General features: G+C 39.4%; 1 protein-coding gene across 1 annotated transcript; it reads right to left on the reverse strand.

The window, feature by feature from the left end:
- Window positions 1-19,695: 19,695 nt before the first annotated feature.
- LOC133986356 (trichohyalin-like) lies at window positions 19,696-47,494 on the reverse strand. Its single transcript, XM_062426180.1, has 4 exons — window positions 47,465-47,494; window positions 44,004-46,892; window positions 43,696-43,883; window positions 19,696-19,804 (listed from the first exon to the last, which is right to left on the reverse strand). The coding sequence occupies exons 1-4, from the start codon at window positions 47,492-47,494 to the stop codon at window positions 19,696-19,698; spliced, it is 3,216 nt and encodes a 1,071-aa protein (XP_062282164.1).
- Window positions 47,495-72,089: the final 24,595 nt, after the last annotated feature.

Below are 72,089 nucleotides of genomic sequence, written 5' to 3' on the forward strand. Positions count from 1 at the left end.
AAATATGTCATATTCATTTCCATCTTATACAAATACAAAATATAACATCACATCAATACAGTACAATACAGCACATCATTAACATGCAAATATATCTCACTAAGAGACCACTGTTGACATTTACCTTCAAAGCTAATGTTATATTAATCGTCCTTCTTCATAGCATGTCACATAACAGAAGGCACAAGTGTAACTAATATTAGTCATTGCCCTTTTCCATTGAAGTGGGCAAATAGAGCCATGTTCATCAACAGCACAGCATGACAAAGACCCCCTAACTAAATGAGACCACTGCACTGGCACAGCACAGCTCATGAAAAAAAAGAAAATAAATGAACCTGGCAATCCTTGTGATAGTGGATACAATTATTGTGAACATAGTGTCTTTCCATAGATATCATCTCTGAGCAAAGAGTAAGTATGTACTGGGGTATCACATCATTTAATAAAACAGAATATGCTGACACTACTTAGTGGACATTTGATTTTACCAAAAACGGTCCACCTGCACCAGTAATTCCTCTCTTTGGTTTGAACAACAGTGTTTGAGCTATAAGATACTCATATTGTGACTTGTCGTAGCAGCTGCAAAAGCACAGTTGTAACTAATAACATTATCAATGGCTTTGTTCCATTTACGTAGGTGTGCCAGCAAACCGTGCCAGTGAGCAAAATAGCAGAGCCCTGCAGCTGGCACACCTGAATGGAATGCTGCCATCATTATTAATGTCATTAGATATACCCGAGAGCACCGAGCCAATATGTTTGTTGTGAGAAAAGTCTATTTCACAGATATGACACTTAGTCAACAATGTGTGCTTCATTTATCTTTCTTTTTCTTGACATTTTTGTTTTGATATATTTTTAGCCATCCTGGCTACGTAACACTAGAGATGGAGATGTTCGTCGGTCCACCATCTTCCAGACTGAAATATCTCATCAACTACTAGATGGATTGCCATGACATTTTTGGAGGATGATTTCCTGACTTTACCAGTGTATCAACATTTTCACCTATCTCAGCATCTACAAAATGGATTGTCCCAAATTTTGGTTCAGATATTCTTGGTCCTCAGCGGATGAATCCAACTGACTTTGGTGATCCTCTAGTACCACCATGAGGTAGACATTTGTGTGTTTTAAGTGAAAAAGTCTCAACAAATATTGGATGGATTGCTATTAAATGTGGTACACTGATATTTCCCTTTAGCACCATTGTAGCCGGGATTCAAACCACCGGTCTTCTGATTAGTGGACAGTCCGCTCTACCTCCTGAGACACAGCTGGCCCTAATTTGAGTGTGCATGAGAAATTATTTTTAAAGAGACACACTTTAAAACAATCTAAAATAGCATTTTTTAACATTATTTATATATGTCATTGGGGTGGATTAGGGTAATGTAGGACATTGACTAATGTGGGACAGCTAAGCTTTTTATATTTAATTATTTTAAAGCTAACTCGACTATGCATACTGTTTAAGTTATATTGTTTAATATTACACATTTGAACATACTGGCTAGTATTTTTTTTTACCTATCTGACAATGAAAGCAAAAAAATGATAGGCCTACTAAGTTAAATGACCAAATATGGACATAGACATTTCAGAATGTTTTGGCTGATAAGGCTGCTTGGTATAAATCAAAATATCTCTAAACTAGTGTCCCAGATTTCAGCGTGAACTGTCCCAGATTATAAAATCCACAAATTTGAAATGATTTGGCACAAGGAACATTAATATATGTGCCATTTTCCTTTTGGGTACAATATTTAAAAATTGTCTGCTGATTTAACAAGGAACATCTTGGGGATTTCGTAATGATATTAGGTGTTGATATAATGTATTGGATTCATATGTAAATATGGTAAACAAGTCAGAATTGCAAAAAGTGTCTCACATTACCCTAATCCACCTTACTTCAGATGTGTCTATGGGCCTGATTTACTAAAGGTTTGCGTGCGCAAAAAATGTGCAAGCTGATCTACTAACGCAGCGCACTGATGTTTGCGTCTTTCAACTGTGCAAGATAGTACGCGCTGTCCATTTAGTAGTTTACCATAATGAATCAATATATTAGTTAACCTCTTCCACTAGAACCTGATCACATTTCATTTTGTTCTTGCAGCTTTCTGCTCGTCCAAACTCTCCATTAAGACACAAAACCCTCATTTAAATACTGCTGTCTGCACCCTGTTGCACCTGTTTTCATTTACAGTTATTCTAGTAGATCACCTGCAAAACGCACGCAAACGAGACGCGCAATCTATTGCACTGTCCACGCAATTTAGTACCCACTATTTGGGATCTTAGTAAATCAGGCCCTATGTGTCTTGAATAAATGTTCTTCTCAGTGAACTTTACAGAATGGTCTGGTCACAGTCACAGTGTTGTAGACTAAATTGTTAGAACAATTTGCTTAATAGCAGCGCTATTAAAATCTGAATTGTAAATGTTTCATTTTTTGACCACCTCCATCCTATAAGAGAGTGACTTCTTTGACATTTACAATGAATTCTGTACAAATGCTAAAACTTTAAAACCACTTTTTGTTGTTAACCCCTCCGATGACTAAATTGCTAGATTGGAGCTGTAATTGGTCTTCATTGAGGAACAGTTGGAATAATGGCTTCATATCATTTAGATCCATACTTTGTTTTTTTGCCTAGAGACATGGACTCAGAGGATGGGAAAATTAAGAAAAACAAACATATGGGGCCTACATGAGTCTCACCCAGCTGGGCCCCACTTGAAACCCAGTCAGAGCCCACTTGAAGCCCATATGGGCAAACACAGGTGAGGCCACCCTTATGGGCCCACATGGACATGCTGGCTCGGGGAGAACAAATATGGAAAGTGTGATATAAGTATAGATTTATTTCTTCAAATGAAAGGCAATGAAATAAAATGTGACAGGAAACAAGAGAGAGAAATACAATACTGCCGGGAACTATTTCTGTATCTCCATCCATTGTTTCCTGTTCATTACCGGTGTCTTAACTCCTCAATCGCAAGTACACCTCAAGAGAAACATCTCACTGAAAACCTCACACACTCCTTCACACATCTGAGTTACTGTTCCAGTCTGATGAAGCTCTGACTGTAGCTGGGGAAATGGCTTACAATAATCAAACGCTTTATTTGTGCACGACACAACTTCAACCAAAGACTTTTCGTCGAGGAATTGACAATTTATAGCAAACGGTTCCACTGTTAGATTTGAAGAGGATTCTGCTGAGAGAGCTAATCCCCCAAAACAAAACGATTGCTTCCTGCTTAATATGTATTAGCATGGAAACACATTAAAACCAACAAAACACCAGAGACACTGCAATCCATCCTGAATTTGAACAACAGCATCTTTCACTTTCCCTTCAATTAGCCCTTTTCATCTGAGATTCAGCTCACATACAGCAAGAGACTGATAGTATCCTGTATGTACCAAGACTATGTAGAGAAAAAACATGATGACATTATGCAAGCCAGGCCTCCAAAGAATTTAACAATGAGCAGGAGTTCAGCTATACATCCATTAAGATAAGAACAACAATAAACCAAACTTAAGGAGAGTGATCAGCTAAACAGCATGCATGAGCTCAAAGAAACAAATTCAAACAACCAGAGTAAAAACTGAGTTGGGATAAACACCAATGAAAATGAATGAGCATACACTGTTATGAATATGCAGAGACTGAGATAGCAACCTGAGCATCCAGCAGCACATCACCTGTAAGCATGCAAATATCTTAAATGCCAACAATTCATATTCCGCACAGCAACAAAGCTAAACTGAGAACATGCAGCAGCCAATCACAATACAGAAAACTACACAATATGCAAAACTCCCTAAGAGAAGCTATGGGAGGCAGCTGTGCATTACTTTTAAATGATATTGTAGTTAGTGGTATAGTGGTTAATCAAACTTACATCTGTCAAACCAACCAGTCGGTCGTCATCATATAAAGTCTCATCAAGTCTTGTGTAAAACTGAAAGTATAGTTTGGAAACACTTGTGATAAAGTATAAATCTCACTTTTGTGTCTTGTCCAAGTTTGATTTTGTGTGGAAGAAGCTCATTTTTGTACCTTGTGGTCATTGTGGGAAAAACACCCACTATGACTGTGATTGCCACCGACATTCATGTGTCAGTGGGCATTTTTCTACCTTCTGGCAAGGAAATAAGGGTTCCGTTTCCTGCTATATTAGGAGTTATACAGCCCTTAAAAAAGCCAACAAAACACAACTCTTCTAAAAAATAAAGCTAACAAAACAAGATGTTAACCCAACTAACAGACCTAATCAAATGATACATGAGGGAAACAGAAATACCAGCTGATTAAACCAATAAACACAGTTGTAACGACCTCAGACAGGAAGGAGGACTCAAACGCTTAACTCGAAGGGAATTTATTAAACAAAAAACGCTCTCAAGGAGGATGATAAAGGGGAACAAAAAACGCTCACTTGGAGGACAGAATGAAACAAGGCTTCTCGGGCTGCATGACGGTGACGCTGACAAGACAAAACGAACTGACACAAGACAAGGGAGACAAGGACTATTTGAACATGAGGTAAGGGGACACAGGTGGAACCAATCAGGGGCGGGGTTGACAATCACAGCGGAGGGAAGGCACACAAAGGGAGGAAGTCAGGATCTGAAACAAGAGGGAAAAGGTGAGTACAAAATAAAACAGGAAGTGCATGACAGGACGGGACATGAGTGACTTGACTAAATTAAAACATAAAGGACCAACCTATGACACAAGACAAGACATTAACAAATTTGACGAGACATAACAACAGTGGAAGACAACACTGACAGTAACTTAACCCTTACACAGTGTTCAGGGTCAAATTCGACCCATTTTTACATTTGAGAGCTAAGAAATCGGAATTACAGCATGGGAATTTCTCTTTATCTACTTAGTTACTACTTCTCTAGCACCCCCACCCCATTTGAAATCTAAATAATAGTAATAATAATAACTTTATTTATATAGCATATGATAGCCATACGATAAAAGTGAGTCTTAAGAAGATATTTAAAAGATGAGTTTTCGTACATGAGATCTCCAGGTAGGGAGTTCCACAGCTGAGGGGCCCGAACAGCAAAGGCCTGGTCCCCTCTAGTTACATTTTGGGACATAGGAACCATCAGTATGGCCCTGCTGGAGGGTCTCAGGCAGCAGTCAGGCTCATAAGATGTTAACAAATCATGAATAGAGACAGGAGCCTGACCATTCAATGCTTTAAAAACAATCTGTAAAATCTTAAAATCAATTGTAAAACTCACAGGTAACCAGTGAAGGGCAGCAAGGATTTTAGTAAGGTGGTCTCTTCTCTTAATACCTGTTAAAATGGGCAGGTATGTTTATAGGACATCATACATATATCAGGTTTAAATGCACCTGATGAGGTCTGCTAAACCTTTCAGCTCCTCCGGCCCTGGCAACACGAAAACTTTGCTGTGATCTTTACCCTTTAATGACTGCTGATACATATGCAGTAGAACTGTCAGATGTGGAAATGGACAGCACTTGGACAAACAGTGGAGAATGTGTTGTGCATCATTAACCTGTCATGCAGTTTCAGTGTGACCGCTCAGTCTCTCTCATTGTTAAGCAAACCTCCTCATTCTGACACAGCAGGCAGCCTCAGGCCCACTGCACAGCTGTTTGTTTTCAATGTTAATCAATAAAACTCTATTGGACCTTTCCAATGGAGCCTTATCTGCACCGCTTTTCATTTAGACTATTCAAAATTCCAAAAATGTACAATGACACTTGTGAAAATGTTCCCATTATGTTGCGCTGCAATCAAAGTATAATTTCATAAGCATGGCTGCTCTATTGATTGTAAAATACAGTTGGAATCAAAACAGACATTTTAACAAAAGTGAATAATGCCTTTTCTTCATTTAGTGTGTTCGGAGTGATTTGAAGTGGCTGAATGGCCCATTGCCTTTTGCCATTATGGAAAATCAAATGTTTCTGGACCGCAGCGATTTTATTCAATGTGGTTTTATGTGAAATTATTTCTCATGATCTCTCTCCTCATGTCCCATTCATGCTGAAATGCTTCTTCATCAACCAGGTCTTGATCATTATCGTTTTCCTACACACCCTCCTGCTAGGCCTCATCAACTTCAAACCGCTGCGAAATTGAATGTCTCACACTCCTCAGGGGCTTCTGTGGCTCAGGAGGAAGAGCGGGTCATCCCCTAATCGGAAGATCTGTGGTTCAGTCGCCGGCTCCTCCGGTCCACATGTTCAAGTGTCCTTGGTCAGAATACTGAACTCTCGAAATTTGTGCCCTCAGTGAGAATGTGGGTGAATGTGACATGAAGCACTTTTAGTGGTTGAAAGACTTGAAAAGCGTTATATAAATGCAGTCTATTTACCATTTAAACTGCAGCACTACATCCTGTCACTTTACACTGTGTTGTAAGAATTACTGAATACCAGAACTTCCCATAAAATCTACTTACAGAAAACATCCAGGTGCAGTATCACTGTACAGCCTGGAGAAGCCTGTGGAGAAGAAGGAATGGAGGTGATGACATTTGTGGTGATGTTTGGCATTGCAGACCACTTAACTGTTCCTGATTGGAGTGCATTCTATTCTCTTCAGACTGTGCTGTAATGGCGACCTGAGTTCCATCTGATTATTGAATGGAAATCCACCTTTCATCATGTTCATGTACAATTTGGGAAAGTGCTGAGATACACCACGCACACAATTATATTGTCTGCAGATGAAGGGTAGCAGCAAGTAAGAGCAGTCCACCAATGGCAGAGCTTCTTGATGTCCACAGTTCTATGTTGTCTTTCATTTTTAAAATATCGGATGACTACACATACAGACAGCTTGATTCTTTATTAAATCCTCATCATCTGAGAGTGTCATTTAATGATGGAACCTTCTCTCTTTTACCTTTGGTTATTGTCTGTTAGGACCTGGCTCTGGGAAGAAAAATGAATGAAAGAAAACTGAACTAGATTGGTTTATTGCATACTCAAACAAAAAAGAGACTGTGCCAGAGCAGAGACTGTGGAAAAAAGGCCTTTTTGTTGGTTGCTCACCTGCCACTGATTGGACATGGCCAATGATTGCGATCCTTATCTCCCTGAAACAAAGGGCAGGTACACAGACAACCCCCCCCCCCCACACACACACACACACACACACTCTAAAAAGGAAGCCTGAACGAGGCGGAAAATTAATTCAGAGTTGTTAACATTCTGCGACCCAGCCAGCATGTCAATGTGGGCTACACATGGGTTAAATGTGGGCTACGTGGGTACTAAGTGGGCATTGGCTTGAACTGGGCACATTTTGCAGGTCCCACATGGTTTCAGTAACATGGGCCCTACATGTGAAGCCCATGTGGGCTGGCTAAATGGGCCCCATTTAAAGCTGCAGTTGGTAAGTCTTATAAAAGTAACTTTTTGTCATATTTGATAAGACTGTCACTATGTAAAGACAGCATTACATGATACTAGTAATCTGTAAAAAAAAAAACAAAAAAAAAACAGGCTCATTTAGCCCCACCTACTGCTCCTACTGCAAATTGGCAAATTGCCAGAATCCACTGAGACCGAACAAAAAGAACCAATCAGAGCCAGGATGGTGTCTGATGGAGTGTCTGACAGCTGTCAATCACTGCTCACGCACACAGCCCCCTCCCCCTTCCTTCTCAGCTCGGTCAAGCTCATATCTCCGAGAGCGGCTTCAGGAGCGTAGAGAATGTAATGGCGCAGCAACAACCATCAGCGAGGACAAAACTACTGATACCTCCGCACGTCGCGTGACCACGCACCCCCTCTGGGGGAGGGACTTTGGAGGCAGGGCAGGAGTGCAGCGGAGAGGGAGGGGGAGGGATCTGAAAGTTGTACTTCTTATGGAGCCTACATGGGTCTCGTGTTAGTCACCCAATTGGACCCCACCTGAAACCCAGTCAGAACCCTTTTGAAGCCAACATGGGAAAACACAGGTGGGGCCACCATGGAAACTGCGGACAAACCCACTTGGGACCCATATTTGCAGCCCAAATTGAACCCTTATGGGGCCCACATGGACATGCTGGTTGGGATGATATTAACATATAGGTCCTGGGGAGGGTGTGAGCCAGTATGTGATGCCAATAGAAATACTTTACCTTGCATCTTGGGAGCACCACAGGCCAGCCGTAAGTTCCACAACATGGTTAAGGCCTAGATGAACACAGTGCCACTTCTAATGGAGCTTAAAGCTACGTAGCATGAACTCAAGTATTTCAGTGAGCAGTATTCTGCTGCCAGCCAAAATATTTCAGCAAAGCCATCTCCAAAACCTGAACCATAGTTTCTTTCATCCTTTCATGCTAACTCAAAACCAAATCTACTGAAGTTTAAGTTTAAGCCAGGAGTTTCAGGCAAAATAGAGACAGCTGCGCTCCCCCACCACCCAACTCCACAGAGAGATAACTGATACTCTTCCTGTCTTCTGTTGAGCATTTTCTTTCTTTCTTTTTTGTTTCTTTCATCAATATTGTTGGCAAATTTGTGTTCCAAATTAGCTATTATCTGTTCCTGTTTGCAGTGTAGCCATTGATGTACAGACAATCACTGGATGTATCGTTGGATTACTTTGATACTAAAGAAAACTAAAGATCGTGATGATTCTCAGGCAAGTTCTGACGGGGCTTTCATCTTTTAAGTCTAAGCATTTATGGATCTTTATTTATGATTGCTATTGGAGATAACAGTGTCTTCTGGAAGTATAAATCCAACACAGTCTCACAGCAGTTTGTGAAAAAGTCATGAAATTAAAACTATAGATTTGTGCACATGGACACAAATTGTCCAACTTTCAAACTAAAATATTTCAAATGAAGTTTATTTTGTGCCTACCTCAGATTTCCAGGTTTGTGAGATAGTGAGTTGGGTGGATGGCTCAATGTATCAGTGGCAAATAAGTGGACTTTGCTGCAGGAGACGTATTGTTTTTCCTAGACGAAACCACATTTTTTTGTTGTGGTGTTTATGTTGACATGATGAGGAAAGTTACTTTAAGGAAGTAACATTAGTAACTTCATCATTTAAATGATCATTTCAACCCAAACCTTAATGTAGCGCCCTTAGCCTTACCACTTTAAGACCTATGATAAAAGACACTAACATTCATCTAGGTTCGGAAATGGATACCTTGAATTATTTGATTGACTCATGAGGGGAGAGTAGATGTGAAGTTGAACAGTGACAACCTTTATTGCCTTAGCAACAATAATGAGGCAGTGCAAGCAGTTGTAAAAAAAATAAAATATAAAGATACAAAATAGAGCTCTTTCAAAGTGCAAAAGAATGTAAAATAAAATAAATAAAACAAAGTTCAAATAAAGTGTCCTTTCTTTGTGAAATCTTCCTACTGAATTAAAGGTCCGAGTTTGTTCCCTTTAGATGCACTTTTCCTTTAAGGGAAGGAGATGAAGTTTTCCTTTGACCATTTGTGTGCACACTATTTCTAACACTACCCGGGTAGTTTTAATGTATTATTTCTTATCTGGTTCCTGAATGAATGGAATGAGCAGATGGACCAGATGTCCTCTGTGGTCGGACCCACGGCTCCAGTGACTTCAGACCGGGGTTTTTTTGTCAGTGGCTCAATCACTTTCATCTGCCTTAAAATAGCAACAAGCCACCAATGCACCTGACCACACCTCATTTTGAGACCAACCAGCCTATGGGTGCACAGACCGGTGCAAGTGCATTTGCTATTTAGACGACGTGGGCGTAGGGTGAGGGGGGCCCCATATGTTTCATGTGATTTACATTAATCTTTCTCTAACCCAACCCAAGTGTTTTTTATGCTTAAACCTAATCAGACCTTAATCACAGTGCTGTCACACCATGAAACATCAATATTTTCTAACAGTGATTTGTAACAGTTTGCGACTCAACTGACAGTTGAAACACATTACTTCTAATTGAAACACATCAGTTTGGAAGTCTTGCTGAGCATTGTGGGTGGGGGGGGGGGGGGAGAGGGAGATTTTTCGAGACATTTTAGAAAACAATCATTTAGGCTGCCAGTATATTATTTTTCTCTTATTTTTCTTCACAAATATGAGATGAAAATAATAATAATGATAATAATAATTTGATTGTTATAGCTCTTTTCAAGCTAGGAGCACAAAGTGATTTTGAGTGCAGAGAAACAAAATAAAAAGACAATCACAGATAAAAAAAAAACAACAGCATGAAAGACAGTTACAAATAAAATCATTTATAAGAAACTGAAGAAAGAAAGAAACTGGTAACCAGTGCAGAGAGGTGTATCTGTGGTGATGTAAGGTATGTTGCTCAGTCTGTGTTATAGTAGTCCAGGCATGAAAATTTTTCCCCCATTATTGTTAAAAGATAACATCGCTCAGATCCTGAGTTTGTAAAAACATGATTCGATGAACATGAGGGGAACTCCTGAAGGTTTACATTTGTCCAAAATAATCAGGGTACCATGATGATGGCCTTTTGTTCAACCTGGTTTCCACATGCCAAAAAAACAACTGTAGTGCAGGTGTTGATAGATTTGAAGGAGGTGTTAAGAATGCAAATGAAGCTTAGCGAAAGTTCAGACAGGAAGACCACTTTGTATGCTCACATAGTTTTATTTCTCATTCTTTAGTCATCCTGATCCTTCTTACAGCTCATACTGATCTCTGTCAAAGCTCATTTTCCTTGCTGTTATTTCTGGAGCATCAATTAACACATCACCTGTTCAAGTCTAACCAATAGCACAGTGACACACCTTCATTGTCAGCCTATCATATTGCAGCTGTCTATTTAAATGTTCTCCCTCTCTGCTCAGGTGCTCTCTTGATGCTGTTTTTTGCAACCCACCACCTCCCCATCACCACCTCCCCATCAGCACCCAGTCTTCAGATTCCTCAAACAACACTTCAACTTCATCAGCCCGATCAGTTTCAGCCTTAAGATGATTTGTTGTGATCTGGCCCGAGATTGATTGATCGAAGTCATCAGCACCACCACCAGTGTCTGGACTCCATGGAGGATCTATCATGCTGATGCTCAGGACTTACGTCCTTCGATTCAAAAATTCTCCCTGCAGAGTCCAAGCGCCAAAGACTATGACAATACCTAATCATCAATATCATCTGCATAATAAACATTATTTACTTTATCTCTGGTCTCTCCTGATTGAAATGCAGATCCATTAGCACCACCGCAAGCATCTTATCAGTGTGAGCTTATAGACCTGAAAAGAATGGCAAACATAATTCTAAAATATTTAACCTTGTTAACCTAATCACATATAAACTACCATATTCATTTGAAGATACTAGAAATAAAACCTCTACATGCACATCACTACAGTCACTACAGTCATACTGTATGTGACAGTCAATTGTTTTAGAGCTTTCATTTCTAGCAATAAATTGAGGCACAAAACTTATTCTAAAAGTTCATTTTATGCAACAATATGAAAATAAAGGATCCAGTAAATGTGGAACTTTGAGTTTATGTATAATATGATTTGTAATGTAGCAAATCTGAGATTTGACAAGTCAACTGGCAAAGTAGCTTTTCTGCAAATTTTCCAAAATGCAAAAATGCATGGGTCAGATGTTTGTGCACTGAACAAGAGATGAAACAATAACGTTTCTGACGCTGCAACAGAACATCCATAGAGTAATATTAATGTCCAGTCCACCAAATCCAACTGTACAACTAACTATATGCACATACTGATGTTGTCAAGGCAACATGTCCAAAGCTGACAGAGGATGCTTCAAAAAACAATGTGTAAACACTATTACATTTATGCCAAAAACAGATCAAACTAACAATCAAAAAAGTCACTTGTCAGAAAGTAAAACCCTGTTAATTCAATCTGTGCAATGTTCAACCAATCACAACACTGTTTCAAACACTGACACTGAAGATTTTAACACTTACATTTACTTCAGGTCAAATGTTGGTCTTTAACAGTATTAAAAACACCTTAAATTAAATTAGTTTAGCCTTTAACCCTTGTGTCGTCCTCCTGGGTCAAATTGACCCCGTCTGTTTTGACCCTTCCTTCCTTCCTTCCTTCCTTCCTTCCTTCCTTCCTTCCTTCCTTCCTTCCTTCCTTCCTTCCTTCCTTCCTTCCTTCCTTCCTTCTCTCTCTTTCCTTCCTCTCTCTTTCCTTCCTTCCTTCTTTCCTTCCTCCACTCCCTTTCTTCTTTCCTTCTGTCCTTCCTTCCTCCCTCCCTCCCTCTTTCCTTCCTTCCTTTCATTCCTTCCCTTCCTCCCTTCCTCTTTTCCTTTCTCCCTCCCTCCCTCCTTCCTTCTCTCCTCCCTCCCTTCCCTCTTTCCTTTCCTTCCTCCCTTCCTTCCTCCCTTCTTTCCTTCCTTCTTCCTTACTTCCTCCCTTCCTTCCTTTCCCCCTCCCTCCTTTTCTTCCTTATTCCTCCCTTCCTTCTTTCCTCCCTTCCTTCCATCTTCCTCCCTTACTCCCTTGACTTGAGGACAACAGGAGGGTTAAAGTGACAGATATAGACAAAAACTAGGTTGTTTTCTAATGGCACGTGGACTTGCACATATATTTGGTGAGAATGGCTCTATATTACCAACTCTGAATAAATCGGTAATTTTTCCGATCTTTTGTTGTAAGTATGTGCATACAGTACTCTTTTAATGCATTACAATGTTAAGAAGTTTCATATTTTGTTTCAGTGTGTGCATCCAGTCAGTGCTACAACAACCAGTGATGGTCTCAGTGTAAACAGAAAGTAGCATTTTTATAAATGAGAGCACTCACTAGGAAAGGTTGTCCTTTTCCCTCTGATTCATTTTCTGGTAATGTATAACCCAGAGAATGAATAAAACTCATTCATTTCAAATTGTAAATGATAATATTTTAATTCATCCTTTTGAGTAGAATTAATATTTATATCACATACTTCTCTCAACCATATTACTGTTAATGTGTCATTATGAATTACTGCCCAACACTCACAGAATAGACACAATACGACCTGAATAATAAAACCCAGGTTGAACGACACAGAATTTTCTTTTAACATGCTGTGTACGATTTTACAATTTGAGTGAAATGGTGTTTTCGTGGGATTTCTGTGTGTTTGTTTTCGGGGAATGGAGCGGTGGAGGAGTTGTTTCTTTTTTATGTGTAGGTAAAAAGTAGTTGTGGTCTTAAGGCAACATGGGAAGTCAATAAAAGCTTTTATTTTTAGAGACTTGTCAACAGTTTAGGGGTAAATCCTCCAACTCATAAAAAGACAGAATAGATAAACAGCACAGCACAGCAGTGAGAATTGACTTACAGGAAGGAAAATGAACTCTCGTTCTTTCTTCTCTCCTCTCTCCTTTGCCTTCTCTTCTTTCTTGTCTACCAAATGACAAAGCTCCTCTGTGTCACCAAGTGCTACTCAGGTGTCTCTGTTTTGACATTTTTGTTGCTGTGTGGCTCCGTACAAATCACAGCAGTTGTCAGCCATGGACAGGGTGGGTGGGGGGGTTAATTGGTGGGGCATCAGGTGACAAAGAGAGATGCGGAGTGAAAGAGAAGCAAAGCAGGAGAAATGGAGAAGAGAGAGAGAGTCCTGGTGCCACATGCATAAGCAAAGCATTTATACATACATTCATTCAACATAGATCTGTAAATGCCAATCAAAATGCATTTATGACAATTCTTTCCATTTACTTTAAGATGTTTTTAAGATGTTGTGATTTGGTGCTATATCAATAAAGATTGATTGATTGATGTTTTTCCATTCAGAAGTTACATTTTCCAAACAGTCAGGTCTAATTATTAATTGTTATTATCTGCAAAATGCTCAAAAACAGCAAATATTTACATCAAACAACACAACTCGTGGTCAAATTAATATTGTTTGAATCAATCAGTCATTACACAGTGGACACAATGTTTCCTTGTCATTCTTTTTTCATACTTTTCAAATATAAATAAATTAAACAACCAAAGAAATCTTATGGGTGGAAATATTCCCCCCAAAAAAACAAAATAAACAGTTGAAATACTGAGAATTTCACATTTAGTCCATTTGTTTCTGATGATTAGGTCACAAGTCCTCATCGACATTGCATCGGATGTTTTGGAAAAATCTTGCATGGCACATCCATCCCTGCACCTATTGCCAGGCAACCAGCATCTATTGCCTCCAGGGGGGACATCTGGTCATATGGTGTTGGATCGTATCACCTTCCAACTCCAAGCAGAGAATTCCTCAATTGGGTTCAGAAAAGCAGAGTATGCAGGGAGGAAGTGCATCATCATACGGGGCAGAGCTGCAAAGCATTCATTCACAAGGAGAGAGCAGGTGGGTTAGGGTTAGGGTTAACATTGTACCAAATGATAACATACAGAGTGATGGCAGATCTTACCAACCCTCTCTGTTCAGGTGGAAGCAGTGTCTCATTCATGTGATGAGCTCTATGTGGACAGAGAGCACACATGGTGACATCATGTGACAGTGACCCTCTGACCAATCATGGTTACATGTAACTGAAAGAATATATACTGGATATATACTGGAGTCTGCACAGCTGCTTCATTCTCACATGGTTTCATGTAAAGACTCAATCAATAGTACCAAACTCACACTGTTCATATTTCTAAATGTTCCTGATCAGTAATGAACTCTCAGTCTGATCACATGGTTTGATACGAGCAGTGTTCATATTTCTAAATGTTCCTGATCAGTAATGAACTCAGTCTGATCACATGGTTTGATACGAGCAGTGTTCATATTTCTAAATGTTCCTGATCAGTAATGAACAGACAGTCTGATCACATGGTTTGATACGAGCAGTGATCAGTCTTTCCTCTGTCAGCAGTGTGAGCTCATCTGTTGATTCTATGAAGTTAATGCAGAAAGAATGTTAAAGTTGACATGATGAAGAAAGCTGCAGTTTGTTGGATAGATCCAGTAAAGCTGGAATACACAGAGGTTTACAGTAAACAGTGTGACATTAGATACCACAGTACTGTGACTCACAATGGACTGGACTCTAAAGGACAAGCTGTGATTGATGACATGATCAATAATTGTTGCCCACATTTCATTTGAAACTTGAGCTCTATTTTCTCCTCCACCTTGCATACACACTCCTCTTCCTCAGGCCTCTCTGTCATGGCCTCTTACTCTCCTTACCTTGGCCTCTTTGATCCATGCGTACAAACAGCATCACAGAGGAGGAATCTGTTATAGATGAATAATGAATGATTGTTGATTGTAGAGCTGTGCAAAGCAGTTTCACTCAGCTGCATTAGAGATTCAGAATAAAGCAAGTCATTTATATCAGGTGTGAATAGAATAAGAGGCTGTTTGAAATAAAGACAGACTAAAAATAGCCTGTTTTGAAAGAGGGTGTGAAAAATGTGTAAAATCAAAGAAATAAGTGTTAACACATTCGAAAGAGCAGACTGTTGTGTTAAGAAGGTCATGATGCAGATTAAATGGATCCCAGTTTGGAGAAAAACTCTGCGGTAACATTATTTAATTACTTTTGCGTGATTCATTTTATCATTCTTTTATTAACACATTATTTTATCCTTAGCTGTGTCACACTGTGTAAAGTCTGTTTAGATATGAGTGGTACAAACTAATCATTGATTACATATCTGAGGCTGTGCTATCAGTGTGTGTGTGTGTGTGTGTGTGTGTGTGTGTGTGTGTGTGTGTGTGTGTGTGTGTGTGTGTGTGTGTGTGTGTGTGTGTGCGTGTGTGTGAGAGAGAGAGAATGTGAATGTTGGTATGCAGCATAAAGCACTTTGAGCTGTTCTGGCTGGTCTGGCTGTTGGAGACCCTCGTCTGTGCACAGGGCCGCCTTAACCTAATGTTAGGCCCCGGGGCTGAGAGGTTTTGTAGGCCCCCCATCCCCTCTATTTATAGTCTCATTTTTAAAAAGTGTAATATCTAGGTAATCTACATCCAGTGGCGGCTGGTGACAAAAATGTTTGGGGGGGCGCCGTTTGATGGTTGGTGGTCCTAGGGTTAGTGTCAAACAAACCGTAGCACCACTTCATACTGCAGCAAAAAAATAAAATAAGAAAGGAAAACCAATCTAAAAACAACACAACACACTATAATGTTCCCTGGTTTGTCCCAGTATGGTATCTCTGACCCACAGAGAGAGGAATGAAAAATTATAGTTAGACATGATAAAATTCACTCACATCACCTAAAGATACCAGCAGTTAAAGCAGAGTTACCAATAAGGTAATATGCTTAAAAAGAGACACCACCTATATTTTAGTTATTGTGTCTTCAGTCCTGATTTCACTGTAATATGTTAGTTGTTGCAATACCTAAACATGACAATAGATGGCGCATTAAGCACTATACACAGCTGTGTTTAAGCATAACTTATTTAACTTATTTTAATAATGAAATGTACCCCAAATCAACTGTAATAGTCAAAATTACTTCCATCATTTCTTATCCTGCATTTATGCATTTTAATTTTCACACTTCATAGTTTTGTCTTTTATAAAGTATTTTTAACCATTTACAATATTAATAAGAGGAATGCAGCTACTACCTGATCTTTTATATGTCCTGTTGGAGCTGCTGGATGCAGCCACTGACTGAATCTATATTCCTCTTCTGGAGCTTGGCATAGCAGAGGTCCACATCTGGCCAGATGTGGTGAAACAGCTGCAGACAGAGCTCAGCAATGCTAAGTCTGCTAAAAACAACTTAGCTTCATGCTATTGTCTTGATGGCTGAAGCTTTGCATTTTTTCAGAGAGATGTTTTAGGTCTCGTTCCCCTGTCGTTGTCCACAACGTTTCGGTGCTGACACTTTGAAACAGCAAACAGATAAAGCAATAAAAGGAATAACTCACACTGCATCCAGCTAGCCAGCTCCGTTTATCATAACAGCAGCGGGAGAAGCTCCGGGTCTCAGCTCGTCCTCCACCTGCTGCTGCTGGAGCCGGTCCGGTCTAAACTGCTTTATTCTCTTATTGTCTTCTATTTAAAGTCTTGTGAAATTAGGTTTTTGTATAGAAATGACCAAATAATCTTTCATTTCCGCGGCTCCACTTTAACGTCATCTCCTGAAACTACAGCTGACTGGAGGGCGTGAATGACAGCCAGAACTGTCCAATCACATTACATTAAAAGACTTAAAACATCAACAATTCTCCCCCTGAGTAGTTTGCCTCCTGGTCCTCTCTCTGGGGCTCGTGTGCTCCCCCCTCCTCCTCCCCTCCACTGCTGCGGGCGGTCCGCTGCTCCTCTCCAGCTACATCCACCTACGCGGCCTGCGCCTCCTCTGCTCCCTCTGGTGTGTGATAGCGAGCTTCCCCCGGTGCTGGGTCCATCTTCAGCAGCAGCTGGTTTAATAAATCCGGTGAGCTTTGGGATGCTCTTTAGTCATTCTTTTTCGCGTAACTTTTCTTAATACGATTTTTTTTTTCTGGTCACCAATCTCAAACGTCCTCCCCGACATTTTCCACTTAATGTCACTCAATCATAGAGGGACACACCCCAAAACTAACTATAAACATTCTGATAGGTAAACCCACGGGCCATTGGCTATGGGGCCACGTGGGTCACCCCTCATTTGGATCAATCAGCAGCCACGTAACGTGCAATTAGAGTGATTGACAGAAAACCTGACAAGTTACAAAACAATATGACCTTTTCAGCTCATTATGACCCTGAATTTGGGAGGCCCCTGGGCTTCAGCCCAGGTAAGCCCGTGCATTAAAGCGGCATTGTCGGTGCACCACAATCAGTAAAACAACACTTTTTAACAGATGTGAAGTCTTCATGAGAAAAATGAGGAAAAGTTTACTTTAATTTAGAGGCAGCAGATGAATCTTAGGTCTTATTATATTTAAATGTTAAATATGACATCATTGCCTACATATTACTACTTTTCTAAAATACGTTTTTGACTTTTTTCTGAAAATATCTCATTTTCATTCTCAAAATCTTGAATGAGATTTAATTATTTCAGAGGAAACAAAATAATGGTGTCATATTATGCAGATATACTAGTTATTAGAGTTTAGTTAGCTAGATAGATTATTCTAATGATATCAACAGCAGTAGTTCAAGATAACCTAAACTGAACGTTAAGCCTGACTTCGGTTAGCCATAATCAATAAATACAATACAATGTATTGCTTTGAGAAGAACAGCTAGATACTCTACTGCATGTTTGAGATGACAACATGACATTGAACCAGGCTCAGGACTATAACAACAGAGAGAATCCACACACATGCAAATGATGTTCATGAAGTTCATGTTCATGTTTCATTATAATACAGAGATATGGAGATGGGGGAAGAATGAAGATATGCTGTTTAATGTGTCAATCTACAGTGGTGGAAACCATGTGGAGGATGTGGAAAAAGAGAAAAAGTGCATTATGGGGGCTTGTGACCCTTATAACAATTCACATTTCAATCTGATCATAGTTTTGTTGAATATATACAGTATATTTAAAACAAGACAAAATTAAGGAGTACTTTCACATTGAGGGGCACTTATATTTGTACTACAAAAGGAAATGAACTGGCAAGTGCGCATACTTTAGCACCACACACACACACACACACACACACACACACACACACACACACACACACACACACACACACACACACATACACACACACACACACACACACACACACACCTGCTATAATCCCCCAAGCTGATGCTGTGAATATATGTGTTATTAAGCAGCTTCCTTGTTAAATAAGTCTATCACTGTCTCCTCCAGAGTATTAGCCATTAGCTTTTTATCCTCTGCTGGCCTCCTGGGAGCCAGAATAAAAAGGAGTTGGGAGAAGCTTCTTAAATGTCACAGTTTCCCTCCCTTCCTCTCTCAGGTTTTTGTGTTCATGCATGCATGAACCTGTTTTCTTTTTGATTTTTACAAAGCATACAGGCTCATTAGATAAGAAGTGAAGAGTGTGTTTGCAGGTGTGTGTGCTGGTCATTACTGGATGTCAGAGTCCAGGTGAGGCTCTCTCTCTGCTCTTTTGGTGAGGAGCATCTAACATCATGAGAAAAGGTCGGAAGAGATGAATAGCCTGAAGAATGCTGAAACATGTTCACATGTCACACACGTGTGTATGACATTTCACCTTCAGACAAACACAGACAGTCAAAACACCACTTTCTACCAGCTGATTGGAAACAGCAATTTTCAATCATGCAAATGACAGTTACATAAAGTATTAGATGTGTATGTCAAATCAAGTCAGGTTATTTTTATTTGTACAGCCCAATATAACAAATAATACATTTTTCCTCAGGGGACTTTACAACCTCTATGGCAAAATACAACTTCTCCTATCCTCATGCAATTAATTGAAATAAGGAAAAAATGAAGAATCTTCAGGAAGAGCAACAGAGAAGGAACACTCTCACAGGATGGACAGATGTGCAATAAATGTTGTACAGAAGGGAACACAAATGACAGAATACAGCACTGCACAGGATAACTCAATTATAATGGATTTATATGAACAATGTGATGAAGAGGACACAGAACAGCTTCCAGGTGCCCCTAGAATAAAGTAGGACCTGAGCCTTGCGACCTCCATCACCAAGATTAGACTCACATCACACCATTCACATACATGGAGTCAAAGGACAAGCAAAGACATTAGTCTCACAGGAGAGAGAGACGGATAAAGATGTCATTCAGAGAAAGAAACGCCCTGCAGGATGGGGAACTGGATCGTAAACCTCAGGAAAGGCACTGACAGCCAGGAAGCTGTTCCAGGATGGCTGATGGTCCAGTAGCATGTGCCTGAGAGACAAAAAGGACAGGAGGACGAAATAGGAAGAGTAGGCACACAGCTCCGACACTCACATGCTTGTGGAACACACAAATGTAAGGTTAGAGAGATGCAGTGATTATCAGAACAATTGCAATAATCAGTTATCTCATTGGCAAGACAGCGCTTAGTAAATTAATTGAGACAGAAAGGTCATGAGATACTCAGTTAAAGGCAACCAATTGTAGGTCAAGACAAAAATATGAGTTTTAAGTTTTGTAAAAGACTGAACAGACTGGGATTGTTTGATGTCAGCAGAGAGGTTATTTCATGAGAACGAGCCCAAAAAGAAAAGCTGCCTGCTGACTTCTTTCAAACTTTGGGTCTTAGAGCAGAGAGCTCAACATGGAATATAAACTTTTAGGAGATCAGACAGGTATGATGGACCATTTGGGATTTCATAAATCGACAGAGCACCTTAAAGTCTGATCTGACATGGATTGGAAGCTAATGAAGGGAGGCTTGAATTGGTGTAATATGAACCAATTTTCTTTTAGTTAAAATTCTAGCTGCAGCATTTTGAACCATCTGAAGACTGTTAGTATTAATAGCAGACCTGAAAACAGTGTGTAGGAATAAACAATGTTTATAATCAATAATAAAAAATGAACTTGTATCAAATGTACCATGGGCCACCACCCTTCTAAAAGGGAAAATTGCCAATTAATTCATTTAATTTATAGTTTAGAAATATACTAAACTATCAATTTGGAACACTGATTAATAATTCAATTAATATCTACATCCAACGTCATATCAGTAGCTAGTAAATGTTAACTTTGGGGACTTTCTCCAAGATACATGTGATTCATGTGATTCAATCATCATATATTTCTGCCACCTCTTAAAGTCTCCATGCCATGCTCTTGCCACCCCTTGAATATTTTTCTAGATAAGCCCCTGTCCTGTGTTAGGGAATGTTCCATATTTAGGGTCAAGCATGGGCCTTGAGGTCACAGTAAAGGCAGCACTGAGACATGCTCTCTCTCTCCTTGAGACAGTGAAGGTAACTGTCTGTTGTGTTTTGGGGAAAGCAGGAGTCACTTTGATAACAGTGGTGCAGCATTGCTATGGTAACCAAGGTCAGAGGATATGACTGTCTGACTCCCTAAACCCACAGATGAGTAACTGTGTTTCCTTGTTTGTAGAATAATGAACCAATAGGATAATTCCATTACTGTAGATGCATTGAGTATGACCATTTATGGGCATAGAGTATTCATGGTGCTACATGTGAATGTTGTGTTTCCCTAGCTACTCCCACAGCTACGGTTATAACGTTAAAACTAACAATAGTAAGCTGATGAAACCCATTATATGATTGAATAGTTGTTCTGAATATTGAGATAGGTGTTGTTGCATAGGAACTCTAGAAATTAGTGAAAAGTTTGGAATGAAAAACAGTGACACCATATTTGATCATATGCCCCGTTCACCTAAGGCTAGTTGAAGTGATACAAGTGTCCATTTTTAGACATACACCTGATGTGTCTATAACTGTTTTTATTATACTTAAATGGTGTTTATTTTTTACTGTAAGGGCTCATTGTTGTGAAGACGAATTTCAGGATCCAGGTGCTCAGAAGTGCCAGCAGTCTGAAGCCTAAATGTATGTTACTTTAAGTTTAATATGTGTCTCTCTTGTATGGCAAGTGCCAGTATCAGTACCTCAAGAAATATGGCTTTATGTGTTTTTATTTTTTATATATAGACGTGTTGGTAAATATTTTACCCTGGACCGGTGAGTAAGCATATATGGTAACTTCACTGACCTGAAATATATTCTCCAATAACTCTTCAGGATTTAAATTTTGAATTTCCAAGTATTTCAATGAGTGTCCTATAAAGGGTTAACAGCATGTGTCTTCATTAAACCAGGGTGTAGACCTCTTTAGTTGCCTAGTTCTGGTAGTAAGAGGTGCAACTGAATCCAGGAACTAGAATGAATGGTAAACAGACTGTACATATAGCACTTTTCTAGTCTTTCTGACCACTAAAAGCACTTTTACACTACATGTTACATTCACCCATTCACACACATTCATACACTGATGACAGGAGCTACCACACAGGGTGCCAACCTGCCCACCAGGAGGAAACTAACATTCAGCCATTAGGAGCAATTTGGGGTTCAGTATCTCACCCAAGGACACATGGACATGTGGACTGGAGGAGCCGGGAATCAAACCACTGATCTTCCGATTAGTGGACGACCGCTCTACCTCCTGAGCAAAGCCACATTTAAGTCATTTTCAACAAAAGCTGTCTCTGCAGTGAAAGGAGTAATACATTAGGTAACTGTGCAATTATAGTAAATTGACCATTGTGGCGAGTGGTGAATACACCTGTGTCGAAATTAATAGGATGAGTCAATGATGCTTCAACTTTAATAAGAAAAGGATCTGACAATGCAGATCAGAAAAAAACAATCCCTTCAGATTAAAACCAAATCTAGGGTGTTAAACATTGCAATGAGTCAGCTCATGAACAAACTGAGTGAACCCAAAGGTGTCAACAAGCCCCAAACAGACTGTACTTTGAGGATCACCAGCCTTATTCAGACAAATATTGAAATCACCAAGAATTAGAGTCTCATCAAAATGTGTAACAAGTTTTCTACATTCTCCAAATTCTTCTAAAAATGTTGAATAAGGGCCAGGTGGCTGATAGACCATCACAATGAACATAATCTGTTCATGACAGATGGAGATGGATGAGTTGAATTTAGTGAATCTATGTTAAAGAATTAGATTATTTATTAGTATGGCTTTTGTAGATAGTAATCTGATATGTATAAAAACCAAATGTAAGGGTCTTGTTGCGGTGATCTGTAGAGGTAACACTAGGTTAAATATTAATTGGAATTAGGCACCTATTATTTGTGGTTTGGACAGTACATGTTCAAAGTCTTGATCACATTAGACGTTACAGGTTCTGTAGATTATCAGGTGCTTTGTTGCACATTTTGCCACCATCTGTGTTAGGGTTTTAGATTATTGTGATTCATATTTAGAGAAGGAGAGTTTCTGAGCATTGCAGCAGGAGGGAGGGCGAAGAGAGACAGTCTCAATGTTATACATAAAGCTATCAGTCTAATAATCTACGCTGGGAGAAATTCCCTGCCTCGACACAATAACTAAACAAGCTGACTCCACATCTGCATTTGCCTTAAACCCGGCAGCCTTTCTAATCACCTGTGACCTGCAGAATGATCAGTCCCTAATGTTAAAACTAGAGTGTGATGTCAAATATGAACCCGCATACAATTATCCATCATGTCTTCCAAATTAAACTACCAAATATATGTTGTTGTTGGTGTTTTTTTAGGCTGTAATCTCGTTGTAGTCTTAGGTGTGTCTTATCAGTAGTTCAAGTAGCTGTTTCATAATCCTAGTTTATAAAGTACTTGGGGATGAGTGATGCTGGTGTAAAGTTCCCAAAGCTGCTCAAACAGTAAGATGGAAAGAAAGATAAAAGTAAAAAATAAAGTATTACATGAAGCATATGTTTACACTTTCTGTCAGAATTCATTGTTTTATTGTTTCTCGTTGAATAATTCATTTGTTTTACATTGCTGGGAAAATAAATGGGTTCCTGTCTGTCCTGAATGGGGTTGTTATTGTGTTCCTCTCTCTTTCACTCTGCTAAACTCAAGTTGTTTTTAGACATTTTAGTTCAGGGAAGTCAAATAAAGTCAAACATGTTTTTGTACAATCCAATAGTGAAAAGTTTAACACTGATATAATAATAAAGCTTCAATATTTTCCTCTGTGACTTTGTCTAGCCATCACCTGCATGTGAACTTCCACAGGATTATGTGTCACCGTTAAACTGATTTTGTCATGTGCAACTTGTGTTGACATGTTATGCATGTCTTCATCTAAAAACAGTGACACAATGCAAAGCAATTATAATCCTCTGCTCCAAGTAGAACACATAAAAATAAGAAAAGGCTGGAACGAAAGACAACCTTGGCCTGTTGGAGCATCTTCCATGGACAGCTTAGTTAGCAGAGCCAAAAAAAAACTCACCATTCATGTATTTCCCACATTGAGCAACCCATCTACCTGCATCAGCTAGCCTTTTCTTAATTAGAGAGCCCTCACAATGCTGTCACTGTTGACCTTATCAAAGAGAGCTTCTGCCTCACACGCTCCACAGTAGGCTATCCTCTGAAATTATAGCTCCATATTAGTAATGTTGCTGCTCGAGCTGCTAATTACTCTCTAAATCCGACCTCTTTTTTCATTACGCTCTGTCCAATTTCTCTTGCAGGATTCTTCATTTAAGATAATTATATTTAGTGAGTTGAGGTCGAGTGCCATTAGACCCTATTAAAAGTGCCATGAGTCAAAATCAGACATAGCTCCTTTTATAGTTCTGGCTTCCTCTCTTGTCTGAACTGGCTTCGTTTTGCCATTAACATTTGTTCTGTGTCTGCACCAACTGCTATCATGTGACGCTGTATTGCTTATTAAATAATCCATATTCGTAAGATGTGCTGTTTCTGATTGTGGTATGGTAGAGCACTGGTTAATGTTTTAAGCTCTAAAATAAGAAACGGGTCATAAAGGTACAGTCCGTGAGTTTGATATTACACCACCCGCATTTCTGGTTTATCTTTTATCTTGGTGACATTTCCAGAGAATGTTTGGCACCACAACATCTAGGATTCATCTCGCAAATCTGTCCCTAGTCCTTTAAATTCAGTGGACGAAAAGCGGCAACCTGAACTCCAGTAAAACAATTAGCAACATGTCAAACAGCAAACGCAATGAAAAAAAAACGAACTAAAATAATAAATGTTTTATTTATATTTCGTTTTGATAGTGTCTGAAACTGTGGCACATTTTAGATCATCTGAATGCAGCATAGTGGCTAAAAGCAACTTTACTGTGTTTTTCCAACTCAAGGTCAGCTGTCTGCTTCCTAAGGATCTACAAGAGCTTGATTTTTTTGTTTTTTTAAAACTTAATTTATTGAGTTTCCAAACAAATAACACATAAAGCAGTAGCCCATTAAGCTTCACCTCAGATTTAAGTTGTTATAAAACAGAACGCCTTCAGAAAAAAGGAATCAAAACAAGAACAAGAAAATAAATAAAGTTAATAATTTTGGTCGCCAATAACAAATAAAACATTATATAACCACAGCAGATATAAAAAAAGATAGAAATGTAAAATAAATCATTTCAATAAATCAAGCAAAAACATTCAATAAAGCCTGACAGTTTGTCCGTCTGAGATGCCAGAAAAAGTTAGTTTTTCGGCACATGAGAAAAATGGTCCAAATGTCTTCTGAAAACTGGCAGATGACCCTCCCCAGTGCAGACCCTTTTTCTCTGTCATGACAAAGTAGAAAACATGTCTAATCCAAGAATGGTGGGTGGTTGGATCAGGGCAGGGGACTTCTACCAGACAGAAATCAGGCCTCTAGCCAAAAGAGTTCCAAAAGCTACAAAGATTTTCATATAATTAGATATTAAAGGTATGAGGGTGACTCTAATTAAGTAGTAATTACAGATGGTTTGAGAGAGACAAAGATCAAATGGTATTAATTACATCCAACAAAAACTTGTCTGAAACTTATAAATATACAGTACTAGTCAAAAGTTTGGTTACACTTTCTATTTCAAGTGAATGGAAAGGTGTGTCAAAACTTTTGACTGGTACAGTAGGCAGCTGAAGATGGATGATTCATTGCAGACAAAATCAAAATCCTCATACATACTCAGCAGCCTAACTTTAATTAAGTGATAGTGGTGAAGAAGCTTCCATTGTAGCAGCCCATGCCTTGCAGAGCTGAAATAGGAATGACTCCATTGCAGTCACTCATCCCATATGTCATCTGTAATTTCAAGATGTCAATCATCCTCCTATAATGTGTTAATAGTGTGCAGTCAGATGGGATTTATTAAGTGGATGAGATTATAGGTATTATAGGTAATGGTGTTAAAAAGAGGGAACACTGGTAGGTTCTGGTAGATTATGGGAACTACATAGGGTTAGCATCTCTAACAAACTACAAACCTGTAAGTACCTGAAAAAAATGATGTTTGAGAAGATCTCTGAGAGTTGTTGGAAAGTCTTTGATTGTTTAAATACTACAAACATGCCAGGACATGTTCCATCTATTAAAGAAAGGTGGATTACAGATTCCAGAGTGTCTGAAGACCGAAATATCTCATCAACTCCTAATGATGACTGAGGAATTCACAGGGGCACGAAGAGCTGACAGGAAGGATGGTTTAGAAGACGGGAATTCCATTATAATCCATGTTGGAAGAGAAGCCAAAACTGAATGAAGTGGCCCAGTAGAAGTTAACATCGATTCAAGCCGCTCCCAGTGTTTGTGTGTTACAGGGCTGTTGTACTGGGTTAAATTAGACTGTGCAGGTGGTAAGTATGTTGTGCCTACTCTAAATACATGGCTAGGACTTAATCTATTTTATTCTGACACTACAAACGTACAAATTGCTGACAGATAAACTTTATTTGCTGTGGTATTGCAACATTTTATTTCTTATCCTTTCTCCTTTTCTTTCAGCCTCCAACAAGGCAAGCGGAAATAAGGACAGAAGAAATAATTGATTACATTTGTACCACACTTTTCATTTAAGATTATAATATCCACAGAACCTCCATCACTCTTCAGATGATGTCTTCTTATTGGGCTAAAAGACCTCAAGTCTGCAAATTAGTGAGGGACACAGAGCAGGTCAGGATATCCTCATTAAACATAATTTAACCACTGCTAATTCAAGTGGGAACCTTCACTCTTCCAAGAGCACAAATCCTCCCATCACAACCTCACCTGAGTGCCTGCTGGATGGTTTACCAACTTCATCTTACTTCTCACTAAACATACCAGTAATTAGCAGTGTTCAGAGGGAAAATATCCATACAAAAACCTCAAAGTCTTTGCTGGATTTAATTTTAACAGTTGAGTTGGGGCTGACAATATTAAATCTAACGATGAAAATCAGTCTGACAATTACTAATTAAAATGTACTCATAAGGAGTTTTAAATATTGGGCAACACCCCTACTCTGTGTCTCTGGTTGTACTGTCTGCTTTGCTGTAAAGTACAGTTCTCTTCCTTTATTTGTGATCCTTCATGTTATATTGGGGCACTGATGTTCTGAAGGATTGCCTTCCCAATGATGTGTACTAAAACATCATGTTATTTTCTGTTGGCATGCACCTCTTGCTGTCGCCTGGTATATCTGTGGAAATGTTAGCCTTTGCACACAAGCTGATGGTTTCTTTGGTTGAACACTTTGGGCAGTTGTGCGAAAGGGGTAAGACTGAATGTACGTCACCTTATTCATTTGTGTAAGGAATGCAGGCTGTTCAGTCCATTAGATAATATCTCAGGATTCCCTTTTGAGAACTATCTTGGATTTATTAAGCATGAGCCATGTCAGCCTCTACAGCAGGTAGTCAAAAGGTTGTATCAAATTTCACGTTGGGCGATCCAACAACAGCCACACTGATGGTACTGTTCCCCTACAGTTCATTTCTTCACAACAGTACAGAAAAGTGTCCACTAATCTGTTTACTTTGTCTACTATGATGGGAGACAGTTGTATTGAGTTGGGAGATGGATTTGTGTTAGTAGAGAATAAAGTCCAGTCAGAGGAAGATGTGTGTGCAATTTCCATAAAGTTCAGACACAAACAGCACTACTATATATAAACCTGTGAGTCATCATACATCAATGCATACATGGTCAGTGGGTTGCAAGATAATTAAGGAATAGGTAAACTACACTATATGAAGCACAGATGTCTTTTCTATCCAGATGGAGATAGCACCATAGCAATGCCACTTCTTCATATAGGGTAAGTAGTGTATAACTCTGGGTAAATGGTGGGTGGCTTGGTAGGAGAGATTGTAGAACTTCAATAGTAATTATTTTTATTTTCAACCAGAGAAAATATATTGACCTTTAAAGATAGAAAATGAGGTGGTGCTATGCTCAGTTGTACAGATACCAAATGGTGGCACTGCAGTAGTTCTAGAGAGCTGGTTTAAAGCAAAAGAAAAGACATTGTCATGGCCCCCCAAAAAACATTAAAATCTCAAAGGCCCTTTGAGATAGAATGAAACCAGATGATAAATGGATCTCATATGAGGATGTCCGCTTCCTAATCAACTGTGGTGAGTAATCAGTGCAACACATTCGTACCTCCATGAAGTTGAATTCGTAATTACTTATATAAACAATGTACAAACAAATGCCTCAACACTCTACCTGTTATGTTACATTAAGTGTTATTTTCCCTCTGCTCCCTCCCAGAGACCTTCAATGAAGCTTAACAAAGAGAAAGCAAATGCAACTTAACAATGTGCTGAAATAGAATCTGAGGACGAAGGAGAACTAAGGCAGAAAAGAAGATGCAGGTAAAGTAAAACCCACCTGGTTTACCAGGTACATATTGACACAATGGCATATGTCCCATTCAGCCCATAGACTATACATTTTGTTTTAAATCAATGTCTCGATTTACTAATATAAAACCTCAGTGGATCAAAAAGTGATAATAGAAAGAGTCATAATTGACCTTGTTTGCAGCTCAAGGTATCCTGACAGTAAACTGGTTGCAAGGCTGAGCAGTAGATCCCTCCAACTGTTACAATACATACATGGCACACACTCATCAAGGCTCAGACTATACACCACAAATAGCTTACTCTCACAAGAAATAAGCAATGTTAAATATAATGACTGAGGAACGTATTACAATATGATGTGCCACACATGCAACCGACAAACACGGACTACTTTGTTTAAAAGTAAATACATTGATTCAAATACTATTTGCACACAGTTTGCATTATCAGTTCTTACCCTGGCTGTTTTCCCTTTTATACTCATTGGATGATGGCTAGTTAGATGATTTGCAGTCTTCTGACCCAACTAACAACAGTTAGTGAACCAGTGGGTGTTTTGTTACAACAAAAGGCCAAGTAGCTCCTCACAGGAATATAGTAGTATATTCTTGACAGGAGCTACTTGGCCTCATGCTTGTAACAGAAGAAATGTATCTAATTAAATTAAAATGTGTATGCTTTTCAGTGCAGGCCACCAACACTCTAAGGCCCTCACAACATGCAAGGACGGTATGTCACAATTAAACCTAATCCTATAGTTTTCTGTCTCTGTTTTAATTAGGGCTTTTTAAAAATACCAATGTATTGGGGTCCCAGGGGATCCCAGTCAAAAGAACCCAATTGCGCTATGCAGTTTAAAAGATGGAACTATTTATTCTAACTATTTATAGAGTTCATGCTTGCCTAGGGTCCTAATTTAAAGTATCACACATTATTATTGTAAACATAGAGAGCTGTGTTCACAGTTTCTAGTATTGTGTGATTCATAACTTGTTTTGCATTGTCTCTTTGTAGATCTGTTGCCTGGCATATACCAGCAATTAACTGATCAAGGCCATAATAATGAGTTGCCAAATAATTGTCAGTATTTACATAACATATGGTGCATTGAGTGGGATAATATTCTGGCAAGTTTTAAACCTTTATGTCTTGTGTTGTTTTTATGTATTTCAGGTAAACTAACACTGAGCTAAAAGATATGCACATTGTTCAACTTGTATTTATAGATTCTGGAGTTTTGATTAAGGAGAAGACGTCATTTGTGACACATCAGATACAATTTATTATTCAAAGTAGAACCATTTATATCCATGTTAAACAATATATGTAGGATATTTAACTATGATTCAGCAAGTCTGAAATTTGCAGCATAGGTTAGACCTGATTCTGCCAATATATTACTATGAAGAGCTGGTTAAAGTGGCTATGCAGCAAACTATGCTGAAATATAATGACCCTCACAACAAGTAACAAATGGTATGACATTGCACTATTCGCTAATAACCATAATGTACTAATGAAATGTATGCAAATAAAATTATTAATGTAAATAAATGAAATCACACTGTTCAAGTTACAGCATTTGACTTCTTTAGTGGGAATGACCACTAGTACGATCATATGCAGTCAATGGTAAGTGTACAAGACTGTATATGTTAGATAAGTGGATGGCAATCTGACAGACCATCTATTTAACACTGATCAAGCAATTCTATTGAATCTTTATTATGAAATGATATTTTAATGTGTGCACAAACTCTGTTGTATCAATTCATTCCTTTGACTGCATGTTTATAAAGTTATATTGCAGCAGAAATTATGAATCAATTCTGGTGCAGCCCTTTCAATATAATTTTACAGCCATCTCAAAAATAAATGATCAAAACCAGACTGCAGTATTTAGCAGCAAAACTGCAGTTATTGCCTCTTAAACTTCTGAATGGAGTGAACTTGGCTGACCATCACCAGTCTAATGTCCCACAGAACAATATAATAATATATTATATAAATATAATACAGTTCAATACAACAATATAAGCAGTGGCCTTACAAATTATTTCAATGAAGGCAACATCATGACCACAACCATTTTCTCCCTCTCATCTGTTTAGATTGCTGGCTGGGCTTTGATAGGAGGCACCACATCAGTATGCTGTCAACCACTCTGATTAACTCCTGGCCTGTCATTTTAATTGGGCTGGTGAGGGAAATGGCCATTCAAACAAACCGTTATGCAAGAATGCATGTTTGGTGAGGTTCTCCCCCTGTAAACTGATGACTAAGTTAAATTTAGAGAGTTGGAGTCAGGCAGGGTTGCCAACCATCCCTTAAAATGCGGAATTGTCCTGTATTTGAGGATTTAAAAAGTGTGGCTCGTTTTGAATCAAAATGGGATGGGGTTTGTCCCTTATTTCCGAGTTTTCTTGAATGCAGCATTATCCCACCCACATTCTGTTAAGACCCGTCCTACTCTGCCCCTGATTGGGTAACACTTTCTGCCATTGTTGCTTTGATGGGTTAGTTTAAGACCATCAGGATCAGAGCAAAGGAGGGTGAGTCAATGGGAAACAATGGCTGAGGCTGCTTCTCCAGATACGACCACCCCCCCCCCCCCCCCCCCGCATCCAGAACTGAAATAAAAGCGGATGCAGAAATACAGTAGAGAGTGGGAAAATTCAAATACTTTGCTTGACAATGTCAGTGACAATGATTATCAAGCTAATAGCTTGCCAAACTCAGTCCCACACTCACCTCATCTGATGCTGAGAAGCTGGTCCACGCCTTTGTCTCCTCCAAACTGAATTACTACAATGTACTTCTCATTGGGATCCCTAGCAAGAGTCTTTGTTTTGTTTGTCTTGTAGCACTTTGAGTTTTGTTTTTCAATGTAAAGTGCTATATAAATAAAAATGTAATATTATTATAATTATAATCATCATTATTATTATGTTGGCGAGTGTTTTCTGTGGTGCACGGTTGCCTGTCAGCATGTTTCAGGAGAACAGCATTACCAAAATCGTGTGGTGGCACAAGAAGCATCACCATCCAGATTTGATTACCTTTGGACAGAGCCAAGCTAGCTGTTTCCCCCTTTATGCTATGCTAAGCTAACTGGCTGTAGCTTCATATTTACTGTACAGACATGAGTGGTAGGGCTGTGTGATATGAGCATATATTTGTGTGACATGAGTAAAACATCTATTTTTTTATATGTTGTTCTATCAAATACATACTCTTTGCGGTAGTATTTTTCATCCGTCCATCTTCTGTGTGGATTACACAGTTACATTTCTGTTCTTGGCTGCTAACTCGTGTAGCGAGTTGCCTGAACTATTGACTATTGATAAGCCTATTGACTTGTATGCTATTTAATTTAACACATTCAATCATATTTAAAGCCAGTAGAACAACATAAACGTAATTCTGATCATATAGTTACAATTACAATGTGCCTATAAAAGCTATTTTAAAACAACTAATTCACAGTGCTAACATGAACGTACACTATATGTATAAAAATATCACAAGAATTAGTACCAAACCATTTTACATAATTGCATAAAAATAAAGAAAGAGGGACCTCACATAGCTGTGCAAAACACAATATCAGTACAACTTAACAGGCAGGTTTCTACATGCACATCTTTAAAGGAGAGGCAGCAGACTAACCATTCCCACACAATTAGCTTAGCTTGCCATCAGTAACCTAGCATGTTGCGCTAAAGTGCTGTACATACACACACCAAAAAAAAAAAACATACACATAATAATAATGTAATATTTTGCCTTAAAGTCCGTGTAAAGTGAATTCAGATTTAAACATTGACAATACATAAAGTATTTTTAAAAAATATTCAGTTTTTTGTTTTATATTTTTAATCTTGTTTTTTTCAGCTGCCACTTGACAATATGACCGGAAGCTGTCCCGCCTGGCATTCTGCTGGTCTAGCTCCTGGCTCAGAGATGGATTATATTAACTTCTATCCGATCTTGACAGTATCAGAAACTAATGGTGTGTCGAGTGTCACCTCGGATGGGATCTTGTGGACATGCTTGAGCGTGTGTGTACTGTAGGGACCAGCGCAGCCATGCAAGCATAGTTGTAATCAATTGTAATCATACATGTGTGGCAGCTGCATCCACTCTGTAAGATAATGTGTCTCTTCAGGGAGTGCAAACACAGGAAGGTAAACACATTACAAAGCCATGCCTCAGCAGCAGGGGAACGTCCTGAGCTACAGAAACATAAAGACACAAATGCAGAACTTTCCCTCCAACTACAACCAAAAACCAAAGACAAGTTAATAAAATGCACTGAATTTTCATAAGTGATTTGAGGCACATGCACCTGGGCTAACTGACAAGTTATATTCAACATTTCCACCAAAATACATGTTCCTTTATTCTGTCCACAAACAGAAAAGAATGGTCAACTGTGATTGTAGATTAACTATGTCTTATTGAACAAAAAAGGGTTTTACTCATAAAACCAAGTCCATTAACATCTTTTGTTTCTTCTCTGTACAACCAGACCCTGTGGTGGGGCCTACTGTCACATTTTTGTAGCTTGTAGTTAATGCTAATAAAAATTTCACTCGGTTTCAAGTGAGAAGCAGTTCAGCAAATTCTACCTAAACCAGGGCTCTCAAGTTTCATGGAAAGTTTGGAGTGAGATTACATCTGTTAGGACCGGAGCGACTCCAAATTCTGTGCGTTTTGGCCGCAGTGGCCCCATCCAGTCCTCCCAATTATTTTTGCTATTTAAAAACCAGTTCAATTTGACATACTGCTCATAGTTGACCAGTACAAATAGAAATTAAAATAATGGTTTAATCCAATATAAGATAAATTCAGATAAATAAAGTAAATTGGTTTATATATATACACACACATTTAAAAAAACAAAACAAATGGTTCAATAAGAAAAAGACATTTGGCCAAAAACGAGCTCCTTAAACAGCAGTGCTCAACGTTTGTGTGTGTGTGTGTGTGTTTGCTTGCACATTTGATCTTACGAATGGTGTTGTGTGTTGTAAGTGTTTGTGGCAGATTTTGATGACAGAGGTAGGGGGCTCCCATTTAAAGCACTGTAGCTCAAGGCCAGCCATTTTCACAGTCATGATGGATGAGAGTGTTCCATCCAGAGCAATACTGTCCCTAGTTTTGGTTTTGTTCAATCCCACCATGGAGAACACTCTCTCTGCATCTGCATTTGAGGGCGCTTTCACACCACTAGTTCGATTATTTGGTCCATTTTTTTAATAATAAAATCACGATCACGATTTTATCACGATTCTTTTTTACATTGATTTTTGAGACTAATTTGCAAGTTTCTGAACAGTGCAACCAAACCATTTCCCTATGTAAAACATAGCCCTAAAAGAAAAAAAATTAAACAGACAATTTAGGCCAAAGAACCTTTCTGAACAGATTTTTTAATAAATAGTTTGTGCAATTTTGCCAAATAAAAATGCAATCTTAAGTAACTGTAACAAGTAACAATTTAGAACAAAAATGATCAAACTGCAATGTCTTCTGCACTTTATACGTAATACTGGTTGAAGCGGCAATATGGACAAGAGACTCCCATTAAAGAGTCAGGGACTGGAAGTTTTCATTTGGTGAACATTTAATTATAATTCTTCATCAGCAGATGTAACAGGTGATGGTATAGATGATTGGAGGTGGATGATGTAAGGATATGATGATATTTGGGTGTGTATGGTCTGGAAAATATATAACAAACAGTAACGTTAATCACCATGGCAACAATGGTATACAACGTAACTGGAGGCTATCGTGTAAATCATAAAAATTCAATGAACAAAAAAAAAAAAAAAAAAAATTTGATAAATAAGAATTGACTTGAATAAACATTACCATTTCTCTCAAAGCAACATATAAGCGTGTTAATGGTGATACAATAACTTGTTACTATTTATAGCACTGATAACAGAAAACTGTTATAACCGTTATTGAAATGCGATAGCATAATGCTAACGAGTGCTATAACTGCTGTTTAAATTATATACATGCCGTCACATTCACATAAATCAATAAACAGGTTATTGTCAAACAAACAATCAGTGAAACATCACTTGACATAACTAACTTATCATTTAAGGACGCACATTAGGGAAAATAAAGTTAGCCGGCTTCATAGCGTGTAACGCATTAACCGGACGGGAGGAAACCATGGCAACAACAAACTTAGGTTTCGCCCTCAGTCTTTCTAACAATGTTTATAACCTGATTATTAAAAATCCAGCAGCTTTAGGACATATTATTAATCAGACATTGTTTTCATTTTTTTTGGTTTAACGCTAGCTGTTGCCTCTGGCTGCAGTGTGGCCGGTGTGGACGTGAAACTTCTGAACTGCAACATATAGAATGTGGCCCATTGACGATTCTACGGTCTCTCTGCTTTGTCAGATCGTCGACACGTTCTAATTGTGATCGATCTAATATTGTCATATCACACACCCCTACCATCAATTGATAGCCTTCCTCACTGAGATTATCATGCTCTTGGGTTCTGTGGTATGGAAGCATCCTCATCATCAGTCTCATATAACTGAGCAGTCATCTCACAAACAATCTATTTGTGGTCAGTGGGTGGACAGTTTATGTGTATCTCAATATCAAAGCATTCCTCTATGAAAAGAAGAAGTACAACTAGAATAGGATAAATCACATCAAAAGCTAAGTTGAACATACATTGCGAGTCACAAAAACATCCAGAAAAGATCATAAAAACTACTTACAAAAAAGGTTGAAGATGAAATTCTAAGTTTAAGCCCCTTGATAATGTAGGCGATCATGTACTGAAGGTAAAAATATGAAATGCCTCTCTTTTCAAGAGGTTGTTGTTTCACATGTTTAATTGAGTTTAAATGCGCTCAATTGGACAACTGTAGGGTGTGTCAGACTCTCAATCATGCAGATTACAATCACCTGTGTAATGAATGTACCTGTGTCTGTATATTGCTTTTCTTGCTTTGTGATGGTGATTTGGCAATGCCTGACAAAGATCTGTGAGATCGAAACATTGCTTTTTTAATTAGTTGCTGGGAGCTTTTAATACAGTTCTCTTTCTGGTTTTTGCCTTCAGTTTGATTTTTGATCCAGCGCCTATGAACGTTTTTGGATGTGTACCATATACAGGATGTAGGTCAATGAAAAAGGTCCTATAAATTCAAGGGAGGGGGCAGGGTCCAAACCACTCACTAGAATATACTTAATTTGAAGTGATTTATTTTTTTTTAAAGATTGATGTCATTAAATCTTTGAGGGGAATTTACCTGATGTGAGGCAGACTGACAACTACAGACAGTTTTACTTTGTACTTTACCTCTGGACTAACTCTGACTTATCCAGGAATTGGCTTTGGCCTTAAAAATCCTGAGATCCATCCTGAAATAGACCATAAAGGGAGTAAGGACACCAAGTTTTCTAGTTAGGAATACCTCTGCCATTATTTCTAAGAATTTGTTCCAAATTGACCAGGTATGAGCTACTCTTAGCCTTAAGAGGTTTTTAATATGGCTCCAGATTTAGTCATTGGAGGACATATGGGAATATTATTAATATAATTAATGTTAATGTTTCCTAAATGTACATTGAGTGAATAGAGAAAGTAGATGTTTAACAGTGAGACAAAAGTCATTCTTAAACAAAAAATAATTTTGATGGGTGTCCCCTTGAGCCCCCTCCAGGTTTCCTAAATCCCCACATGGTCCTCTGGAATGCCTTGCAGGAGGTCTGGGCAGGTGGGGCTAGATTAACCGGCCTGGGGTAAGAATGAACTGTGGGTCCCTACTGAGCCTCCACAACCCAATCTACCCCCTTCACCAGAGTCCTCGAAAGCAAGTATTTCTACACTGCAGTACGAGCCTGACTCAGGTTTGCTGTATGTCATTAAATTTGTGATAATTTGATCAATTGAATACAAATATGTATGAGTATGAGCATCATTTCTGCATAATATGATGTAGTAAAATATTAAAACTAGGGTCCATCAGCAGGACAGGGCCTCAAGGTTGAAAAAATAGGGGCCACTTAAAGCCCTTTCAACTGATGCACATTACCAATTAAAAATGTAATAATTCAAATGACTGCAAAGTAGTACCAGTGAAGTACCTGGCACACAGGCAGTCTAGGGAATTTAGGGCTCATGCTGATCTGGAACCTGGGCATGGTTGGATTAACCTCCTATGTCAAAAGTCACTAAAAGGCAGACCGCGGTCTGGATCCGCACCCAGACACTGTTCTATCCGGACCCGGACCTGTAACTGTTGAAATATTGAGGATTGTTAAATTTTGTCAGAGCATATCTATTTTAACGGGCACAGCTTCTCCAGTTATTGCGGTACAAGTGGAGCGGCCCTCATAAACTCACAGACCACTGTGTATAGCCAATCTTCTCACGTGATGCTAATCAGCCAATCAAATCCGTGCATTCGGACATGTGGAAAGGTTTGTTGTAAACTAAATTGATTTGTCGATTTCATTTCTTAAGGTCATCTTTCTTCTTTTTACATCAAAAGGCCAAAAATTCTCTGATAGCAGCTTTTCAAGCATTAGCATTGTTTGCAGCATTAGAGTAGTGTTATGATGGAATAACACTATGTTGCCCTCAGCTTTCTCATTTCACTTTGATAAAACCATAGACTGTACAACAATAATGAGTGTAGCAACCATGATCTCACTCATTAGTTTATGGACTCCCATTTTGAAGCCTAAATTTAGCATAATGACTATCACCATCTTGCTTTTTTGGAGCCAGAGGTGATGAGAAGTGACCATATTTGGGCATGGTAGCAACTTGTCAATCACAAGTTAGCCAAGCCCTAAAGCATACCAGCTATATTGTCTATTTTACCCTAAATGGGAACATAATTTACAAAACGAATGTTATGTATCAAAGAAGACTTGAAACTAGTTAATATTATGAACTCATTAGGAAGCAGTTTATTGGAGTAATAAATCAAGTGGGGTCATTTTATCATAGACGTCCATACAATTGGACCTCTTTTTGGAGCCAGTGGAGAGAATGCAGGTTTTAGACACTTCTGGATTGGATTCACTTTTCAGACCTGGCATCACCCACTTGGATAAAACACAACTGTACAACTGACTACAACTAACAAGATGAATTTCAAATGATATGCGGGAAACCTCGGCTTTTGGGGCAGCTACCAAATTTACCTGGTTTTGACGCAGCCTTGTCTCTGGGCCAAAATCTCATCAAATGCACGGTGCATAGGTAGAGGTCATAACAAAGATTGTAAACCCAAAATAAGAAAACAGTAAGATTACACACTACTTTACATATTGACATTTAGCTTAACATTTATAAGACAACAGTCCTGGTCTGAAATTAAAATGCCGGCTATTTTTTAAAATGATATCAGCAAATGACTTCCTGCCAATGACAGCTCAGCTTTGTCACGACTGGTATTTCCCAGAAGTGCCAGATGGTCAATCCAGGCCAGATTGCAACACTTCTGTTCAATTTATTCTATTTATTTGTTTAGATTATTCCTAGTTTCCAACTAATTCAATTATAATTTAGTTCATTTGAACTAAATCATATAATTTGACCTCATTACAACAACTTACTGGAGGCTTGAGCACCTGAAGAGTGATGGAATACATAAACCGAATAAATGTGCTTTGCATAGTTAATATTGTGTTAGAAGTAAACAGTCTATGTAGTGTATAGTCGTAACTAGTTTCTACAAGTACCTGAGCATCTACATGGATAACAGACAAGTGTGGAATAACCATGTGAAGGATGTTTGCTCCAGATCTGAAAGCAGTCTTCAGTCTTATTTGTTGCTTTTTCAAGTGAAATAACTGTTGATGTGTTCAGCAGCAGTAATATTTATTTAACCTTATTATTATTATTTTATTATTATAATCAATTGTAAGCATTTATTTTTTAATTATACTGAGACTGTATCAAATAATAAACCCCATACCATGTTTTAGAAACGTATTGAGATAATAATATACATATGTATCGTCCAATCCCTGGTAAATGATTTATTGAGGTCACCTAAGACACTAAGGCTGGTGATTAACCTGCTAAAACTTTGTCTTTTTACGTTCATTATAAAGACTTGTGATTAACTTCAATTGACCATCTACCCTTTGACCTTGAGCAAAAAGGCTGCAGAGTATCCGGACCATAATATGTTATTATAGTACCAACAATGTATATGGCACCTTTCTATAACAGTTATTAACTGCTGTATAAGAATATGAAGTAAATAATATCCAAAATATTCAAGATATATCAAGATACAATGAGAAAAAAAAACAAACAAACATCAGTTGATACTAAAAATAAAGAAAAAATGAGTCTACTGCTTTTGTCCACCTGAAAGCCTCAGACAGGGACCTCCACAGCCACTGGGCCGTAGTTACAAGGCAAGACTTAGGAACCAGTAGTGTGGCCCTTCCAGAGGATGTCAAGCTGAGATCAGGCTCATACAGAGTGAGTAGGTCACAGATATAGACAGGAGCCCGACCATGCAAGGCTTTAAAACCAGCAGTGAAGTCTTAAAATCAATTCTAAAACACAGTAACCAGTGAAGAGCAGCAGGACACACTGTGATGTGGTCGCTTGTGTGAATCATGTCACATGTCTCTTAGGTGCACAGGTTCATTTTTACCTCTTCTCATCATTAGGTGATGATCATAGTCATAATGTTGAAGTTAAACCGTTACACAGTGTTTCATACATGATCAAACAGACCTGATTTATCATTAGTAATGAGTTGAGATCTCTCTGCTGCTTTACTTTTGTTACCATTGTTCTGATGTGGTCACAGGTCACAGTAGACAGAGTGCTGGGTGTTCACCCTCCTACTCTATATACTGTAGGTGAGATAACCAGTCAGAACTGACTCATCTAATGGTTGTTTGTTTGTTGGCACCATGTACAGTGTTAAACATAAATGTCACCATTTGATGTTCTATACCAGAGTTAGCTTATACAATACCAGACTGTACAAAGCAGAAAACACACAGGACACATACAAAATACAAAGATACACACAATAGATTTGGATTCATGGATCATATATATATATATATATATATATAAAGAGATAGATAGATAGATATATAGATAGATAGATAGATAGATATATAGATAGATAGATAGATAGATAGATAGATAGATAGATAGATAGATAGATAGATAGATAGATAGATAGATAGATAGATAGATAGATAGATAGATAGATAGATAGATAGATAGATAGATAGATAGATAGATAGATAGATAGATAGATAGATAAAGTAATACTGTGGAAACTACAGTTCATGTTATCCTTTTTTCTCTTTCTCAGTTCTCACATGTTCATCACTCATGCTTTTGACTGTGACCTCTGTTCTTATATGAGTCCAGTTATTTCCATGTTATCATGACTATTTCCATGTAACAAACACTCACTCACAGTCCCAGAGACACACATTAACTGATGCAGCATTATTAATTGCTTTAATGTAAAAAAAAAAAAATGCATGTTGTAGCCTAATCAAGTATATAGTATCTGACTGTAAACCTCCAAAATGGAGCTCCTTAAAGTGTGCACACATTTCATTAAGTTTCAGGCCTGTTAATCAATTCATTCGCTTAATTAGTTTGCACAAAATTATGAAAATGAGGGCATGGATTTACCACAGCTAGGGCACGAGCTCTATCTTGTGCGCTTACAATATCATCTTGTGTAACTCTGATAAAATAACACAAGGCCTTGAAATGTGTATTTTAAATTCCCTACGCCCACTCACTGACTCTGTAGAGTGCCGTTTTAATTATTACAACCATCTAAGATTGTGACACTGGGTCTGCCTGCACTAGAACCAAGTCTTCAGTTTTCTACAGAAGTGACACTTCATCTCAACTCTCAGTTTGAAGTGCTCTTTGTTAAAAGCGTCAGTAACACCTCTGAAACTTCACATCTCGTGAAGGACACTGTACTTTAAAGTGGGTGCAAATTGAGATCTCCAAATCCTTAAGATGAGATACACTGTTCAAACTTCACATCCAGGCAGAGAGGGGAGAAAAAAAAAGACTGCATTCTTGTGCAGAAGCAGCTTGTGCTTAAGGACAAATGTTTTCATACAAAGATGCCAGAAGAAATCACATCTGAAAGCAGTGGGGTAATGAAGTTGAGGCGAGTTGATATTAAGATAAACTGTAATATCTTAAAACCTATAGCAAAGACTGTGAATAATACATCTCAATTTCAATTGTGAAAGTATCTATTGCTTCAGTGCTCCTCCCTCTTCTGGGCCTGCATATATCTCCAAATGTTATTAAAGCTTTGTGAGACAGAGACAGATATTGGAAAAAGGGAATTGTGAAGAATGGTGGCTTGACTTTATAAGGAGAGTGTGTCACAGGAATGTAGATGAGTATGAATGACACTGGTCTGTCTCGGGGGGGGGGGGAGCTATGGTTAAGATCTGCTGTGAGAGTATTCCATTACCTTGAGAGTGTCTTAGGTCAGCTACAGTATATATTTTATTACAACTCTGTCTGCTGCAACACATCTTTATTTCTCATTTATTTTGCAGGAAACATAACTGCTGTTTTCAAATCCAGAAATTGTGACATCCTCTTACTGCATAGATATCTTGAGGAGGATGTTCAGGTGTACAAAGAACAAGATAAGCTACAACACTTGGTTATGTAGTAGATGTACTCCACCAATCACACCTCCATAAATCTTGCAGGAATAATGATTTTTCTTTTTTTCTAAATCAAAGCAGTAGATCCTATGTTTTCCAAAATGCAACATGACAGAATCTTTTCTATACCTCTAAATCATCTATGTTTTGTTGTTTTCGAATGTTAGTTGTCAAGGTTGTTGTTCTTCTTTGAGGTTTGATGTCATCAATCATAGTTAATCTTAATTTGTATATGCTTATTTGGTAATAATTCTATTTTCTGCCTTTCCCTGCATGTCTGCCTTTTAAATTGTAATTGCATTTTTAACACAGTTGATTGCTTGGTCCCTGATGTATCTGGTTATCTCTATTGTCTTCCATTTGCATTACATTATTAAATTATGTTTCACGTCTATAGTGCAATACCCTCCACGTTGTGCTATTATAGATCTTTTTATTCTGTCATATTTTTATCATATGTCATCTTTTTTTAGCAGCATGTGTGTCATGTTTTTATCTGTTTTTAAAGCACAAATGGAGTGGCACCTGTAATCTCATTATATGTAATATATAATTACAATAACGTTTTCTATTCTTTTTATTCTAGTTATTGTATGTTGTATAAGTGTCTAGCCATTTCAAATATGTTTACAGTGTGTTCTATGGTTTACGTGATACCACTAAATGCACCGCATTGTAATAAGTGTAAATGCAAAGCTGCTCATGTTATTTGTACATCATCTGCTGTTGTATCGCTCAGTTATGATTGGTCAGTCTTTGGGCCCCATTTTAACGATCTATAGCGCATGGCGTGAAGCACATGTGCAGCATCTCAGAGGCTGCAGACTTTCATAGGTTGTTAGGACTGTCTGCAGCGGCACTCTCCATTTTTTTTACAATTAATTCAATCTGATAAATATTATGACTAACTAATATTACATGTATTTTTAATATGTTTGGGAAACTAACAAAGACACATGCGCCAAGCCCGCCATCCACTGTGCTCCATCCGCAAGATGGGGCCCTTAAACTAGCGATTGAGACCATAAACACATTTTGAAAACGTTTACTGAGGTTAGAAATCAAGTGAGAGGTTGGTGAATTCTCCATTGACTTGTATAGAGACGGAAGTCCTTTTGACACCAAAACGGTCGCCCCCTGGTGGCCTTTTGATAGAATGCAGTTTTAAGTTACTTCCGCGTTGGCCTCCGCTCAGAGGACCGGAACTCCCCGACTGGCATAAACAGACAATTTTCAACAATAAAATCTGAGAAGGTTTTATACCTGCTCCACTTTTGTCTGGGCATTGGCTGTTGATTGATTTGACCGTGATGCCATCTGGTTTTTACACTGATTAATGTAATGGGCTTTTTCACCACTAGGTGGCACAAAAAAACATGTATGAATGAGGTCAACAGGTTGAAGTTAAGCAGACTGAAGTATAAGGTCCAGCAAACCCAAAATGTAAATGTCCCCATATGAGGATGCAGCAGGTTAATCACCTTGTTATGATCAATTATGACGTTCCTCTCAGTGGACAGCTGCATTTTAGCTCTAACTTTGTAAATATACCACTTTATCGACATTTCTAACCGTTTTAAGCGAGAAAGTAGCCCTTTAGATCCACAATGTGACGCTAAACTCCTTTCACTCATAAAGGCAATTTAATCACTTTGTTGTTTTTTGCTTTTTCCCTTTTCTCTTTGTTTAATATAAAATGTTGTTTATCATACATTGATGCAGAGGTGCTTCACAGAACCAAGAATTCAATTCAACTTTCATTTCAGTTTTTATTTATTATAGTGTCAACAAAAGTCAACTGGAAAGAAGGAAAGAGAGAGCGAGACAGAGAGGCAACAACAATGACAATAACACTACCAGAAGTATGACTTCAGCGAGGTGCATTGATGTCAAACAGGAAAGAGTCGACGTCAACCTATGAGATGAGAGAGCACAAAAACTCCAGGGAAGAAGTTAGTAACACTTATATATAATAGCATGTATATAGTACAGTAGACTGAATGCTTTCTACTGGACAAATAAAAGTGCAAAAAAAGGAAACTTTTCATTTATTTTATTTTATTTTATTTTATTTATTTTTATTTATTTATTATTAAACTATATATAATTTATTTACAAATATATAGTTTTTTATTTTAGAATACATGATTAGTTATAAAAATATATGATGTACTATAAAAATATATGATTTATTATAAAATATATGATTTACTATAAAAATTAGTATTAGTAGTATTAGTAAAGTATTATTTTTAGTATTTACATGATTAAGTATTTACATTATTTTACATTTACATTATTATTTTATGTATTTACAGGATCATTTACACTATATTTTACATTCTATATCATACATTATATTTTACATGATGTATTATACATTATATTTTACATGATGTATTATACATTATATTTTACATTATATTTTACATTATATTTATAATTTTTCATAGTATTTTTTTTTCTTTTTTGGGGCTTTTTCAAATTAATTATATAATAAATGATGGTTTATCTTAAATTATGGTTAATTATGGTTAATCTATATCAGTTCTGGTTTGTGGTGTGTTGTGTGTGGAGGAGATGGAAGGAGTGAGATGAAGGATGGATGGATGGAGAGATGAGAGGAGTCTGGATGGAGGGAGGGAGGAAGAGTTACTCCTCTCTCCCTTTAGTTACTCTCTCTCTCCTTTTCTTTTTTCTCGCCATCCTTCCTCTCCTTATTTTCTTTCTTTAATCTTTCCTTCTCCTTCTTATCATGCTCTTTCTGCTCCTTCTTTTCTTGTTTGTCCTTCTCGTCTCTTTCTTTCTTTTCTGTCTTCAGTCTCTTCTTCTCCTCCTTCTCCTCCTCCTTTCTCTCTTTCTTAAGCATTTTCTCCATTTCTTTCTGGGCTTTCTTTTCTCTCTTTCTTATTTTGGCCTTTTCTTTGTCAGTTAGTTTGGCCAGCTCCTGAAAAAAGAGGAAAAAAGGCCCCAAAACAATTCATTATTTTCTGTGTTTAAAAGTGAAAAATCTGAAATAAATGGTTAGAAATCAAACTGGTTATTATTCAGATGTAAATGTTCGTACCTGCAGTTCAGCATTTTGCTGTTTCAGGAGCTCGATCTCTTCCTCCTTGTGTTGTTCTTTCTGGAGCCGCTCATCTTCTGCTTTCAGACGTTCTGTCTGCAGCTCCTGTGCTTTCACCACTCCGGCCATTTTTTCTGCCTCTTCATCTGAGAGAAGTTTCTCCAGAGCTTCATATTTACTTTCAGTTTGGCTCAACTTGGCCAAACTGTCCATCAGCTCCTTCTCCTTCTCTCTGATGATGGCCGTCATGTCGGCCTTCTCCTGGCTGACCTGGTGCAGCTTTGTCTCAAGGTCCTCCTGCAGATGTTTTTGGTCATTGACTTGTTTAGTGACTTCCTGGTGGAGAGTTTGCTTCAGGGAGTGAACTTCTTCTTCCTTTTGTTGCAGTTTTTCACTCGTCTCCCAGCGCAGGTCGTAAAACTGCTTTTGAAGCTGTTTTGCATCTTCTTCCATATCACAGATTTTTTTATTGGCCTGAGACAGATTTGTAATGTGTTTTACATTCTGGAGCCGCTGATCTTCTGCTTTCAGATGTTTTCTCTGTAGCAGCTGTGCTTTCACCACTGCAGCCATTTTTTCTGCCTCCTCCTGTAAGAGACGTTTCTCCAGACCTTCATATTTACTTTCAGTTTGGCTCAACTTGGCCTTACTGTCCATCAGCTCCTTCTCCTTCTCGCTGATAATAGCCGTCATGTTGGCCTTCTCCTGGCTGACCTGGTGCAGCTTCGTCTCCAGGTCCTCCTGCAGATGTTTTTGGTCAGCAGCGACCTCCTTCTGTTTAAGAAGCCTGCTTTCCAATTCTGTATTTAATTGAGTGACTTCCTGGTGGAGAGTTTGCTTCAGGGAGTGAACTTCTTCTTCCTTTTGTGTCAGTTTGTCGCTCATCTCCAAGCACAGATCGTACAGCTGCTTTTGAAGCTGTTTTGTATCTTCTTCCATGTCACTGATTTTTTTATTGGCCTGAAACAGATCTGCTGTCAGACGTTCTCTCTGCAGCTCCTGTACTTTCTCCACTCCGGCCATTTTTTCTGCTTCCTCATCTGAGAGAAGTTTCTCCAGAGCTTCATATTTTGTTTCAATTTGGCTCAGCTTGGCCAAACTGTCCATCAGCTCCTTCTCCTTCTCTCTGATGATAGCCGTCATGTCGGCCTTCTCCTGGCTGACCTGGTGCAGCTTCGTCTCCAGGTCCTCCTGCAGATGTTTTTGTTCAGCTTGTTTAGTGACTTCCTGGTGGAGAGTTTGCTTCAGGGAGTGAACTTCTTCTTCCTTTTGTTGCAGTTTTATGTTCGTCTCCCAGCGCAGGTCGTAGAGCTGCCTTTGAATCTGTTTTGTATCTTCTTTCATGTCACAGATTTTTTTATTGGCCTGAGACAGATCTGCTTTCAGACGTTCTCTTTGCAACTCCTGTTCTTTCTCCACTCCGGCCATTTTTTTTGCCTCCTCCTGTAAGAGACGTTTCTCCAGAGCTTCATATTTCGTTTCAGTTTGGCTCAGCTTGGCCAAACTGTCCATCAGCTCCGTCTCCTTCTCGCTGATGATGGCCGTCATGTTGGCCTTCTCCTGGCTGACCTGGTGCAGCTTCGTCTCCAGGTCCTCCTGCAGATGTTTTTGGTCAGCAGCGACCTCCTTCTGTTTAAGAAGCCTGCTTTCCCATTCTGCATTTAATTGAGTGACTTCCTGGTGGAGAGTTTGCTTCAGGGAGTGAATTTCTTCTTCCTTTTGTTGCAGTTTTTCACTCGTCTCCCAGCGCAGATCGTACAGCTGCTTTTGAAGCTGTTTTGCATCTTCTTCCATGTCACTGATTTTTTTATTGGCCTGAGACAGATTTGCGATCTCCTCCTCCATGTGTTGTTCTTTCTGGAGCAGCTCATCTTCTGCTTTCAGACGTACTGTCTGCAGCTCCTTTACTTTCTCCTCTCTGGCCATTTTTTCTGCCTCTTCATCTGAGAGAAGTTTCTCCAGAGCTTTGGTTTCAGTTTGGCTCAGCTTGGCCAAACTGTCCATCATCTCCTTCTCCTTCTCTCTGATGATAGCCGTCATGTCGGCCTTCTCCTGGCTGATCTGGTGCAGCTTCGTCTCCAGGTCCTCCTGCAGATGTTTTTGGTCAGCTTGTTTAGTGACTTCCTGGTGGAGAGTTTGCTTCAGGGAGTGAACTTCTTCTTCCTTTTGTTGCAGTTTATGTTTCCTCTCCCACCGCAGGTCGTACAGCTGCTTTTGAAGCTGTTTTGCATTTTCTTTCATGTCACAGACTTTTTTATTGGCCTGAGACAGATCTGCTTTCAGACGTTGGCTTTGCAGCTCCTGTACTTTCTCCACTGCGGCCATTTTTTCTGCTTCCTCCTGTAAGAGACGTTTCTCCAGAGCTTCACATTTATTTTTCCACTCTGAGTTGTTTGTCTTGATGGTGATTTCCTTATGGCTCAACTTGGCGAAACTGTCCATCAGCTCCTTCTCCTTCTCACTGATGATAGCCATCATGTTGGCCTTCTCCTGGCTGACCTGGTGCAGCTTCCTCTCCAGGTCCTCCTGCAGATGTTTTTGTCCAGCAGCGACCTCCTTCTGTTTAAGTTGACTGCTTTCCCATTCTGCATTTCCTCCCTCCATGTCACTGGTCTTTTTATTGGCCTGGGACAGATTTGTAGCCAGAGTGTCTTTTTCACTGAGCAGTTTCGTACGTTCCTGCTCCCAGCCCAGCTCTCGGCCGGCTAGTTGCTGCTTTAGAGCAGAGACTTCTGAGGCAAGCTGCTGGTTTTCTGCTCTCGAGTCTTGCAGGGATTGACGCAGGGACTGCACGATATTATTGCGCAAGTCTCTCGCCATTCCTGGTCCTTCATGGCGCTGCTGACCACGCTGGTACTCAGAGTCCTCGCGCTGCATTTGGCTAGATGCCTGAAAAACAGAAATGTACATGCAGGTGAAAATATTTTACCATTCTCACTGTAGATACACACAAAAATACATAGATTTATATAGCTGAATGTTTTGCTGTCATTACAACAAATTGTTTAATTCTCCTGAGAGAAATATCTAACAGGATGTGAGAAAGTACTTAATCATTTTATCATCATTAATCATAAGCATTATTCTCAAACAGTAACGTTATGTACATGCACTGTCTTAAAGTCCATGTTTTATTTTAAGCCTTATCAACTACAAGTAAATCATTTTCATCCAACAAGATACTCAAGTTACTCAAAACATTAAATCCACGTGTCAAAGACTTCACATTGTTTGTTTTAGTCTGTTAAATGACACTCAAATATAGTTTCTGTATTTCTCTTAAATATAGTCACTTAAATACATATGTTTAATATTTCAACAACCAACTGCAACATATCAGACTAACAATTTAAAATCTTTCCCTGATCAAGGAAAATATTCACAATGATTTTTGGTTGAATCAAATAAGTAGATAAAAAAATTTGCCCAAAGAATTTCTGGTTAAAAAAAAAAATTCTTACTTGATGCCTTGAGATGTTTCTTCTCGCCATTTCGGTTCAACACAGATTCTGTGTGAAGTGTGTAAAGTTTGTAAAGTTTGTAAAGTTTGTAAAGTTTGTAAAGTTTGTAAAGTTTGTAAAGCTCTGTGGGTTTCTTTCTAGTGGACGCTCCGAGTTTTCACTGAGAAATGATTCCTACTGTAGAGTTTCTGACTTTTATAGTAGTTGGGCCTTTATGACATCATAGAGAAGCGTGACATCATAGAGAAGCGTGACATCAGCGAGAAGCGTGACATCAGCGAGAGGCGTGACATCAGCGAGACGCGTGACATCATCGAGACGCGTGACATCATCGTGGTTCCACACAGACTCAGAAGAGAATGTGATGTCATAGTTAGGCCTCAGCAGGTTGATTCTTTTTTTAAAGTGCAAAAAAAAACAAGCAAACAAAAAACAAACAAACCCAACTGTAGAACTAACAGCCCATCATAGTATTTTGTATTACAGTGGAGTATTAATGCCACAATCAGTGGAAAACATCTTCATATTATGAGATGCAGTCTGATTTTTACAAGAAAAACTCATAATATTAGAAGATAACAACATCATTTGAAAGAAAACAGAACAGTTTGAGAATAAAGTCCTCAAAGTTCTTAAAGTCAGTCACGTATCTTCTTAATTATTCACTTTTTGTCCTCAAAATATTACAACTTATTCCCGTAAGATTGTGACTTTGCTCATTAAATTAGAACTTGACTGCTGTTTGACTTCGCCAAGATGCCTGCCAACTGTTTTATTTCATTTAGATCATTCACTGATTGTTTCATACTGAATTGTGCTTTTGTTAAAACTAGGTGGCATAAAAATGATGTGTATGATTGAGAACAACAAGTCAAAGTTAAGCAGAATGAAGTAGACGGTCCAGCAAACCCAAAATGTTCCCATATGAGGACGCAGAGTCACAGGAGGTTTAGTTACCCAGCAGAGAAGTGGGAATAAAAATCATCTCTGGACATTAATAATATCATGAAGAAAAAGGCTTTTTATATCGACTCTCTGAACACATTATCTCCAATCAGTTTAAAAATGCAGAACCGTAGTTGTCAGTTTTTGTTTCCTCAGATTCACATTTTTACTATTTTTTCTAACTCTGTTTTTTGGTTTTATAAAAAGCTTAGAATGTGGATTACACTGTTCGTTTGATCTGTTCACCTGTAGTCAAAATATGTTTGATATATGTTTATATAAAAATGTATTTTATTTAATATATTTATTTCCCCCCTCCTTTTCTGCTGTTTTTCATAGTCTCTGTCTTTCCATTTGCTTTCTTCTGCTGTGTTACATTTTTGTTATATTGTTGTTTTCCACGTTAATTCATACACCTAATGTATAATTTAGTGAATTGTGTATTTTGTAATGCAGATTATACTAAAAACTCAATAAAAATAAATAAATGAACAATATTACTCTTCTTATTTAATAATACAAAAGTTAGAATTTCCTCATTTGTTCCTGACCAGATGTCAAAGAGCCGACCTAACATTAGAATAAAGAAGATTACCTGGAGTTACAGCCACCATCATTTTGAAACATGTGGATATAATTTAATCTATTTTGACCTCAGTCAGGCCTTCACCTCTTTTTTCACCTTTAAAGTAACTTCAGGTTTCTTAATTATTGATTGGCTGGAGGACGGGAAGAAGACAATAGAGAGAACATTCAGGTGTATGTGAGATCGATCTGTTCACCTTTCCTCAGTGACAGGAGGAAATATCCTGTTTAAGAACTAGTCTTGCTAAAAGCGATGCAGGAGTTTTTGAACCTGGTGCACTGGCCTTGTTCATTCACATTTTGGTCTAAGCTGAATTCCTAATACCTAGCTAGCACAAAGAAAACATAGAGCTGGTGGCATTCACATCGACATTAGCTCATTGTGAAAAAACACAGCTTTGTCATTCATTTGATGTACTGCAACGCAACATCATATGGTATGGAGATGCACTGGCCAATCACATACATGCAAGCACACCTTGGTGGGGATAACAAAGTAATGATGATTAAGATTTCTCAGTCGTCTATTGTACATTTCATACACTCAGCTGTGTTTTAGCTTTTCTGACTCTAAATGTGTGTCTCAATTATTGCCTAATAACCTCTCATCTCTCCCACCACATGCATAAGCAAAGGCTGTGTGTGAACTCATGTCCAGGAGGAAGGTGATTTCTGCAGATATAATGACCTAAGATCCTCTTCCACTACTCCAGTGACCAGCAGCACCTCAATCCATCCACAGCCCTCCTCTCCTCCTCCAGTGCTCCTCTCCTCCCTGCGTGCCTTGGCACCACACTGCATATTTAAAGCCATGAAGCTCCTTTTGGTGAGAACACCTTCACTACTTAGCAGATGAGTGTTTGTATGAGTATGTGTGTGTGTGTGTGTGTGTGTGTGAGAGAGTGTGTGTGTGTGAGTGCGATGACTACAGGGAGACATTGATAGTTGCTGTGTGCCATGCGGCTCCACCCCTGATGTGTGTCTTTGATTATTGATAGTTAATTATCGCTCTGAAGACTGACAGCGTGTACAGGTTTGCTCCCTCTCTGCACCTCATCCCTTTCTTTCTCTCTTCACTGGAGGCCTTGCAGGGGAGTCTCTCTTCCATGGGGAGGGACAGTTGCGCAAGCGTCCATCACTGCCCTAATGGTGATAAATTCCCTTTCATTAACATGGCCCACACGTACCACACTCCCCTCTCCCACAGCCATGGATTTTTCCACTCACTACCCTCACCTCCCCTCCTGATTCTTATGTGTTTCTTTTTTCTTTTCTTTTTAACAACCATTAATGCACTGCAGTGCTTTGTTTTGTTCATCTAAGGGATTCAGGTGTGCAGTATATTAGGATTTGTCGATAGGGGAAGAGACCAAAGAGGCCAACAACTGACAGAAGACATCTTCCTCTGTTGCCTGCTGTGTGCTCAGGATGTGCATTTGATTGCTTGTTGACGCTATTTGACTGATCATCTGATTCCACCAGTCTGTCCGTCACCTGGCTCAACACTTTATTCCATGGAGGATCAATGGTGGCTAAGTTTAAAGGAATAGTTTGACTTAATAAAAAACAAACAAGCAAAACAAAAACGTATTTGTTTTCTTTATGAAAGTGAGATGTTTAGATGGATATGAGTCTCATATCTGCGTGTTAAATACAGAGGTTTAGGTAGCACGTGGTTGGCCTAGCTTAGCATAAAAGCTGGAATCATGGGGACAGAGCTATCTTGGCTACATCCAACATTCAAAAACGTGCCTTCTCTAAAGCTATCGTTTGTTTAACCAGTACAAAAGCTGAATTAAAGCTCAGACCATATTTTAAGTTCAAATACATTCTGAATATATATTGTATCCAATGACAGTGAAAAACGTTGGAGTAGTCAATGGAGGTATGTTTGTTTTTAGGCTAGGGTGCTGTATTAAAATAACATAGAATAGTGTGGAGATTCAAAATGATGGTACTGAAAATACTGTATGTTCAGGAATGCAATCATACGGGACTAAAAGGTAAGACAATAATTCCGAGAGTAACAATTGTGCCCATGTTTCCTCACATTTTGTGGGTCAGTGAAAAATAAGGGTCGGCAAGATGAGTAACTCAAAAATATCTTTAAAAATAGTTTTAAAAGCAGCATCAGGTTTGTTAAAATGTACATTTAGTATTTTTGTTGGTTTTATATCATTTGAAATGACATTTGCACCATTTTTTTTACCAAAAGTAAGACTGAATGCTCCCGAAAATGTCAAATGGTGTAACCACAAAAAAATTATAAATATTCAATATTTGATCCACCTACAGTGTATTTAAGTGTATGTATACAAATAATTACTACATTTTAAAACAATAATTGAAAAGAAAACATTTTGGAGTATTTCTACATTTAAATATTAAAGCATTTTGTCAATATTTAGCAGGATATATCCTAAAAACAACCTATTTTTCTAAATAAGTTTTGACAAATTCTTTAAAATTTGTTTAAAAAAACATAGTGTTGTATTGCAAAAGTGGATTATATTTATTCCACATTTTGGTTCACATTTATTTTCCTGTATATAATCAGATTTTTATGAAAAAAATACTGGTTATACCAATGGGACACTGAGTTACATCAAATCATTAATTGTAGTTGTCTGCCTGCATTATAGCACACAAAAAAAATGTAATGATTCCAAATTAATGAAGCATTAAAAAAAATACTTGATCCATCTTCGACAGCACATTTAAGGTGCAATGCAACTGTACCAGAATGCCATACTCCTGCAGTGAAAAGCCTTTAGACTTTAAGTGGTCTGGATTTACAATTGACAGGATTGATCGGTTAAGTCAGGTGAGCTTGTAACAGAGCCTGCACCTTGATTAAAAACACTGGCTTCCACTGAAACCTGGGTACTAATACTGATAACATACATCATTTATTGAATTTAATAAAACTGTTCTATTAGTATCAGGGCCAGTGTGTATAAAACTTGAAATGCATGGTTTTAGAAATGGTCCGACACTTTGATTTATGGGTCAAATGATTGTTTGTAAAAAAAAAGCAAAGCAAAGCATTATTGGGGAGCTTTAGGAAAGTGAAGCAGTCAAAGTGTTGTACTACAAACATGTCTACCTATAATACCCTCCCTCAATCACTGAGTCATGTAATAGCAGACATGCAGGGAAGACATGTCATTGCTGCATTAGCTTCACACAGCACACACATTTTCATGATAGATGAAAACATATGAGAAAAGGCTTTTAGAGAACACTCCCCCCCTACACTCACTGTATATATTTAAAGGATATACATTAATCATGCTTGTGATAATTATCTGTAGAGCTCCTACGCAATGTGTGTATATTTTATAAAATACCTTATATATTTTAGAATCACTTGACTTTCACACAGTGTTTATTTATGAAGAACAAGATTAATATGTCTTTTTTTTTGTTTACACACTAATTTATTATATTTCACTTGCTAATAGACAACATTCCATCTGTGATGTGGTATGATTGAGCAATCATTTGAACATCTTAGAGCTGGACCACACTCATTATTAAAATGTGTGTACTTAGTTGTTTGTGATCTCTTAAACGTCTTTGTCCTGATGTGTTGAGGAACGCCTCTCTGCCACACTGCAGTATATAATATTGATTTTGCTCTGTCACACAGCACAACTTTTTTCTGTGGAAAATGTGATGCTGCACATTGCTGCTCTCTAAGCAAAGCCTCACTGAATCAATAATAATACTTCATCTCTTGACCCTGTTGCTACTCAGTGTTATCACTCTAACTGAAAAGAGATTCACCACAGCAACCACTGTGGCTGCAATCATCAGTTTTGAAGGTTTAAGGTTCAAATTTCATAAATGACCTCATTGTTTTACTTCAAAACAAAGGTTCAGCTTGCTCATATAAATGTTAGAGCTGGGATTTAGTATTGCACTTAAAGAAATAAGGGACAGATGTTAATAATAAATGGTCAGGATTAAAGCAAGCAGAGGCTGAGATATCCTGACTTTCATTATGTGGTATAGAACAAGCTCCAAAACAGGCTCCTACATTTCCCATAATGCTACTCAGTAGCATCTCTTTTCTCTGTCTGATAAAGCCTTGTCTTTCAAACTCTACAGCTTGAGTTTGCTCTGCAGGGTTTCTGTTATACATCTCTCCAACTACAGACTGACATGACCCTGATGACATCACTATGAAGTCATCAGAGCAATAATCTTAAAGTGGGTTCAGCCAGAAAATTAAGTAAGAAGAAAATTAAGTTTCTTTGATTTTAATGCCGATTTTGGCATCATATTTGAGCAAACTAGTCCTAGGGATTTTATCACACCAACTTCAAATTCGCACAGAATCATCTTGAGACATTGGAGATGAAAACTTATCAAAAGCTTTTTCCCCCGTCATTCCTGGTTGCCGTGGCAACACTGCGAATTTCGATGTCTCGCCATGAAATTTCAAACCCTCATAACTTGACTCCACATGCTCTAATCTTTTTCAAATTCCATATGCTTGTTCAGCGTCCCGGTCTGAACACATGTACAGTCTCATATTTAGTGACAGTCATAGCGCCACCTACTGGCAACAGGAAGTCACTTGCTTCATTCTTTCACTAATTACTCCCAGAATCTTAAGTATTTACACCTGAAATTGACTCAGCTGAGACATAAGACCTTGGTGATGCTACATTCTGCAGCTCATGACCCATCATCAAATACTGTTGCCATGACAACACATTCAAAGCCATGAAATACGATTACAGTTTTCAGAGGCAAGGGATGCCTCCACAGTCACAAAACTTAACACACACGTCTGGAGTGGGTGTATTTAACATCCTATATTCTTCAATGGGATGGGCATAACTAAACAGCTCAAGAGCGCCCCCTCGAATATTTAAAAATCTAACCACCGCCTTCCACATTAACATAGAAGAATGAAATTTTGTAGGTTTATGTATCATCTCCAGACTGACAAAAACGTCATTTGGACCCATACCTTAAGTCCAAAAGTAAGTCGGCCATCTTGGAAAAACTGCTCAAGTTTGGGTTTTTTTTGGCCATTTCCATGCCTTATATTTTAACAAACTCCTCCTAGGGATTTAATCCGACCGACCTCAAATTCTCTCAGAAACATCTTGAGACATTGGAGATGAAAAGTTATCAAAATCTTTCTAATTACTCATACCTGGTGGCCGTGGCAGTGCCGACAATGTCGATGCCTCGCCATACAGCAGGAAGTCCTAATAACTCCTACAGACATTGTCCGATCTACACCGAATTGATCACGCATGTAGAGGGTCCCGCCCTGAACACGTCTATACATCAGTACTGTGTCATATACACAGCACCACCTACTGGACACAAGAAGTAAACGCATCGTACTTTAACTAACTCCTCCTAGAGATTTAATCCAACTGACCTCAAATTCGCTCACAAACATCTTGACACATAGGAGATGAAAAGTTTTTTAATTACTTATTCCCGTTGGGCGTGGCAGCGTGGACAATTTCGATGCTTCGCCAAACAGCAGGAAGTCCTTATAACTCTTGCAGACATTGTCCCATCTACACCAAATTAATCACACATGTAGAGGGTCCCGCCCTGAACACGTCTATGCATCAAAACTGTGTCATATACACAGCTCCACCTACTGGACACAGGAAGTCAGCCTCATATGAAAAACATTATCCGATTTATATGAAATTTACAGGATGTGTTCTCAACATCATACACTACAACATGACATAATTGTTGGGTGATCTCTAGCGCCACATAGTGGACACAGGCAGTGTGGGTTAGCCCCATCACACAATGTTCAATAAATGCCCGGGTGCCAAGAAGTCTACGTGCCCACTGTGTCTGCCCTGCGACTGCGGCATGCACCGACATGCACGTAAACACTTTTCGCTGTTTGGGGGCGGTGCGTGTTAATTTTTATTTGATCTCTCTCATGCTTACACCCTACTCCTAATCCCTTCTGTCCTCTGTGTCCTGATAACAGCTGAAGGTTCAGGTTCAGTAAATCCAGATTTCTTTAGTTCTTCTTTTCTCTCTGAGATCAGAGCAGTAAGATCCTTTCTGACCCATCTCACCCCGGCCAAGGCCTCTTCAAACTTCTGCCCTCTGGCAGAAGGTACAGGGTCCTGAGTGTTATGATTGGATGTTATTACATGTTTGTCCACTAGGCGGCAATAGCGGTTAGTAGTTAATGAACAACACTTAAGTGAGTAATTGGCAGAGTAAGAGAATACTGCAAGAATAATGTAAGTTTTTGACTAGACAAATAAAGAAGCTAACTGAATCACTTGGCCTCATACTTTAAAACATGAACATAACACTGAGGAGCCGCACAAACCGGCTCAGAAACACTTTTTATCCCTGGGCTATCAGACTCCTGAACAATTAACCACCCACCCCCACCCTCAGCACCTCACCTCAGCAACATCTACCTCATGTAACATATGCAATAAGTGCAACATGTGCAATAGACTGTGAGGTGCGTGCGTGTGTGTGTGTGTGTGTGTGTGTTTGTGTGTTTGTGTGTGTGTGTGTGTGTGTGTGTGTGTGTGTGTGTGTGTGTGTGTGTGTGTGTGTGTGTGTGTGTGTGTGGGGGGGTAAATAGCTCTTAAAGTATTTTTTTGTTTTTATGTATAATATTTATTTTTTACTTTTTATTGCACCACGGGAAGAGTTCCCGAACCAATCTCGTTGTGACACCTGTTGTACAATGACAATAAAGGATGTTCTATTCTATTCTATTCTTCAGTTGAACGGTTAAGAGGCAGCATGTGGAGCAGCAGGACTGATAGATATGTTTGTCAATGTATTCATGTATTTTATATCTGTGATTATGTTTTTGTTCTTAGTAAAAGCAGAGTCACAGACAGCAGGATGAAGTAGCTGCAGCTGGAGCTACACATACAGTATAGCAGATACCTGCTCAGTCTTCTGACCATGACCTCTGACCCTCAGCAGCAGCCTTCACTCTAATGCTCCAGCTCTGATGGTTCCAGGATGAGGATAGCGCACTGGGTGAGTATCCGGTTCAGTATCATGCTTTTGTCATCTCAGTGGGTTGTGCAAATTTTCTTTACAGTCACGAGAAACACATGCTGATCTGAATTGAAAGTAGTGCTGACTCTGAATATAATATATTCATATAATAACACTACTATAAACACAACTACAAATCTACAAGGTATCAGCACTGATGTTCTTTTTTTTTTTTTTTAGTTTGGCTTCCTTTGGCCCAAAGGAATCCAGACAAATATGTCAAGAAAAGAAGGTCTGCAGATCATATAGCCTGACTACAAAGAAAACAAGTCCACCGGAGCTCACAGTACAAATCAATTTGGGAGTTATTTTGAGGTGAGTCATTTTTCCCTGCTGCACTGCTACACCGGATCTTAGGGTTCCCCCATCTGCCCAATCCAACTTTAACCCCTGACTACAAACAACAAAGAGTTCACAAATGCATTCAGTTCTCATTTACTGTCGCCAACGTGACCAGTATGATTAATACAATTGCAAGTGTCTCCATAGTGCTGTTACTGTGCATGACACATAATCGCAACATTGCTGGTTTGAGTCCAACCAGGGACCCTGCTGCATGTCGTACTCATCTCTCTCCCTTCATTTCCTGTCAGCCTCTTCCCTAATAACTGTCCAACCGGTCGAGGCAGATGGTCGCCCATCTAGAGACCGGTTCTGCTTGAGGTTTCTTCCCATTAGGAGTTTTTCCTTGCTGCTGTCGCCAAGTGCTGCTCATGGTGAATTGATGGGACAGAGGACAGTCTAGACCTGCTCCATGTGAAGAGTGCCTTGAGATAACTTTTGTTGTGATTTTACATTATATAAATGATATGAATGGAAGAAATTAGATGCAAAAAGCCCCCCCCCCCTCCCCCACAAAAAAAAAATCTGAAAATCACAGCACATGAATTTTCTTTGATCTTCCCTTCCTTCTTCCCCGCTACCTACTTACACTTTATTAAAGGGATACTCTAATGTAAAGTATCATGTAAGTACTGAAAAGATTGTAGCTTGCTGTGTGCTCAAGTTCTTCAGTGTGCAAATCATAAAGGACCAAGGACCAAGGATCATGGTCAAGAAAGCTCTTCAGGAGCTATGTTTTCTCAACAGACTGAGGAAGTTTGGCATTAATGCTAGCATCCTCACAATCGTCTACAAGTACACCATTGAGAGCTTGCTGAGGGGCTGCATCAAGGTCTGGAATGGGAACTGCTCTGCACACAAACACACATCACTACCGAGAGTGGTGGAGGCAGCACAGCACAACACTGGCAACACGCTTCCAGCCATTCATACATTCTGTACATGATACAGGACCATGACCACAAGTACCACCAGACTTAAGGACAGCTTTTACTACTATGCCATCAGGGTTCTGGACTCATATATCTGCACTGCTTATTAAAATGCACTATTGACCGTTATTGCTGCTTTTGAACAAGGACTGCTACACAATGTGTAATACTGTTGTATACAGCTATCACTTTTACTGTTATACATAAATATTTACTTTTATTTATGTACACTCTGTTATATTTTATTAATGTCATCCCATCTTCTTTAACATTTATCTTATGTTCTATATTGTATGACTCGTATTGCTGAGCTGACCTGTTTTCTTGTCCAACACATATCATTGTACTGTTGACCCTGTGTTAACCTACATATTGACTAGTAAAACTAAACTAAACTGAACTCCTCTGTGGATGACAGCAGCTTCAGTAAGCTTGGGTTCACTGCAGTTAAAATGGATTTTAATGTTACAAAGAGTCAAAGCAAAAAAGTATCAATGTCAAGCCAGCCACCAAAGCTGGAGCAAACTACTGTGACCTAGCCTTCCTCACAGCTACCTGAGCACAATACTGGTGGTGGTGGATCAGTGGGACAGACAGGTCTGTTTCAAAGGTCCTACAGTATCCAGGAAACATTGTATACACCTCAGCCCTGTAATCCACTGCTTACTATTGGTTTTATATCCTCCTCATGAACTTTAGTGGCATGTCATCCTCTCTGTCTCTGTCTGCTACACTGACATGGATGATAAGGGGCAAGACTCTTTCTAAAGCAGGATTTAAAGGTGCCATGTCTCATGCTGTCATTGCTGTCAGGGATGAGGGAGATTCTGAGAGAGGTCAGAAAAGATAAGGATGGATGGATGGGTGGATGGATGGATGAGAGTCTAGGGAGAAAAAAACAGATGGATGTAAAGTAGACAGCTGAGGAAAGAAAAAGTAGATACAAGGATGGGATGTCAAAGTGACTAGAAACATTGAAATGCATGCAGCATATTTGTCCACCTACTGTGCTTGTCTTGTCTTTTATCAAAGCTAGAATATGTACAAGAGGTGTCTGGGTGTCCATGTTCAAGATGAGAATGGAGGATCTTTTTTGTTGTGTGTTTTACAACAACTGCTCATTCCTCTGTGCTGCATATACCTAAGATGTTCCTTCATTACTATGAACACACTGTTCTGCTGCCCAGAATACTCACTAGAGCACCCAATGTGGATGCATCCTCCACTGTAAATAGTCCCCAACAAACTATTATCCCCTGTTTGACTAATGTTTGCTAAAAACAGCATCAGCCAGCTGTTTAAAATCTTGTCTCAGTCATTTCCAATAATGAATAGACCACTGGGCTTGTGAGAGAGTACCACAAACAGGGTTGGGATGTCAGAAATGATTGAGAGATTGTTAGTTTGGGGATTTAAAGAAAGTGCTAATTGAAGCATTGAGAGTAAGATGTGTGTCTGTGTGTGTTTCAATTTTGAGTTATGACTCTGAGAATAAGGAGACATTTGTGGCAAATTGTGTCATCTTGTGACAGGAAAAAACAAAACTGATATTACTGATCACATTTGGAATGTTGTGATGTTCATGTGGTGCTATCAACAGACAAACAGATGAAGCAAACATGTCATTTCATTATTTTGTTATTTGTCATTATTTGTTTCCAAGAGCTCATCATCCCAGTTTTGGCAGGAAACCAACGATTGTTCACTTAGATGTTTTAAGCATGTTAACACTGTTGTGCCTCTTGTGCCAAACTTTCCAATATGTCAGACATTCTGTCACTAGGAGTTGAGGATGAGTTCTTGGAATAATGGATTCATCAAACAATGGGTTTGAGTAATGGGGTGTATTTTGTGCCACATAATAAAGAAGTCTTAGATAATATTGGATAAAACCTTACACGTATCATAAAATCAGTTGACAATGTTTTGAATCTTAAATCAAATATTTTCCATAGTTGTATCATCCTCGGAAAAACATCCTTTAATGTCCACAATGTGAATACAGCCTCTCTCTCCTGCTCACGGCCTTCACTTCCAAGTATCTTGGTATAGGTCCGAAACGTGTGTTCCTGCTATTCTCGGTGAGTAAAATGTCTTGAGGCGGCCAGTTAATTACAGGCACACTGGCATCCCATGGCTCTGAAAAAGCAGGCTGTGAGGGATGGAGGGAGAGACAGAGGAAGGGAGGGAGGGAGGGAGGGAGGGAGGGAGGGAGCAGAATTCCAGATGGGATGGATGAAACATTCCTGCAGGTCTTTTCAGCTCAGACCACCACAGACTCTCAGCTTAACTCTTTACTAACAACTGTGGCAGCTCACACACCTCAGAATAGATCAGGTTGTGTTACACCTTATTTTAAGATCATTTTGTCACAATTTTCCCTCAAATAAAAAATAAACTTGCCACGTATATATACTGTACATATAAAGAGCCATGAGGCCCAGTCAGTCACAGACTGAAGAGATAAGACTGAGGTTAGGTGCATGGCCAGACAGACTGCAGGCAGGGGCGGAGACCTGCACATGCTGATCTTAGGCATTGTAAACTGGTTCTAGGGATATAGAACACCACCATCAGGCATTGAAAGGAACAGTTTGATGATCTTCTAAACCGGATCACCATGCCCTCTGTGGAGAAGCCTCACTCATATCCCTGACAGAGTTCTCTAAGGTAGTCAAAAAGATACGTAGTGGCAAGGTGCCAGGTTTGGATTAGATTGGCCTGAGATGCTGAAGGCTCTGTTTGACTGTCATGGCTCGCACTCTTTGTCATGGTTCCCAATATTGAATAAAGGTGACAAAAGAGTAGAGCTTATGCCAGGAGCTAGAAATCAGCTCCAGCTCATTGTTGAACCTCAGATTCAGGAGGAACAAAGTGGATTCCATCCCAACTGGTCCACTGGCCATGGAACAGTGGACCAGCTCTTCACCCTTGCAAGAATATGTGAGGGGTCGTGGGAGATTTCACATCCAGTCTATATATGTTTTGTGGACTTGGAAAAGGCTTACAATTGTGTGTGATTTTTATGGACAGAATCTCAAGGCACTGCTGGGGGGATGAGTGTGTCCAGTTTGGGGACCTCAGGATTGCTTCTCTGATTTTTACAGATGAGTTGGTTCAGTCAGCTTGAACCTAGTACAGTATGACTTCCAACAGGCACTGGAAGGGATGTCCAACTGGTTGGAGACCCCAGGGCATACCGAAAAAAACCCACTGGAGGGACTACATATACATACATACATACAATATATTCCGGTTCCGACACACGTCAACAGTCACGGCCCTGTAAAATGACCCCAAAGTTCCTGCGGTGGAAACGGCCCTAAAGTCTGGGTTTCCTTACTCAGTCAGAGGCCAACATGACCAGTCCTGGATAAGTAGCAGAAAACAGATGGATGGATGTATCCTTAGATTGACAGGTTTAGAGCTTGCAATGAAGAATACATAAAGGTATCATTTTTTGCAATGACCTCAATTAATCTTTTTAATATGTAGAACATATTTCCTTATTGACAACGCCCGTGGAACTTTTCATACTGTTGAACTGATGTGTTCAGTGTGTGTGTGTGTGTGTGTGTGTGTGTGTGTGTGTGTGATGGAAGGTCAGCCCCACCCATATGCAACTAGATAACATCTCTTTATTAGACCCTCCCTGCCTGGTCTACAGCCATATTTTGCAAACTCTGCAGCACAGATTGTAACTGCATTATAAAGCAGGCTTTCTGCATAAACGTGTCCTCTCCAAGCCCAAACTGATAACCCTGATGACATCACTATGATATCATCAGGGTTATCAACCTGACAAAGCTCCTCTAGGGCAACAGAAGACATCATGCAACTGGTTTTGCAGGAAGAGTCGCTCTAACCATGACTAATAAACTGATCCTCATGTGTAAAATAGGTGCAGTGCTCCTTTAAAATGAAATGAAAAACGAAAATATTGCTAATTTAAAGAAGGTGGGTTTTTTTTACAAAATTCAAAATAAAACAGACATCTCACTGCTCACATTTTTGGCCAGAGAGTGTTCACACTGCAGTGACACTATATCACTAAGATCTTGTGGATCCTGTGCAGCTGCAGTCTGCTTCAGAGGTGTGAATTACATTTTATTGGAATGGTCTCTCATTTGCTCAATGAGAAACTTTGAAAATGCCACAGGCTTCCCACCCTGGATGGTCCTGCATATTTAACTGTGAGAATCTGACGTGGCATTTAGGTGTTACATTTATTTATTTCGTATTTGCCAGATGATCGCACATGCTTGATGTCACTTGCTGATAGGCTGTGGTGTTATTTGGCGTCTCTGGGTGTCAAAGGCACAGACTTTGTGCTCAGCTTTTTCTCGGGCTGTGAAAACACAATCAGGATTATTGGAACGCATGCAGCAGGCAGCGGGAGAAGCAGAGAGAGAGAGACGTTCACTTTTATTAGCTTTGCTATTGATCACGCTTACGATAAGATGACACAGACAAGAGAAAATGGAAAATGATACATCCCGCTGCATTCTGGGGACATTTCCACAGTCATATTGCAGCAGTTCATATATTATGAGTAAACCACAGCAGGGCTGGGCTGCTGTTTGATAGACAAGGACTCAGATTCTAAGTCCCAACATGCGCTTTATATCTAGACTGAGTCTGTATAATTTATGTGGATTACACAGATGAGGTTCTGTATTAGGTACACGCAGTCTTATGCTTTATGTCACTTCTCTTTACACAGTATTTGACATAAGCTTTTATTTTATTAAACAATGCAGAGCAGCAGCAAGCATAGTGACTGATGATGGTTAAGCTTAACCTTTACATACTGTTTAGGGTCATATTTACAAATGAGAGTTGTAAAAATGTCTTATACACATTTTTATTAGCTGGACATGTTGTATTCTTCATATTCTATAAAATGTTCTCCTGGACCATAAAACAGTGATTGTGAATGTCTTTTTCCCCATAAATAAATAGAATAGACAATGTTCGCTCTCTGAAAGCTTCACTGTGGATTAATCAGACATTTATTAATGACTGACTAGGAATGTATGAATGTAAATTGGTTTAGAGACTATAATTATGAGTTAGAATATGAACAGTAAAGCTTTAAAGGTGCAGTTTTTTGAACTTGAAGTCCTGCCACATGTACAGAGAGCTGCTGTACATTTAGCCCACTACCATCTGGTTACTTTTAAATTTACATAGACTGCAAAAAAATAATTTTCTATAAACAAGATCAGCATGAGAGTTCATTCTTGACCTTGGAATTAGCAGTTTGACAGAAGAATTTCAATTCAAGTTCCACTTAGTAGCTTTTTTCCAGAGCTTTTTAACATATTGCTCTTCCTCAGGAAATGGAGTTAAGTTGTCAGGAAGATTGACCTTATTTACATTGTTGTAGTGACGTGAGGAGGTATCATAAAGATAACTCTTTATTTTAACTAAATGAATTATCTTTTCATCACAAGTGACAGGAGGTAAATGGAAACGGCTCCTGATGAAAGTTAAGTTCAGAACGGTGCTCTCAGCCAGTGAGGACACTCCAACAGAAAACAAAGCAGTCAAATTGTTTTTGTTTCCTGACGCTCGCTCACATCGTATTCAGTCAGGACACACTGTAAAAGGAGTCACATGTCATTTCTCACTGTACAAAAATGTCCTGTGTTTTTTGGAACTTTACCCACTATAAGTGAATATATGAATCAGGCTATTGCAGCTTGTATTTATTACATAACTATATTATTTGACAATATTAATTATCAGAGAGGATAAAACAGGATTTATTCCTGCTAAAATAAAATATTATGACTTTTACTTTCTGAACAGACTCCTGGTGCTCTAACTTGAATTAATGGCTCCATTTCTGCCTGCTGTATTTTACATTTTCCCCCCGGAGGTAACATTTGGATATCTGCAGCACAGCTAGAGGAGTGTGATAGCAGAAAATGTTTCATCTATTTAAAATGTCAATAGTAAATGTCAGGTTCTGTTGTCAGTGCCTCACAATTAAAGAGCCAACAGCTTCTTTCTGGAGCTGTCACTTTGTACTGATGTTTAACAATCACACCGAGAGAAATCACTTTGTGTGAGCAGAGCAGAATGTAACACAGACACAACACACACTGCTAACGTGCACGTGCTTCATGAACCTTCCTGGACTCTGATGTATAGCATTGTGGGTAATGTAGGATTACATGGCTGTGTAAATGAAGACAGTGATTTTGGAATCAGCAGCTTCATTTCACAGCAGCTTCTTTTATTGGTGTCTCACCAACTTGCCGATTTGTCAGAGAGCTGAGAACATCCAGAGGGAGGGAGAGAAATATGTGTGCAAGTGTTTGAAAGCGTCTGATCAGCAGTGGAATCGCCTGGTGCTTCACCAGGGTCACTGTTCACTGCTGACACATCACTACGCTCCTTCACACATGAAATGTGAGGTGCGTGCGTGTGTGTGTGTGTGTGTGTCTCAACACTGGCCAAGACAGCTCTGAAATCTCAGCAAACAGAAAGGTGGAGCCTCCTCTCCTTCTTTCCTTTCCTTTCCTCCTCTCCTTTCCTCTCCTTTTCATTTCTCGTAGTATTGAACTGCTTTCTGCTCCTGTTTTTCAGATCTCCCCTTGTACTCTCCATCAGTCCTGTGTGCATGATCAGGTGAACTTTTTTCTCCTTCTTCTTCGTCCTCTTTTCCATAGTGTTTGCTGATCATTGGTTTTGTCAGGTGGTTTTCAAGAGGAAAGGCGTCCTGTGAGAATAGTCCCGCTGGATAGTGATGTTAGCATGGAGGAGGTCCTGTTAGCTGTCAGTGAGCAGGTACACTGTAACAAATTACCTGTAGAATGTACAGTAAGTTGCAGGCAAAAACATTGCCAATAAAGTCCTGTAAACATGTTTTTAATTACTGTAAAAAATAATTACAGTATATTACTGGATACCTTTTTACAGTTTTTTGCTGTATATAAATTACAGCAACGTATTGTTTTTTTTAATATTAGAAACAACCATTAATTGTATTTTTGTTTACAACATTATCTTGTATTCCATTCAAATTACATGAGTTAATTGGCAAACTAATGTTGCCAGTAAATAACTGTAATTATTCATAATTCAATATCTTATTGTAAAATGTTTTTACAGTTAATCTTTGTTTGTTTGTCACATTTAGCAAATTAAGCACACTTTGATTGCTCATAATCCAAAATGTATCAACACTACATTAGATTATCTTCAGCTGTTAAATAAAACAAGAGTCAGTGCTGCAACAAAACAGAACATTTATTAATACTCAATACAGTGTAACGTGTAATAACTAACCAGATTTTTTGAACTTTGTTAGTGAAATAAAGTTCCATTGTCCTGTCTTTTGTGACAGGATCAAAGCAATTCAAAGTCCTTTCATTTGCAGAGACATGAAGGCTGACACCGCTGTTCCTCTTCTGCTGCACCTTCCCACTTCTTGGACTGATCCACTTGTTCACCTTTGTGCCAATGGTTGGGTTGATCCTGATGAGGCATCTGAAGTCACAAAATCAGAGAAAAAGACAATGAAATACATTGTTTACAAGAGACAGCAGAACCCACCAAGTTCTGGAGACAAGCTTATCAGTTTTCCAAATGTTCAAAACTGCAAAACAATGGAAATGCAGGGAGTTGAATAAAAATAACTCCCTGTTATTCATAATGGAAAATGTAACAAAATAATAATCCACTAGCATCCCCTTCAAGCACATACGTTGTGTCCATTATAACGATGGTCTCCTGATACAGTGATTCTGATACTTACCATATCTATGATATGTTATGATGTGAGTTACAAGAGGACAAATGTTCCTGATAAGGTGAAAAGTATTTTGGTCACAGTATTTATACAAAACTGTCAACTGACTTGAACCTGTTTATCAAAGTGCACAGAACATTTAAGATGTTAACAAATCAATTTTACATCAAACATTTATAAAAGAATAAATGAATGCAAAAAATATATACAGTTATACAGCATAAATAACATGTTTAATGTAAAACAACAGACTGGGCAACTATGCACTATAGGCTTTCACTCCAACAGTTTTCTAACCTTGAGGGTTTTAGATCATTTGCTGGCATTCCCTCTGTCCTGCAGGTGACGGGGCTAATGCACGTAGCTAGCGTTAGCTTAACTTTACCAGTTTTTCGCTAGCTAACATATGCAAAAACGGTACAGTCTGAGTCCCACACCCCGTATATTCCGTATAAAACACGACGAAGATATAAATAATACTAAGATAAATAAAATAATGAAATACAGTCACTAACACAAATAAAGAAACATTATTCTTACCAACATGCTAGTTTTGCAGCTTTTTAAAATGAGATTACAGAGTAACTAAATATATCTAACTTAGTGGTATTTTAACATTTTAGTTTATAAACGAGCAAACCAGGCTGATACACGGTCAAATTATATTGCATGAAGTTACTACTTGAATCACATTTTAATTTTGTAGGTTAATAACATCTTACTTACACTGAGTGGATGGATGTTCGCTCCCCTGCTTCGGCCATCAGCTGTGGTGTCCTGTTTCAAACCGCGCCTTCTACTAACAGTGTTTAACTGTAATGTATCGTTTACAGTCAGAACCAGTGAAAACACAACCATCCTGTACATTTACAATGTGATACTGTGAAAAAATGCTTTAAGTTACTGTGATTATTTTTTACCCATAATGCATTGTGTTATGCCCAGCTCGTTTAAGAGCACAACAAAGCAGGGAGGACCACACGGCAAGAGCTCAAATGAAAGTAATTTATTAAAGTTAACAAAAATGAATCAAACAATAGTTTTAACATCGAAATAACATGAACCAAGGCTACTTCTTAACGCAACAAAACAAACTAAACTAAACATAAGGAGCCTGAAAGGCACCAGCCTTCCAGGAGGGCCAGAGAGTGAGAGAGTGACATCTTGGCACGCCAGGATTTAAAAAGGCTCCCAACAGGTGATCTCAATCACTTGATGAGGAGGGAGGGACCAGACCATCTAGGGGAAGAGAGAAACACAGGAGTAGAAGGCAAGGCAGACCATCCCCTCTACCATAGAGGCCCAGGGCCGTCACACCCCCCCCCATAAAACGAAGACCCCTACTGAAAAAGGTCTTCGGTACATCAAACAGGAGCTCGAGACAATGCGTCAGCCATCACATTATCCCGACCTTTCACATGACATACCTGCAATGTATATGGCTGGAGAAATAGCAACCAGCGCATAAGCCTCTGGTTACCATTCTGCATAGTAGACAGAAAAGTCAAAGGGTTATGATCTGTATAAACTGTCACCGGCAATGATGGACCAACATAAACTTCAAAAAATTTTAGTGCCCAAATCAATGCCAATGTCTCCTTTTCAATAACTGAATAATTCAACTGGTGACGATTAAACTTACGTGAAAAGAAGCAAACTGGATGTTCGATTCCCCCCACCCCTTCCTGCAGGAGAACAGCCCCAGCACCAATGTTGCTTGCATCCACCTGTACCTTAAAAGGTCTGTCAAACACTGGAGCAGCCCTAGGAACCGCATCAGTTCCTTTTTGGATGTTGGTGCAGGATATTTAGCGATCGCCTCCACCTTAGCCTGCACAGGACGAACTACCCCTTGGCCTACCACCTTACCCAGATATGTCACTGTCGCTTTTGCAAATTCACACTTTGTCAAGTTCACAGTCAAATTTGCGTCAACCAACCTGTCAAACACTGCCTGCAAACGTTGAACATGGGCCTCCCAGGTGTCACTGAACACCACCACATCATCCAAATATGCTGCACACCCAGACAAACCAGCCAAAACCCTGTTCATAAGGCGCTGAAATGTTGCTGGGGCATTTCTCAGCCCAAAAGGCATTACAGAATATGAGAACAACCCCCAGGGTGTGATGAATGATGAAATTTCCTTAGCCCTAGCTGTCAATGGCACCTGCCAATACCCCTTCAAAAGGTCCAGCTTAGTCACAAATTTTGCACCCCCCACCTGATCGATGCAGTCCTCCATACGAGGCATTGGATAGACATCAGGTTTGGTGACAGCATTTACCTTTCTGAAATCTGTGCAAAATCTATCAGACCCATCTGCCTTATCTGCCAACAGGCATGGAGAAGCCCAGCTGGAGCATGCTGGCTCAGCTATTCCATGTTGTAACATGTACTCTACCTCCTTCTCCATCCGCTGACGCTTCCCTACAGGCATCCGGTAAGGACGTTGGCTAACAGGCCGAGCATCCCCTACTTCTATGTCATGCTCAATCAGGTTGGTAACTGAGGGAGTATCTGAGAAGAGGGACAAGTGAGAATGCAACAACTGCACCACATCTAACTGCTGAGTATCCGACAAATAACTCAACTGACTATCCAAACAGTTCAAATATGCAGAATTGTTGAGTCTCCCTGTAAGAATAGGCTCTGATGGAACATCAAAATCCTCTGCAGGCACCACCCCAAATGTGGCTACTGGCCTCACAGACCCCAATTTGTGACTGCTGACAGAAGGCAAGACCCCCTTTTCCTTAGAGATGGAGTGAGACAAATGATAAGATTTCAATAAATTCACATGACACCACTGCACTTTCTTCCTTCTGTCTGGTGTGTATACCAAATAGTCCCTGTCTGACACACGGCTTTTCACTGTGAAAGGCCCACTAAACCTTGCCTGGAATGGGGAACCTACCACAGGCAACAAAGCCAAAACTTGATCACCTGGCTCAAACAGACGGGTTTCAGTTTTCTTATCATACGTTTCCTTCATTTTTTCCTGTGCAGTGCCAAGTTTTTTATGAGCCGTAGCACAGGCAACATGCAGTCGACGGCGAAAACCGTTTACATAGTCCAAAACATTCCCTGGTGGCTCAGCAGTTTTCAGCTCATCCACCAAGACAGCTAATGGACCCCGAACAGTATGTCCAAACACAAGTTCATTTGGACTGAACCCAGTGCTCTCCTGTGACACCTCCCGTATAGCCAGCAACAACCACGGCAGGCCCTCCTCCCAATCCTGTGCCAATTCAGTACAGTAAGAACGCAACATGGACTTCAATGTCTGATGAAAACGTTCAAGGGCTCCCTGAGACTCCGGGTGGTATGCACTGGATACCTGATGCTTAACCCTCAGCTGACCCAATACCTGGGCAAAAGTGCGAGACATGAAATTACTCCCCTGATCAGTCTGCACCACTTTAGGAATACCAAAAGTTGAAACAAAGGATGTCAATGCTTTCAGTACTGGCTTGGTTTTAATTGAGCGCAAGGGGAAAACAGCTGGATAGCGAGTACTTTTACACATCACCGTCAGTAAATATTTACTCCCCGTCTTACTTTTTGGAAGTGGACCTACACAGTCCAACAGCAGATACTCAAAAGGCTTTTCAACCACTGGAATTGGGTACAATGGAGCTGGCCTAATGTGTTGGTTGGGCTTCCCAGTCAACTGGCAGATATTGCAAGTTTTACAGTACATCGCTACATCCCTTTTCAGACGAGGCCAAAAGAAATGGCGAAGCACTCTATCATATGTTTTTCTCACCCCAAGATGACCTGCCACTCCATCATGTGATATGCTCAACACCAGATCTCTGAACTTACAGGGCACCACAACCTGAACCACAGTATCCAGTTGCACCCCATTCACCACATGAGCCCATTTTCTCAACAGCAAGCCATCATTAAGAAAATAGCCACTAGGAACACCCTTGAGCTCACTTTCTGGACGGACAAACTCAAACAATTTCCTCAGTGTGGGATCTGTGTCTTGCTCTGCAATACACTCCTCCCTAGACAGTGATGGCAATGGGACAGTAAACAATTTGACCTGCCCCTTTCCCTCAGAATCCCCTGCCTGAGAAAACTGAATCTGTTCAGACCCTTGTGTCTGCGCTAGCATAGCTTTACTCCTTGCCCGTGTCACTGCACAGGAAGAAAAAACCTTAGGATACTGCCTAGCACAATCATCCGGCTGTCCAGACACCTGAGAGGGTGAACTCACATACACTAGGGGCGGACCATCTTTCCAGACCCTTGCACCAGCCAAGTCGTTCCCCAGAATAATGTCTATGCCTTGGATTGGCAACTGGGGACGCACACCCATATCTACCTCTCCACAAACAAGATCTGAGAAAAAATGAAAATGATGCACTGGAACCAACAGTGGAATCAACCCAACCCCAACTACCGGAGCTTTACTTCCAGTAGCAGTACCGGTTGAAAAAGGCAAAATGCCCTCCACAATGAGACTCTCAGTAGCCCCAGTGTCTCGCAGAATCTTAACAGGGGTCTTGTCTTTCCCATCCAAGGACACAAAGCCCTCTGAAACAAATGGTGCATACATCTTATCAACACTTTTAGATGAAGAATTTGCTCCAGGAAGACCCGACTCAGACTCAATATTTCGTGCAGAGGACACAAGTCCAGCAGACTTAACATATACACTAGAATCTGCTGATGTCTGTCCTGTCTTACTGATTGGACACTCCCCTTTCCAGTGTCCCTTGTTTTTACATACATGGCAAACCCTAGCTGGATCAAACCTCCCATTTGTCCCTGGAACATGCCTCACTGATGGATGAACTGGTTCTTGGGCGACCCCTAGATTCCTACTAGGCCTACCCCTGAAATCATCCCTCTGCTGCTCATTTCTGTGGGCCCGACCAAACCCTGAGCCACCAGTATGTGTTAAAACATACTCGTCAGCAAGAACTGCCGCTGCCGATGCTGTTTTGACCTTCCTTTCATTGATGTATGTAGCAAGATAAGCCGGCAAAGAACTCTTAAATTGTTCCAACACAATCAAGTCACAGAGATCCACATAATTGTCCACCCCAGAGGCAGAACACCAGCGAGAGAAATGGGCCAAAATATCCTGCACAAATTCAATGTGTGTTTGCTTGTCCCCTTTCTTCCAATTTCGAAATCTCTGCCTATACGCCTCAGGAACTAATTCATACGCCTTCAGAACCGCCCCTTTAACTGTAGCATACTCGCCACCTTCAGCCGAACTAAGGGCAGAAAAAACTCTCTGGGCCTTGCCAGTGAAAACACACTGCAACATAAGAGTCCTGTGACTATCTGGCCATCCTCTACCATCTGCCACCCGCTCAAACAATGCAAAAAATGTATCTGGGTCTTTCTCATCGAACTTCGGGAGAATACGCAAGCTCTCAGCAATATCCAAACCACTACGCCCCCCTGCAGACTCACTTCTTCCTCCAGTCCACAACGATTCCTGTGCTTTACCGTCCCTTATCAGCGCTAGCTTCAATTGCTCAACCTGCAATCTCTCCCTTTCCAAGGCCACTTCAGCTCTGATCTTCTCATGTTCCAATTCAAACTGTAGTCTCGCTTTCTCCCTGTTTGCCTTTTCCCTCTCCAACTGCATATACTGGTCAAAAGACAAAGTCCCACCAAAAAGCTCAGAAACTGATGGAGCCACTGGAACCTGAACCACCTCCAAAAGCTTGGCCGACACCGCTAACCCTTCCACGATGTCCCTTAGCTCTACCTTCCGTGGCACCTGATCAGTTTTTGACCATCCCAACAATGTAGCCAACTCAAGTAGATCTGCCTTTCTAAACTGAGCTAATGTACTGCGAGCTGGTCTTTCCAAAAACTCAGAGACCAACGGATTACTATGGTCAGTGTCCATCATTAACCCTATCAAAAATACATCCAGTTAAATACCTGAACCTATTCAAAAAACAACCACAAGGCAGCTTGAGTCACACAGCACACAACCGCAGGGATGATGAGTGATAGGAGCGCCCCCTCCTAACTGCCTAGCCCAAACTTACTAACTGCTCCCTAGTCTTCATGTGTGTACTGGCGGTGGGTATTTATGCACCTACAAACCGTCTGTATTGGGGAAGGCAGATTGCCCCCAGCCAATACTTAGGGATGCTCCCGAGCCAAATGCTGCCAGCCGCGCGGACAACACACAAAAATAACAAACAGCCCTGAAAACAACAAACCAACAGCTTCTCCTTGTGAGATAACTGCTGCTACAGCCTACCTGGGGGACACAAGAAAATGCTCCTGCCAGACAGAAAAATAGCCCAGCTACTCAGCTACAACCATCCCACAGCTATGCACCGCATAACCCAAACTTACCAGTCTCTTGGCTACACCGATCACATGCAGTTTAACACCATGAAAAACTAAAGCAAAGTCTCAAACTCTACCTGTTCCATCTAAACAAAAGAACTACTCCGGTGGGCCTCCCAACCAAAGCCAAATGCTCAAACTTATCAGAAACTATAACCTTCCCCAGGTTCTAACTAGACGAGCCCCCACTTGTTATGCCCAGCTCGTTTAAGAGCACAACAAAGCAGGGAGGACCACACGGCAAGAGCTCAAATGAAAGTAATTTATTAAAGTTAACAAAAATGAATCAAACAATAGTTTTAACATCGAAATAACATGAACCAAGGCTACTTCTTAACGCAACAAAACAAACTAAACTAAACATAAGGAGCCTGAAAGGCACCAGCCTTCCAGGAGGGCCAGAGAGTGAGAGAGTGACATCTTGGCACGCCAGGATTTAAAAAGGCTCCCAACAGGTGATCTCAATCACTTGATGAGGAGGGAGGGACCAGACCATCTAGGGGAAGAGAGAAACACAGGAGTAGAAGGCAAGGCAGACCATCCCCTCTACCATAGAGGCCCAGGGCCGTCACAATTGCAATATACAGTTACACCTTGTAAAATGTTAGAACAAGAAGCTACTGTAATTTTTTACTGTAGAAATTACAGAAATGTGTTACAGTGTAGTATATGATCAACT

This window comes from Scomber scombrus, chromosome 9 (assembly GCF_963691925.1).
Source record: "Scomber scombrus chromosome 9, fScoSco1.1, whole genome shotgun sequence".
In the NCBI taxonomy this organism is placed as follows: Eukaryota; Metazoa; Chordata; class Actinopteri; order Scombriformes; family Scombridae; genus Scomber; species Scomber scombrus.

What these genes read in the sequence shown, in the direction of transcription:
- LOC133986356 (XM_062426180.1), bottom strand. Translation starts at nt 47,494, where the DNA reads ATGGCGAGAAGAAACATCTCAAGGCATCAA. An exon ending in AGCAAAATGCTGAACTGCAG is followed by an intron (nt 43,884 to 44,003) that starts GTACGAACATTT and finishes CTCTTTTTTCAG; the next exon opens with GAGCTGGCCAAACTAACTGA. An exon ending in GAAAAGAAGGAGCAGAAAGA is followed by an intron (nt 19,805 to 43,695) that starts GCATGATAAGAA and finishes TTTGTCTCTCAG; the next exon opens with GCACATGCTACTGGACCATC.